At 34.1% G+C, this 72089-nt stretch overlaps 3 protein-coding genes and 2 long non-coding RNA genes across 7 annotated transcripts; 4 read left to right on the top strand and 1 right to left on the bottom strand.

Annotated features, from left to right (window-relative positions):
• Positions 1-992: 992 nt before the first annotated feature.
• On the bottom strand, positions 993-8881 carry LOC103491930 (uncharacterized). The gene is made up of 9 exons (XM_051081644.1): positions 8474-8881; positions 4642-4732; positions 4463-4523; positions 4212-4289; positions 2926-2999; positions 2108-2221; positions 1898-2005; positions 1369-1407; positions 993-1285 (listed from the first exon to the last, which is right to left on the bottom strand). Exons 1-9 carry the CDS (start codon positions 8575-8577, stop codon positions 1199-1201), a joined length of 756 nt encoding a protein of 251 aa, XP_050937601.1. The 5' UTR covers positions 8578-8881; the 3' UTR covers positions 993-1198.
• Positions 8882-24601: 15720 nt separating this feature from the next.
• LOC103491931 (uncharacterized) lies at positions 24602-41806 on the top strand. 3 transcript variants are annotated; one of them, XM_051081161.1, is made up of 5 exons: positions 24695-24770; positions 33512-33539; positions 33756-33968; positions 40314-40703; positions 40858-41806. In XM_051081161.1, exons 3-5 carry the CDS (start codon positions 33767-33769, stop codon positions 41532-41534), a joined length of 1269 nt encoding a protein of 422 aa, XP_050937118.1. In that variant the 5' UTR covers positions 24695-24770; positions 33512-33539; positions 33756-33766; the 3' UTR covers positions 41535-41806. The 3 variants fall into 3 exon arrangements, with proteins under 3 accessions (XP_008450276.2, XP_050937118.1, XP_016900902.2); XM_008452054.2 differs by lacking the exon at positions 33512-33539 and having other exon boundaries at positions 24602-24770; XM_017045413.2 differs by lacking the exon at positions 33512-33539 and having other exon boundaries at positions 24706-25031.
• A 17075-nt stretch (positions 41807-58881) lies between these two features.
• On the top strand, positions 58882-60685 carry LOC103491932 (expansin-like A1). The gene is made up of 5 exons (XM_008452059.3): positions 58882-59004; positions 59384-59496; positions 59621-59793; positions 60063-60195; positions 60331-60685. Exons 1-5 carry the CDS (start codon positions 58890-58892, stop codon positions 60586-60588), a joined length of 792 nt encoding a protein of 263 aa, XP_008450281.2. The 5' UTR covers positions 58882-58889; the 3' UTR covers positions 60589-60685.
• A 1457-nt stretch (positions 60686-62142) lies between these two features.
• LOC103491933 (uncharacterized) lies at positions 62143-65542 on the top strand. Its single transcript, XR_007818274.1, has 5 exons — positions 62143-62639; positions 64147-64667; positions 64805-64953; positions 65225-65311; positions 65390-65542. It is a non-coding gene; the product is annotated as an uncharacterized LOC103491933 (long non-coding RNA).
• Positions 65543-65548: 6 nt separating this feature from the next.
• Positions 65549-66452, top strand: LOC127147033 (uncharacterized). Its single transcript, XR_007818277.1, has 2 exons — positions 65549-66178; positions 66260-66452. It is a non-coding gene; the product is annotated as an uncharacterized LOC127147033 (long non-coding RNA).
• Positions 66453-72089: the final 5637 nt, after the last annotated feature.

The following is a 72089-nucleotide window of genomic DNA, read 5'->3' as shown; positions in this document are numbered from 1 at the left end:
AATATCCGACCATTACATCAAATTAAAACGTGATCCCTACAAATGAAACAGGTACCCGTATAATATATGAAACAATAATTTAATTTAATATTCATCCCTCCTATATACAATCTACTAGTGAATACTTTATTCGATAAACGTCTTCCCTTTGAATTTTTTCCATGGCTTTACAACGAGTAAAGACCGTATTCGATGGTAGATGGATTGAGTCCTGTCGATATATTGACTATTGCCTCCTTGATGTATATGTTCCAGTTTCAGCCTCGTTTCAAGAATTTGCAAATGGGCGATGCAAACCGATTAAAAAACGAAGGGCGTGCAGACAGTGGAAGACAAATCGACTGTGGAAAAACTAAAGAGGAAGCTACGGTCGAAAAACAAAGGATGTGCAGACGACGGAAAAGCGACTGTGGAAGACAAATGAAGGAGGAAGCTACGGTGGAAAAACGGAAGAGGACGTAAGGGTGGAAATGCGCCGGGAAGATGTGACGTAAGCAAAAGGTTAAGACATTAACTCGATAGTCGAAAGTTGTTATTTTTTATGGGTCTATCTATATAAAAACCTCACACTATAAGGGATAGGATAAGTAGATGAGTTAAGCTCTCTTTCAACAAGTTTATAGCTACCAAGCATATTTGAATGTTAGTAAACATGGACAAACGTAATCAATTTAGATTATTGATATTGATATCCAATCCTAAAAATATCAATGTCAAATCTTCACGTACATATAAAATTCACCAGCTGCAATCCTGCAGGCTCTTCCAACGCCACTCAAGTTTATGCTTGATGAACTTGATGAAAAATTTCATCGTTACGATTCCCTGAAGGTGTATGCTAACCTACAACTTCATGGAAGGAGTCATTCATAAAACAGGTTCGGCAAAGAACTCAACTATCAAACATGTTACCCCTAAACCAACCCCTTGTCATAGTGTGTTTTCTAACATCTAAGAATTTCTAATTAGTTCTCCGACCTGACAATAGTCGATCCTTCAAATGCTCTATTTATATAACAACAAAACCAACCTTAAAAGGATTTTTGCAGCTTTGATATTGTATAAATAAAATTTGCATTCTAACTATATAGTTTACAGGCTAATCATAAGATTTCATACTAGTGTCAGCCTACATCCAGTCTCCCTCGAATTCACCGGAGCTTGGCTGCAGAGCAAATTTTAAATGAAATAGATCCAATTAACCTCGCTTTACTGGCCGCTGCACGTATGATTTGTTGGGGTCCTCAGTCTTCAGCTTTGGAGGTCGAGTTTCTCCTTTCTTAGCCTGTGGCACAGAGAATTTTAAATTATGGTTAACTTTAATCATACCTCAGTACACTGCCAACCATGTATAATAAACTATCTTACCTTCTTTCCACCCTTCATAAAATCTCTCCAGCTTGAAACCTGATAATGACATCGAAAAAAGGAAGAGCATTAGTGCAAATTAAACTAGTTCCACTCAGAATTCTCCATAGTTCTAGCTCGAAGTTGAAAATTTAGCATGAAGCTAACAATTCTTCCTCGTCTTTTTCACACTAAACATTCAAGTTAATTACTCGATGATCAGCAGAAAATTTGAAGATCTTGAATCAGGTAATAGAACCAAAAAACTGCAAGCAAAACTTCAAAAGCCTTCCGTTCTAACCTAGCAATCCACCATTACCAATTTATCATAGAAACAAATTCAATATATCTCAACCAGTTTCTGCCTCATTTCATTAAAATGGCATTCCTCTAAGTGAAAAAATCTGAATGGTCGTCTTTCCTTTCCTCTAGTAGTATGCCAACAGGCTCTACAGTCTTACAGAACCAAAAGAACAGCATGCCCAAGAGACCTTGCATTATGACGACTAGATCCCTTGTGTTTATCATTAGAGAAAAGTTAAATACTAACCCTTTGTTCTCTTGTTCCTTCCCACTGCTCCTCATGCTCGCGCTTTTTCTTCCACATTTCTTTTGTTTCTTCTTCATCTTTCTTCAATCTGCCTTCTTCCTCAGAAATCTATATGCAAGAAAAGCAATAAAGATTATGAACAATCCTTCCCAAATATTAGAATTTGAAAGAATCCAGAGGAAAATAAAATTATCTGAGCATCCTGCATACCCTCATCTGCATCTTTCTCCTCCTCCATTCTTGTTCTGTTAATATTTCTCGAACCTTCAATTTTAGCTCTTGCTTGAATTCTTCTGTACTCTCATACTGTTGCTCATATTTTCCCTGTGCCAAATCAACATGGCATTAAATCCAAAATTATAGCATATACTGCATATAAATCGTGTGAATACATCAACTACGGTCCAACCAAATTGTGGTGGGATGGGACAATCAATTTAGCCTTTATATTGATTCAATTTGACCAGTTCGTCAGCAAACATAAGGCATTGTAAATAAAGAAGAAGAGCAATTGGAATATTTCTCACAAAGACATCATATAGAGGACGATGATAAGAGACTACCCTGGTAACAAATGAGGCCAGTTGGAGGGACGATTTTTATATGTTAGATGTATATTATTGTACATAAACATAAGAATCTTAGTCATAGAAGCCTATAAACTACATTTGCCTTATGTAGCTTGAATATAATTATAATTGTTCTTTTTTTAACGAACCATGTTTTCATTGAGACATATCACATACGTGACTTTAGTGAACACAGTACGTGACTTTAGTGAACACAGTAACATTCATTAACTTTCTACAATTTTTATTTTCATTCACAACATGATAAGTTGATAACCGATGTTGATAACTGATAAGGGAGTGACCTTAGTTATTCAACGCAGTTAAAATAAGATGAAAGTCTCGAGATCTAACTCCAAGTCTAGATTTGAACCATAAATGGACTCCACTGATAAAGCAAATAGAACACAAAGGCAATAACAACATATAAAATGGGGCGAATAAAGAAATTCAGCTCACCTCTTCAACCAATGACTTTATTTTAGAAGCTGTATCTCTTTTCAAATGTTTCTTCCTCTTTGCTAGAAGTTCTTCTGAAGTTCAAAATACATACAAGTGAGAAATTCTATGAGCTCCATAAAGCTCCAGAAAAGAAGACAGGAAAAACAAGTAACACCACTGAAAAAAGAATATCCACGAGGCATGAATCCCATAACATCCAGAATTTAAGGACCCAGGTCACGTAAAAGAACCCTTGTGATTGGGAGAATCTAGGCTCTACATGCATTTCAGCACAACTAATTTCAGCTGAATTACAAAAGATACAATTTACAGAAAAACCCATAAAGACACCCACACTTATTGACGTGTTAATATGTACACATACACAAATGGATGTGGATCTTACTGCACCAAATACAAGTATGGTTGACAAGCCAGGCACTGAATGAGTCAAAACCAAGGTTATTGAAATCAGTGGACTTACACTAGGACATAGAATAAGGTTAGTGTTTAACAAAAATCTTGATCGTAGATCCAATTTAAACTCTGCAGCCATAATCTTGTTAGACTCTAAAATTGTAAGATATAAATGGTTAGTTTCCAATCCACAATAATATGGATAAGAAACTAATAATAGCTGCATTTTACAATGTTCATGCAACCACTTAACTTTGTGGCTTTAGTCATTTCTGTATTTTGTTTATTAACCAAACCCATTCCTCAACAGTGACTGCATTTTCTGAAGGTTAAAACTTTCTTAGCATTGTAGTTCTAGGCTTTATTTGTTCTCCAGAACGAGAGTATAGGATTATGATACTTCAATCAAGATAGGGTCTGTCCAGGGACAATGCATGGTGTAATCTAAGGGTATGTTTGGTTTAACTTTTCAAGTGTTTAATTTTGAAACAAGTCATAGAAAAAACTGAAGTGTTGGGCAATCACTAAAAATAGTTTTTGAACCACTTTCCAAGTTCATTTTCAACCATTTTTTAATAATAATAAAAAAAAAGTAAATAAAAACGAATTTTTCAAAAAACATTTTCTTCTCTAGTCAATTTAAATAGGCCCTAAATACGTGAACATCAATTCTCCTAACTCATATGGTGGCATGAGTTAGTGCCTACGTACTTTTTGGTCTTGATCAGTTGTACGTGTATCTACTACATGCAATGCAATTAAGAAACTTTGCCCCCTGAAATACAATGCAACAATAAGGTATAAATACAGGTAGGCATAAATTTTATTTTCCCCAGCCTCCAAGCCCCATTCTTTTTTTATATCTCTGAAAGCATTACTTCACTTGCCTTTTGCTGCATTGACTTGGCTAAGAATATAATCCCTTTCCTGCTCATCAAGTAATAGCTGCTGGGCTTTTGCCAATGCTGCTCAGTATCAACAAACTGATTTTAGTTGGATACTTCAAGTAAGTTCAGTTTAATAAAATTTAAATTGCCTCAGACACAAAATATTACATGCACAAACAGTTAAAATAAAATCTCAATGTCCTTAATGCAAAACATTGAACAGGACAAAATTAATATCATAAATAAAATACCTGCAAAAGCCTCTTTCGATTGTGGATGCTTACATTTATCGGGGTGAACCAGCAATGATAACTACAAGTAATTAGTCATTCTAAAGTCAATCAGATGATTGGCAAAAAACTCGAAGACACAATTGTACAACCTATAAAACAAAACCTGCCCAAGACCAGATTTCATGCAAAGCAATTACCTTACGATATTGTCTTTTCACCTCTTCTGGAGATGCGTCAAATGGTAACTTCAGATACTCAAATGGGTTCAATTTGAAGCAGGACAAGATCCTATAGAGATATGTCCCAACAGTGATAATATAATACGAACACCATAATTGTGGTTGGTACATGAAATAAGATCAATTATTAATATTATTATAGAAACAACCATTTTCATCGAGAATAAATGAAGTAATATAAGGACAAACAAACTGGAGATTCTAATTCAGATGATCAACGTTCAACATAGTAATATAAAACAAAATTAAGTAATGATCAACGTTCAACATAGTAATATAAAACAAAATTAAGTACAAAAGAAGGAATGGGGTACCCTTGTTATAAAATACATAGGGGCAGAAGAAGATTACCAGGAAAAAAAAAATCAATTGGATTTGATTTTAAAAGAACATAAATTAAATTGACAGAGTGGTTAACACGTTTCCCTTTAGGCCTCGATCATTTTTTTTTTTTTTTTTTTTTTGGATAGAAGCAACAACTTTCATTTAGAAAAAACGAAAGAATACAAGGGCATACAAAAAAACCAGTCCACCAAAACACCCCTACTAAAAGAAGGGGGTCCAACTTTCATTTAGGCCTCAATCATGTAATTATTCTACAGATACTATTTTGCATAATTGGAGCCCCTTTCTCCATTAGGGCTCCTTTTTGTGGGCTTAGTTTTTTTCTTTGTCCTTGTATTCTTTTTTTTTTTTTTCTCAATGAAAGTTGCTATTAAAAAAAATGGTTCCTAAAATCCCAACAATACATACACTGTTAGGATACCTCCTAACTAGAATTAAGATCTGGAATATATTAAAACATAGAGAAATAACTACTAGATAAACCAAGTATAAAGGCACTTGGAATCTCCCCATAGAATGCTAACCCTAGATCACTCAACAGTTGCCTACCTTCCCTTACTCACCCTCTTATTTCTAACCAGATATACTAACTCCCTATCTAATTTCCCTTATGCCCCTTACTAATACATACTAATATCCCTAACTTACATACTCCTACCTTCACATATACATTTTCCTCCTCTTCTCTCAACCTACATGCTTTTTATAATTAATTGGTACAATCTTGGGTCCCATTCTCCCCTCCCATTTACATGTCGCCTGTTGGATACTCATTGATTTCTGTACTGCACTTATCCGACTCCAATACATGACAACATTTTATTTTTTAAAATTTTCTTTTAGACCAAGCATTTATTAAGGAAGATGAAAGAAAATAAAGAGCATAACAAACCAACCCAACAAAAGGAAAACATCAAAAAGATACTCAAATCTAAAAGAATAAAATCAATGGTAATTGCAAAAGTTATAAATTAATCTCAAATTTTCCCAGTACAAGTGGGGGATGGTGATTTGAACCTTCATACTTGAGTACATGCCAATTACATATAACCTAACGTGCTTTCGCAACCAATCTCAAAACTTTAAATTTAATCTCATTCTCCATGTTTCATTGTCCAACTTTTGAAAGCAGTGACGAGATGTTATGGAGGCATGTTTCACATAAATTATATCTTCTGTTTCATGAAACCAAGTGGACATTCACAAATAAGCAAATCATTGCCCAAATGATTTGTTTTCCTCATTGAGAAACCAGAAACCAGCTTTCAGAAAGAGAATGAGGCCGTCATATTCAATATTTTAAGCTGATGGCATGTCATGTCCGTCCTTTGAGTAGACTGAGATGTTGTCAAGGACATTGAAGAAAAGTAATCTTTCTAGTATTACCATATAAAAATGGCCAAAAACTCAACCTAGCATAAAATTATTATTGTTTACTCCATACTTGCAAAAATATAAGCAAACACGTTCATCTAAAGAAAAAAATCAACTTCTTCCCGTTGTTCCTAGTTACATTCTCAATTACCACCTCTCTTTTGTTCAAAACTTCAAGCAAAACAGCTAAAGAGCCGAAAAAACACTTCCAGTTGGAAGATTTGAAAAACGCATGAGATGAATGTATACTTCAGTAATGTTTCAGTTGTGAGAAGTCAAGAACAAAAAAAGAATCAAATCCAGAATCCTCATTTCTTTGTTTTGTTTGTCTGCTTGTGATAGAATTCCTTCTTCTCATATTCCCAGTCCCCAAGTCTCCATTCTTGATTGGTGATGACAGCGGTTCCTAATGATGACTGATTATGATATTCTGTTTACCCATCTCCAAAAGTGGAAAAAAAAATACAACAAATGGATCTGAATCCAAATACATTTATACACATTACAGATGTCACAACAAAATTACATTTTCCAGAAGACAACCAACACACAAACTATATAATCTCAAACTCAAAGTTATTGACATTCTTCTAGGCAAATTTTCAAATTGCATAGCTTTTTGGTTAAAGCAATCACAGCAACAGATGAATCATGATGAAAAGAAAACCTATAACTTAATAGAAACTGCAATATAATTATAGGAGAAGTTCCCACACTAAATATCTTCTAAACTAAGCTAAAGAGTAACCAACAGGAGGTATACCAAGCAGAAAATGAAAAACATTTTGATATGAAGTTCCAAGGATCTTGGTAGGAAAATGAAAATCTATATGCCACCCATAAATACTGTCTGCCTTGTATAGGAGCTGACAACTATACTTGTTAACATCATAGATTCTTGTTCTCAGATTCAATAAGGGATGTTAATCTATATGATAGAATCCAAATTTATTCAAAGCTCACAAGTTTATGCATTTGTGTGCTTAAAAATTAGTTCAATGAATTTTTCTTTCAATGTTAAACAAGTATTCTGGTTCCATGCATGTCTAGCAAATGTTGGGCCTACTTTGTATAGGTAGTGGCTAATTACATCTATTGCACATTTGTAATACATTGGACACACTAGTTAAACAAAAGTGTCTGTGCTTTATAGCTTACAAATGACACCCAATTTGTCCCACGAAGTGTCTCTTCTCAATCTCCACAGCCATTTTGCACAAATGGAATCTGTATTGATATTGGATAATATAATCTTGCAAAGGTTCTGCCCTTTTTTACTAATTTCCATCATAATCCATCTAGGCCAAGTGCTTTATACGATCTTATATCTTCAATTGCTTTTCAAACTTTCTCTTCAGTGAAGAGTTATGCCAGGTTTCTTCTTACTCTCTCTTTTTCGCTTTTTTTTTTTTCTTCTGACAATATAAGATTGGATCCCAGGAATGGCCCCATGAGCTTCTAAAGAACTCGACAAATTTCTCCTATTAACTTCAACTTCATCATCAGTAAATTAAAAAGCTCATTCCATCCACAAACGAAACTTTTGCAATAGAGTTTCTTCTTCTACATGGTACTACTCTATGGAACAGAGTTGAGTTCTTATCACCCTATTAACTATCTAAATTCTAAATTGGCATTTCTCTCCAAAAGGATTCCATGCAATCAAAATCTACTAGTGGAAGATGCCTAAACGGGCAATCCCGTTAGCTAAGGCCTAAAGTTCCTTGACGTCTCCAAAGTCTTGGCCTTGGGCGACGGGCGCAGACTTTTCAGGGGAAAAAATTCCAACCTAATCTATCTAAGTGTTTACAGGGCGTTCCACAGGCATACCAACACAAATTCTCATTTCCCAGGAGGCAAATACGATCAAGAAACTATAACAGAAAAATTACACAACAAATTCGTATGCTCCTAAGAACTAAAAACACGAGCATATAGATGATCGAACACATGAAAACCCCAACAAACCCTAATGGCTCTTTTGACTAGAATTAATGTCATAAACCACCAAAAGATGAAAGAAAAACGATGCTTGGGGATAACCAATTGAGAGAAAGAGAGAGAGAGAAACCTGATAACTTCGTTATCTCTTTCAACTTCGCTAACCTCGGCGAAGAAAGTCTTGAGCAACAAGTCCTCCTCGGCGGTGGAGGTGGATTTATTGGCCTCACCCATAAATAGCAACGTCCTGTTTCAGACTCCGGTTGAATTGGAGAGTCGAAATTGATCGTCTTTTAAAGAATTGTGAAGTGATCGGATCAAACTCAGTTGGAGTTCCTGAGAAGAAGTTTTATGGTGGAAGAAGAGGGAAGGGATGGACTGTGAGAAACTCGGAAAATAGGATACCCGAAATTCCAACACAATCAATCCAATTGGAGCGATTTAGGTTGCATTTAATTGGAAAATTTGCAAAACAAGCTTTGTTTTTTTTGGTCAATTTTGACTTACCTCCACATGAGATTCTTCTCAAATTTTTAAAAATATTGTTTCAACATCATTTTTCCGTCCATCTCAGCTGAACTATGTACCGAAATATCCTTGAAAGCTCGAATGTTTGGTATTCGTAAATCCTAAATCATGTGTTCATCTCGGTCAAGATGAAACGTGTATGCTTCCAAAATTGAAGAGATTGATTAAATTTTGCACATCTAAATTTCAAGAAGTCATCCTCAAGCTTAAATTTGTGAAGGTAATTTACTTTGAAAAATTTCATAGTTTAGGGTTGGATTTTAAGTTATGTTATAGTGTTTGATTTTAAGTTTTGTTATAGTGTTTTGATTTTAAGTTATGTTATAGTGTTTGATTTTAAGTTTTGTTATAGTGTTTTGATTTTAAGTTCTGTTATAGTGTTTTTTGTGAAATTTGAGACGGATGGAAAAATATGTAGTTGATTTTTTGTTGTAGTTTGATATATAACTAGATTTTAAGTTAATGCAAGTGGTTTCGTTTGATGAACTTGGCCAATTTCATCAATATGGGCATGTGTAGATGAAGAATCTCGTCAAGATTGATGAAATTGCCCCGAGATTTGTTGAACCAGTCTCGAGATTTGTTGTGTTTCATATGCAATTTGTGGGGTAATATCGGAGATGATTTCCCCCGAGATTGGACAGAGATACATCACAAAATGCATATAAAATCTTTATCTCGTGGCATCCCAGGAGCAATGGTGCTCGAGTTCCATTGTTAATTTTCAATGACTCTTGTGCCATTACATCTTGCTTAGAGAGATTGAGGATGAACATGAGGATGTTATTAGCCTTAAATTACTAGATGAGAGATCTCCTTCGAGTGAGAAGATTTTGACATTATCACGTCGTTGAGGTATAGGCCGAGAGGTGCAGTTGAATTTGAACAGGATAAAGCCCTTAAACTGCGATAATTATATTTGGGCGATAGGACGAATAACCCGATCCTGAATTTTAAGAGTGACAAGGGTACAATGAAGATATCCTTATTTTATTTCATCGAGCATGCGATGATAGGGAGAGAGAGGAGGCAACACATGGATTGGACTATGTTGGGCCTCATAGATGATTTGAAGGACTTCATTAGCTACGACTAAGTGAGTTGATATGAGCTTAGACCCTAGGTAACTTGAAAGGGACACTTAATGGAAAAGTAATAACTAATATTTATTGGTTGAAGTTTCAAATTCAGGCTCATGTACAAGTGATTGAGTCGATGGACGAGAAGTGTGTATATCTGGATCAGACTCTTGATATTCCTTATATAAAAGGTTACGAGGATACCCCTGTTGCTCCTCCTCGAGTCGAGGATGCTCCCTCTGCCCATCCTTACGTCCAACATCAATTTCGACCTCCTGCTCCTCTTTGTGAAGATAACCCTGTTACCTCTCATCGTGTCATGCCCTGCCCTACCCCATGAATGGGTAAAAGCCCTACGCAGCTGAAGAATTAGAAGAGACCATAACTCAATTTAATTGGAGACCTAAGAAATACCAATACATTGGCAAAACCTTATTTATGGCTAAGCATGCTTTGAAATAATGAATAACAGAAAAATACTGAGAATTGGAAATTTACAATCGTTGACATCTGTATATCTACAAAACTCCAAACTGGGAGACACCACCACTTGGAAACCTTCTTATTCTTTGGTTGATATTTGGTTTGTGGGAACCAATGGGAAGGTTTTTTTAGGAATTTTTTTTCCAGAGAGAATTTGAGAGTCTACAGAATCAGTTCTTCTACTTTGTTACGCAAAAAAATTTCCCTCTTCTTTCACGAAAAAAGAGAGAAGTTGAGAGAATAAATGGAAACGTGGGAAAACCACTCACATTCCCTATTAATTTAATAAATCAATATTAATTAAAATAATTTATTAAGTTAATAATTAATTAAATCATATTTAATTAATATTTCATTTAAATCATATTAAATAAATATCTCTTAACAGTTTTAATTTTATTAATTTAATTAAATCAAAGTTAATTAATTTAATTAAATCAAAGTTAATTAATTTAATTACATCAAATTTAATTAAATCAAATTAAACCAAACTATTAATTAATTATCCAATTAATTAATTGCTAAATTAAATATCATATATTTAATCTAATCCAAATTTGAATCATATTCAAATATAAATTTCTCTCATAACCTATAGTTTTTAATATGTATAATATACACATTAAATTTTAACCTATAGTTTCAAAATGAATCTAATTCACATTAAATTAATATTTGAACTTATTCAAATATTTTATTCTCTCATCAATTAATTTTGAATCATATCCAAAATTAGATTTATATAATAAATTTTAATTAAAATATAAATTTTATATTATAATGTATCAGCATACATTATATTAATTTCCAAAGTAAATTTGAACATTTCAAATTACAACCAATACAATTAAATCTCATTACCCTTTACGAGCTAGAAAAGGGACCTAATAGACCTACAGATCAGAAGCTACAACGATATGAGATTAATTGGCTAAACTCATTAACCACATTAATCAATATTCGTTAACTGTGTGTATACTCCACTAAAAACTCACAGCTAAACTCTTCTCACTGTAGATATATTTCTATGTCCACAAATATAGACCAATACCAGTAAGTTAGTCCTTCACAAGTCTTCGTAATACCAGTTGGGTCAAACTACCGTTTTACCTCTAGGTTACTTCTAGTTCTTAAATACCAATGCTCCTATAATGAACAACATGTTTATGGTCCAACTACTAAACAGAAACTCTTCTCGTGTCATAGAGAGTGTAGGGTCCTTTATTCAAGTCCTACAGACACCATTTAAGGGAACACTTATCTACTTACCTTAAAGTCGGACAGGAGTGAAGTCCATCTTGTGTGATTCTGTTCTCAGCTCCTCACTCGGTCTTGTCTCCAAAATGATAAGCATATTGAGTCGGTAATCCGACCACTCTCATCCGTACAAATTAAAGGACAATCCCTCACGAACAGGAGTTCATAATACACTCAGGATTAAGACTAAGTTACCTAGGTCATCCTAATGAAATAGAAACTCAACTAGTTAACGAAGTTACATCTAGTAATTACTATTTCGTGGTCCGATCTTATGCAAACTCATTGCATAGGATATCCTCACTTGCATGTTGCATACATGAACGCGTTAGATCAATGTGTTTGTATCAAATATAAAGTGAGCCATATTCATAGTGTTACTAGAATAAGGTACCCAGTCTTAACCCTATACTATAAACCCTTTAAGTTGATCTTGAACATTGATCCTCGTATATCTCTACATACTGTTCAAGACTCATCAAACAGCAACTTAGAATGTTAGTTTATTGGATTTAGGTTATTAAGACAAAACTAATAATATAATTAATAACGCTTATTAAAATTATAATAATAAAACACTTTATTAATAACGATCAATAGAATATATTTACTATATACGAGTTTTAGGACATAAAACCCAACACCCCAAATGTCACTCTATGCGACTAGATGGAGGTATGCTGCCTAGACATCCATCGTATACCTCTCCATGAGATACGCATGAATGCCTAGTAAGCGGAGCAACTCTTTCTCTTGTCTCTTTACAAAGCTCCTTCCTTGAGCCTTAGGGGGTGTTTGAGGGAAGGAAAGGAATGAGGAGAAGGATTATGAAAAATAGAGGATTATGAAAATGAAATGATTATGATAATCCTTGTTTGGGGGAAAGAATAAGGTGAGAAGGATTATGAGGGGGTTATGATAATCCTTATTTGAGAGAAGAATTATGGCAAAAAAAAAATTATTATTATTATTATTTTAAATTTGCACAAATGTATTTTTTAAATTCCTATTGTAAATCCAATACATAAATATTCATATTTTATTTACCGAAGTTTGGAATTTTTATCAAAAAACATGTTTCATTAGCTTTCGTAAATACGATGCTAATTTTGAACATCTTGTACGCAAGTTTCTGTGCTAAAAAATTAATTGATGCGTTATGTGCAAAAAAAAATTACATCTATTTTCTTTAAATTGATGTTGTAAGTACAATGTCGAAAAATTTTGTATCATTTACAATCGATTTAAAAAAACGACGACGAACATAATAGCATTGAAACAAAATAAAATACAGGAAATAAATGTTTTTTTCGAATGCAGTTAAACGGTGAATGTCAATTACATCGTACATTAAGATAATACAAAATAGAAAAATTAATGAGTACCAAAACAAAAACGGGTCATGTGATTCAATCAGACAGAGAATCACAAATTATCGTGTAGAATAACCCTGTAACAGGCAAGCTTCATTTCATCGGACAACTCTATTTTGAAATATAGTATTAAAATAGTAGTAATAATAATAAATTTATTAATTTAAAATAATAATAATAATAATAATAATAATAATAATAATAATAAAAATAATAGCACATGGATTGAGGAAGAAAGAGATGGATTAAGAGGAAGAAAGAGAAGGATTAAGATTAAGCCTATTCCTCCCCCCCCCCCCCCCCCAACAGCCCTTAGAGAATTTCAAAATTCTTGCAGCGAAAAAGAACTATTCGACTTAGTTTTGTCACCTAGACCTTATCACTTAAATTCAACAACTTGTAGGCGATAAGCACAAAGATAAACACAGTGGAATACTAAATTAAACTCATCTCTTAACTTAACACCTTACAAAGTTCATAAAATACAAATACAACCCTTAAACTTTGCTTTGCATAAAATAAAGTCTAGTTTGATCTTCACGCCATCCTTCTTCTTTTAACCAAGATGCTCCTCTTTGCGCCTAGGTATTTAAGAGTATAAGACTCCTTGTGGCAGGGTGCCTAGAGGTGTAAAGACATCATTTCGTCTTTCACCTCGACCCCCACCCACCTAACTTTGTGGATAACGTTTAAGGCTTCCTTTCCCAGCTAACTCAATTCTTTGGCTCTTTGGCTTCCCAGGCTTGGCCTTACCAACATGGTTGTTGCACTCGCCTTCCTTTTGAGTTGGGCCATCTGCAATAAGGAGCGATTCACTTAACAATTGGCTTCTTAAACGTGAGATAAAATGACACGACTATCATGTTGCATAAGGCTACAGGGTAACTCTGCCTTCCCTCTTTAATTAGGTTACAACGCTTGAGATCCATCCTTTGCTCGGCTTCAACACCTGACAACCTAAGGAGGAAAAAACTTAAAATATAAGTCAACAGATTTAGTGAGTGACGAGTTTGAGAAAACCTTAACTTTTTTTAGAAAAACACAACAGAATCAACAATAATAAGGTCAAACCGCTGTAACATATAAATATCATTGCATTAAGCCACAAACAATCCAATCATAAGTACAACAAGTGCCACAAGTGCCACAAGCACCACGCTTAGATCATCTCGCAAATCATACTCTTCACTGAGATCTGGGATTCTCCCCTCGCCTGGACTTGAGATTCACACTCAACTAGCGTCTCACGAATTACCTGAGATTTTTACCAGTGCCTTGTCACATTCAATCTTTCTCAAACCTGGGATTCACATTCAACTAGCATCTCATCACAACCTCGCCTAGACCTGGGATTATTTCCTCGTCAAAATCTGGGATTCACAATCAACCAGAACTACGCTAGTTACCTAGGATTTCTACCAGCGTCTTGTAATAAATCATACCACACCACAACGTATAATCCACAAGATTAACAACAAGGGAGTATTAGCTCATAACTTACTCCTATCACAGATTATCACAATAGTAACAAAGTCATGCAACAGACATAAACACAGAGTTACGAAAGGATAGATGTAAAACCACATTTATAAAGCATTTCTTTTCAATACCAAGATCATAAATATCAACGTTTTCGTTACAATAACCATTCATTTATATAGAAATACTTTTTTACTTTATGAAGAATCATTCATGAACATTTATTCATAAACTCATATTCAATCATAGAAAACAATTAACCACAAATAATAGTTTAGGAATCGCGTTCAAAAACTGTTTTATCACTCACCAAATTACTTAGCCTTAACTCCTTCCTTTTTCTACTTTTGGATTTCTCTTCTCGCTTAGCAGTTCTCTTAACCGATCGTTCTAGAACTTCCCCTTCTTATCTTTTTCAGAGAATCTAACACTTTCGAACAAAAATTCTCTTTTTCCTTTGGTCTTTGACCCTATTTATAGTAACATTTCATATCCAAGGGTCAGTTCCACACTTTACACGTGTCATCTTACTGATTCATGCCCTGTAGTCAACCCAAGCTCGACACGTAGGCTAAACGTCAGCGGTGATTAGACATTTTCTTGAGATACACACCTTATCTCTTTGGAAAGCTAAGTTCTTTAATCGTCTGACTCTCTTTATATTCTCGAGAAGCAACAGACATTTACTTTCCTCAGTGAGTTGTCAAGTCATCTCAACAGGACGCCTACTTCTTCGCCCCATTCCCTTGGACGTAGGTACTTCTCCCAACTTTACTATGCTTAAATGCCTAACTCGTGACATCCAGCGCAAGCTTATTCCTTGTCGGTTATTCTTATCTCATCGCTTACCTTCATACAATAGAACTTAAACTTAATTCATTTCTCCCCGTGTCACCTTTTCTCTTTTCACATCCTTTCTCGCGAGATGTCCCTAAAGGAATGGAATTTCCATAGTAAAAGTGTATGAACACCATGCAAATGGAATTCAATTTGAAACACAAAAATGAATTCAAAGAAAACAACAGTAAAGGTGGCCTAAACATGCTTCTAAAGAGAAAAAGAAAAAAAAAACTATTTGTAGAACCTCCAAGAACACCATGAAGTCTTTCTTATTATTCTCAAGGTGAAAATCAACAAACAGTTGTGGGCTTCTGTGATTTGGTTTTGTGAAAGGAAATTTTTTTTAAAGAGATTTCTTTTTCTTTGTGGAACAGAGAGATTGTCACAACTGTAAAGAGCAGAGAAGTTAAATCATTTTGTATGATCTTAACCATTTTTAAGAGAGATGGAGGGGAAAGTTATTAAATAACTTCCTCCCTCTCTCTTACGTAGATTAACTCACAATTCTATGGGAGTTGATCTGTTATTTAAAATTTCATTAATTAAAATAATATAAAACTAATATAAATTTAAATCATATTATATCTCATATAATATAAACTTTATATCATATCATATATAATATAACCAATGGTTTAAATATCTCATAGGACTTATAGTTCTAATATGAATTGAATTCATATTAATTTTGACCTATAGTTTATTTATGAATCTTATGCATATTATTAGTATTATTATTTGAATCATATTCAAATATTAACTTCTCTAATAAAAACTTTATATTATAATTTATTAAATACATTATATTAATTGTATCATATACAATTTATTTCCTTTAATCAATTTGAACAATTCAAATTAAACAAAAATAAATTTGATTCTCATTTATCCTTATTGAGCTAACAAGGGGACCTTATGGACCTATAGATTGAAACTCCAATGATATGAGTTTAATTAATCTCCATTCATTAACTATCAGTCATTCCACTAAAGACTAACAGTTGCACTCTTCTTACTGTAGATATATTTTTGTGTCCATTAGATATAACTAATCAACATTGCAATGACCTTTCACAAATTGCTCGTAAGTACAGCTAGACCAAAAATTATCATTTTGCCCATATAGTTACATCTAACTCCTTAAGTACCACTGATTTCTCTAATGAACAATAAGTTATAGTCCCACTATAACTGAACTTCTCTTGGGCCAAGAAAGGGTATGACACCATATTGTTCAAGCCTCAAACCAGCTCTTAAGAGAGCAATTTCTCTACTTGCCCTATTTATAGAGAATGAGTGAATTCCTTCTTGTGTAGTTGTGTTCCAGCTCTCCAATCAGACGAATCCCCAAAATGGTAGGTATATTGAGTTAGCGACATAGGCCACTCTCACCCATGCAAATAAAAGGACTGCCTTCATAGGCAAGAGTTCACAACTCTCTTAGGATTCAAGTTAAGTCACCTATGGTCATCCTGGTGAAATGTGATCTCAACTAGTAATAGTGTTAATGAGAGAGACTATTATTTCATGGTCCGGTCCTATACAAACTCTTTGTAGAATATCCTTGCTCTAATATCTCGACATGAATAATTATGATCAAATCATTTGTCGCACTTTAGAACAATTGTAACAACTACAAAGCAGGTCGTATTCGTAGTATCACCAGGATAAGGTATCTAGCCTTATCCATCTACTGCAGATCATTTCAGTTATCTTTTAAACATGATCCACTTGTATGTCTCCACATACATGTTTAGGTTACAGAATATAATCTTGGATGTTAGTTTATTGGTTTTGTGAGTTAATGCAACTAAATGTCAAATAAAATAAAATATTTTATTTTATTAGATAAATAAAATATTTGTATAATACAACTACAAATTACAAGACCATGAGATTTAGAGCATTAACCCCAACAATCTCACTTGTCTTAAAGCTAGTGGGGTATACAACATAAAAGTTAAAACACTATAATAGTACATAAAAACAAGAAACTAGGGCATATAATATGCATCAAGTAAATCTCCCACTTGCCATAGATTAAATGTGGCATGTCACGTAGATCCAGACTCTCTTAGGTGACTCTCAAACACCTTAGCTGTGAGGGGCTTTGTAAATGGATCAACAACGTTGTGCATCGATGCTATCTGTGTGTTGCTAATACTTTACTTTTTTGTAGACCCTAGATTTGTTGATAATACACATGCAAAAGAAGATGATTTCAAGGATGAATCTATGCATCTACCAATTTACAATATTGGATACATCATTTATAATTAGTTCTTTCTAGTTAAAAAACTTTATCAAAATCTGATTGATGAATGCTATTGTACTTATAATTTTTCTTTTTCCTGTTCTCTAAGGATGCAATTCAGAAGGATGAAATGATCATTGTACGTTTGGATGACGATGGGGTGTTCGTGCAAGATGGTAATAAGGTTGTATGGACGAACCAAACTACTCATGTTCAGCTATGGAATTATCCAAAGTTGAGATACTTCTTCAACTATGCCATAGGTATCATACCCTCTCCTGAACTACCTACTATCTTAGCTCAAAAGACGGCCTGAAGTCAACAAACATCGCTATCCTCTAACACTACCTGTTGACCCTACTGAACTATGAAACCTAGTAGACTTTCTATTTTCAAACATGAAATACTATTATGCATAAATGTCACACCCCGATCTACGTTTTCCCTTCTAACTTAGATTGAGGTATGAATTACTCCTTTTTAGCATAACATTCCTTCTTTTTAATAAAATTTACAAAAAAAACATTTTTGAAGAGATTCTATAAAAAAATCGGCAGAACCTTCCCTAAAATACTTTAGTCTAGGCTAAACATTCCACACTTGAACCTTAAACTTCACATTGGACTCTTAACCAGATGAGGATCCAAACTTAGTGTATACTTAATGGGTCTTGTATATTAAGATGCTTTTAGTTGCAATATCAATAATGTGAGGGATTTAGATCATTTAATAACGAACTCAACGTCAAAGTAGCAAGTAAATATCTTAAAAGATTTCCCACACTTGTCCTACACAATCTTAAGTGCGGTGAACAATGCTTCCTAGTTCTCTAAAGTCCTCACTTTTCCATTCAATAATTATGGTTAAAATCAAGTACACGATAACACGAAGTGGGTATTTAAGAACTATGAGAGAACATACTAATTTATCTACAACCTTATCAAACACTTGTCAAAATCATCTTGATAACACGTTAACGCCTTTCTAAATTCGAATTTAGGATCTAAAACTATTGTGTATCAGAAACTTATATACGTAACACCCAAACAAATCTTTAAAGTTAGAAGAAAGTCCCTTCTTGACCTCAAATGTTTAACTTTGGGACCCGAGTCTTAAGAGTAATCTAATTTAAATGCTTAGATTCAATGGGTATGCAAGAACTCAAGGAAAATTCACTTAAATTACTCCAAGACTTGTCAAGAACCAATTAAAGTACTCTTAACTTCCATGGGCAAAATCCTAACCTCCTTCTAAGTTCAAATCAAGCATTCAAAAACCATAGGTTGTTCAAAATTAACATTTAACTTAAATGGGCACTCAAGACTTATTCCATAAAGATTAGAATCTTACCCAAATTTGTGCCAAACGCCTAATTTAGACCTTTCGAATGGCTGAATAGCGGCTCAAACTCTTCTAAAACTTGAATCTAGCATCCAAAAGTAATGGGTAAAGTTAAAACCAAGTCTAAACTTAATGGGTATTGCAAAATCAAGGTCGAAACTTAGTGGGTATTCGAAAATCCTTAAGAAATGCAACTAAAACAACGAAAGAAGAAGAAGAAGAAGAAGAAGAAGACCCACAAACACACACTTGTACCGATACCTTGACTTACCCACGTGAAACATTTACCTAGATAAACTATTTAAATGCAAAACATACAGTTTTACAAAGTGAACTGAGGAGTATGTCAAACTTAAAGTTTAACAACTTCAGACATATATGAATCTATACAAACACAATATACAATTCCACCCATGTACTGGAAGTAATTAGAAAACTAGTCGCAGACTATAGCAGAAAAGTGAGAAAACATTTTAAAGGTGAGCTATTATGCCCCGTGAGTGACTAATTATAAAACTATTATTTGGCAAAACTAAGCATGTGACAAATCCACATTAAATAAATAAATACGTAAGCAAAGCGTTAACCATAAACATTTTAAGAGAACAACTTCTTTAAATACTTAAAATGGATATTTGTAAAAACTAGCAACACATTTACAACTAACATGATATCATTACATTGTATAGGACACATCTAGTACAACCAATGTTTAGTAACTCTACGATGAAGTGGGACCCGTCCAACACTCCCATCATCTTTGTCGTAGTGAGACTTGTTCAGCACTCACAACAACATCGTTGTTACGGAGTACACTTAACGTTAACAATGGAAAACAACCTGTGTGCACAAGGTATCCTCTAACCTCAGACTCAAGTTCTCAGTCATGTAGTTAATGAAATTTTCATAAATCATCTAGAAATATTAAAACTTGCACAAAGCTCAAAATTTACTCAACTCGTTTGTGAAAAACCGTACTTCTTAAAACAAAACTTGCTAATTCATGCTTTGCTTAAAACATTGTGGTTCAAATACTTTCTAGACATTCAATATTCACGTGTTCGCATAAATTTTTGTTAAGAAATCTATTCTCAAAACTTATACTTGAAAATAGTCATGGAATTCAAATAATTTTCATGGCTTCGTAAATAAATGTTTAACACATTCAATTATAAATAACAGTTATAGAAAATATTTCAAAACTGGTTTTGTAACTCACCGTCTTGAGCTAGATCTTTAGTCCGTAAGCTTAGTTTAATTCTTCTCAGCCTGTCAACAACCAAATCAAGTATTAGAACCTTAAATATTCTGGTTTTCTAAAGATAAACTTAACATGTCGCACTAAAGATGACGCTCACGAAAACAAAGCTTAAGAAATAAAATCCTATTTGAACAACTCTCTGCATTTTTTCAGATTTCTAACACAAACTTCAAATGATCATAACTCCCCCATTACTTAACCAAAATGAGTATTCTTTGTGTTAAAATCTTTATTTTGATGTCCTCTATAATATGCCTGAAAATATGTAACCCAAATTTCCAGTCAAAAAGCTCAGAAACACCACAAAACACAACCACTCTAAAATCACGCACTCTACAGACCTTCGACTTGTCCCTATAATTTAACACATTTTCAGTCATAATTGGCTCTCAATATCTTCATAAAAGTTATAATAAATTGAATAATATTTCTAACCATATCAATTAGAGGTTTTAACTCAGCGTATATACACCGAAAAACTAAAAAAACCAGAGGATATCTAATTTCGAATGGAAAACACCTGCTCTGCTTTCTCTGTCAAATATCACCCAATTAACAACAAAATTGACTCAAACATCCTTCATAAAAATTATTCAAAAATGGATTAGCTTTCAGAAAATTCAAACCTTAAGTTTTAGGTCTTCTTTAGAAGATCAAATCGAATAAAAAAACCAAAAGTGTGTAGAGTGGGTCAAAATCTGCCATGATTGAAACTTCCATTGAGTTTTTTCCCTTCTTCTTCAACCTTAGAACTAAGAAATCTTCTTCTTCTTCCTTAGGTTCTCTCCAATTCTTCTCTCAAAATAAAGCTCTAAAATTTGGATGAAAATGGTGAGGAGTTGCTTGGCGGTGGAGGGAAAGAGAAGAAGAAAAGCAAAAAAATGGAGTTCCCTTTTCTCTTTTCCTCTTTCTTCCCTTTTTATCCTTTCTTTTCTCTCTCCTTTTTTTTTAATAAAACCTTTAAATATATAAAAATATTATACAATTAATTTCTATTTTCATTGAGGATCGTAGATCATGGTCGGAAGTTAACTAGGTGTTCGAGCTAGCCAATATAAGACAACATTGGTTAATAGTTGCGGCTGACATAAAGCATTGCAAGATACGTGTCTTCGACTCTATTCCTAACTACAACTAGTAAACGATTATTGATGGAATTCTTTAAACTGTTACGCAATTTATTACTTCATTTATTTAACAGTTAGACTTGGCACTTCAACTACACGATTCAACTACGACCTGTGAAAAATAAAGAGGAACGAAGAAGTGTTACAATATGAGAAGTCGTTGGATTGCGATATTTTTTATATTAAATTCATTCAGTGTCTTGTATGTTATTCTCCAAAGGATTGTTTAGACCAAAATAATATGAAACTTTTTAGAAAACAATATGTAAAGAGGGGCTTCCTATGTAAGACTGAACAATGGAATAGTCACTTTTAATTTATAATGTCGTTTACTACTTAAAATTGACTATTTCAATTAATGATGACCTAGGTAACTTAACCTTAATCGTGAATTAACTACAAACTCCTGTTCACACGAGATTATCCTTAGGTTTGCATAGGTGAGGGCACTTCATCAACCTGGCCATATAAGCCTCCCATTTCAAGGGTAAGATCAAGTGAATAGCTGGGGACGTAGGGTGCAAGACAGAATTCACTCCTACTCGCTTTAAGGTTAGTAGATAGGTTGTTCTCTTAAGGACTTAATCTAAGTATTGAACAAGGGGCCCCACCCTCTTATTGGTCCGATAGAGATTCAATTTATAAGTTAGACCTTAAACCGATTGTTCAATAGTGGATCAGTGGGACTTAAAGAGCAAGATATAGTCTCGAGGATAAAACGATATTTTGATCCAACCGAGCTTACAAAAACATGTGAAAGATTAACTTACTAATCATGGTTATATTGAATGGACACAAATATATCCATAGTGAGGGGAGTGTAACTATGAGACTTTAGTGAAATGACCTCCGTTAACTAACGAATGTTTATTAGCTCGGTCTAAAAGAGTTTAGCCAGTTAATCTCGGATCGTTGGAGCCCATAATCTATAGGTTCATTAAGTTCCCCTGCTATCTCATATGGAATAAACTTATAATAGTATGATGGAATGAGTTGAATTATTCGATTTAGGCGAGGAGAGAGAAATCAACAAGTATATGTGATATAGCTATCGAATTTCAGATTAGACATAGAGTTTTATGTTTAAATAGAATTTAAATATTAAAAGTATGAATGCAGATTCATACTCAGAAGCTTGAAAATGATGGAAATAGTCAAAGTTGTTAAAAGTCAAAATGTTGACTTTTTGACTTTGAAAAATCAAACTTTGACCAACAATATATTCAAATATGATTTGAATTTCGAGAAAATAAATGTGGATTCATGCTTGAAAGGTCAAAATTAGTCAAGACAAACAAAATAGTAAAAAGTCTAAATATTGACTTTTGGTTTGAAAAGTCAATGTTTTACTTTTGACCAAATGACCATTTTGCTCTTTGACCAAAGTTAGTGGAAAAATCCAACATTTTGTTGGATAATCCTACTAGCTCTAGTGGGCTAGGTGTTGTCATTTGATGAAGACAAAAAGTCCACTAAAGAAAGTGGACTTTGAGTTGCTAGGCTTTAGTGTTGCATGGACATGCAATTTTGCATGAAAATTTCTCATAAATAGGGCTTTTCAACTCATTTGATGGGTTGGTTTTTTAGTTGGGCTCTCATAAAAAAATTAAGTTTCTTTTTCTTCTACCTTACTTAAAAAAAAATTCTACCAAGCCCATTTCTTTTTCCATCTCTTTCTCTCTCCCGGTTCTTTCATCTAATGGGTTCCACAACCTGATTTAGAGTCCAGAGGATAGCAGGTCAACCTTAGTGATAGTTCAAACGACAATTGGAGATTCAAATGTAAGTATTTTTAAAAAAACCCTAATTACAAAAAAAAAAAAAAATCGGTTTAGGGTTTATGTTAATTAAATGCAATTAGAATAGAATTTTGATTCGGTTTTTGTTGTTCATGCTTTATTTCTATCAAACCCAACTTTGAAAATATTATTATTATAGTAGTTAATGGCTTGCTGAAGAAGTTTGGAAATTGACGGATGAAAATGCATAGCAAAAATTAATGCTCAGTAAGATTTTTTTAGGACAAGAAATTGCAAGTAAATGAAAATTATACTAACAAGAGTGAATTATTGTTGCAAACAAAGAAGATTGAAAAATAGGGAATTCTTACCAGTTTCGCCTAAAAAGTTATTTATAATTTTTCCTACTCAATCGTTTTACCATAGTATACAGAGTAAGGGTCGAACCCAAAAGGAATGCTTAATGGATAGCAAATTTTCTTGAAATCAAGACTAATGGAAAAATTGTTAGTAGATAAAAGGAATTATCAAAAAGTGATGCAAGAATTTAAAGAACCGTTGTTGCACAAGAATCAATAGAATTTAAAGAAATTTTATTCAACTCAACAAAGCTAGACTTAAACTTCTCAAAGAAATAAAAGAGGCAATGATATTGGATTTGGGTGCAGTCTTTATCATAAGGTAGAAAAACAAGCAAAGAAAAATTTAAAATGATTATTGGTCAAATTGTTTGGAGTTCAACTTGCTTAAATTCTCAAACAATTTGTACAAGATTCAAGACCTTTAATCCATAAGAAATGAACAATCATGCATTTGTAGAATGCTTCATTATTCACAAAATTAATAGCAAATGAATCTTTCCCCAAGAATATGAATAGGAAAAGTTTGACAATCACCAAATTCAAATTAAATGTTAGAATCACACGTGAAATTAAGTGCAAGGTTCTTGGAAATTATTTCTCCAATTAATTTTTGACTTCATTTTCACAAAAAATTGTGCATTTCATAAAATGGTAAATTGAATTATGCAATCAATTAAAGTTTGGCCAACAAAGTGATGGGATCTAATTCAATTATGCATGAAAATGAACCAATTCTAACAAGATCTAGGGAGGAAAATAATATATGGGAGGAAAAGAAGGAAAAATTTAAAGGGCAAATTAGAGTATTCATACATAATTTTGTCCTAGAAGTGTACTTTTTTCAAAGTGTACTTTTGAAAAAAATGTACTTTTCTCAAAACCAATCCAAAAAACCTATAAACCTCCAGGCAATTCTTTCATATTCATTTACTAATTTAAATTTAGATCATGATATTTTGTAAAATTAGATCTTGATATTTTGGTCAATATTTGACATTTTGAACTTCGGTTAGATAAATGAGAAATTGCATTTCAAAAGAAAAAGAATGAAACAAATATTCTACTAGAAATTTTGATTATTATTTAAAATCAAGAAAAAAAAAAAAAGAGATAAAGAAAACACGTGGCCTCATAAGAGCCAAACCAGAGAAATTAAAAAAGAAAAGAAAAAGAAAAAGAAAAAAAAAATTGTTAAAATATGGGGAAGGGGAGAGAAGAAACATAACCCAAGTGTAAGAGAAAACAAACACACAATAAAGAAAAGATGGATGGCCGGAAAAGCCTTTAAGAAGGGTTTCAAACCGGTAGGCTCATTTTCTTGTAAACAAAAACAACATTTATTTCGTTGCTTTCATTTTCTTTCATTAATTCATTTTTATGAAATTTCTAGCCTGCTTTTGAATTGAGGTTGCTTTGAAACGAGGAATGACGAAACTTTTTTATGTGTGGCTTTTTTAACTCCTTCCCATCAACTCAGTGAGATTTTTATTTGAGGTGTTTATGATCGTTGTTGGTGTGAAAATCTAGGAAGAAAATAATTCATTTTTGAAGATGAATAAACAAAGGTATGGAAGAAGAAAATAATGAGATAGCAATATGTTACTAAATGGAAAAAGGAAGAAGAAGAAGCGTAGCGAATGATTTGATTTATTTTTTGGGTTTGGTTTGAATCATTGGATTTAATAGGCGCAATGTTCTGATTGGTAAATAGCTATTTTTCTATTTGGTTTGATTACTCCAAGTTGAGTGGAAATCAAGATGACTGATTCTGAATTCACATCCCAAATCATGTGGTGAGAGGTTTTTTTGCAAACACTTTTACTATGTTTTAGCCATTTATGGTATTTTTTAGTTTTTAAAACAAATTATGGTGATGTTCTTACCATTGATTTGGGCATTTGAAATTTAAAAGAGCGTACACACACTTCGTAGTTGTTTGCAATCGTAAGAGACTTGTGCTTTATAATTTAATTGAGTTAGCAACTTAGCATGATTGAATTTCGAGGACTTATGTTTATTTGAACTTTTAGCTATAGTTGCTTATTAGTATTATGTTAGGATTACTTCCCTAAAACTCAGTAAAATCCCAAAAAAATATAGAAACAGAGACAATACTCTGCTGTAATTCTATTGATGATAAATTCCAGATGAGTTCACAAAATATCAACAAAATAACACTAAAGACAGTACAATGAAATAAGAAAGATAAGATAGAGATCAATAACAAAGGTTATATTTCGGCTCCTTCGAGAAGGCTGGAATCTTCTCCTTAAAAGCCTTAGCAGCCTTTACCCAAAGTATGACCTACTTTGCTAATCTCCAAAACATTCCTTATATACCTGATCAGGGGTGGGTCCCCCCAAGAACCTCCCCACCCTTGGTCTTCATACCCTTCCCTGACTTCTTCCTCTTGTAACTGTAAATGATTGGAGGTTAACATATTATTGGAGCTTTTTAATTTTTTTAAAAAATTTAATTGGGAGTGTCCAACTAATCTCATGTGACGACCTGTATGACCCTAGAGCATTTGAGTGTTAAAGAAATTTGTAGGAAATTAATTCCTAGATATGTGGTACGTTCCATTCATCTCGAGTCAACATCCAAATAGAGTAGATGAGCATGAATCACTCTTGCTCTTATCAAGGCAGGGAAAACAACTAGGCTACTAGAGCATCAATGAAGCTAACTAAATTTATTTGTTTAAAGTTTGAGGTTTTCACGCACACGAGTAGGTTTTGACCAAGGCTCAGATACCTATTTGTTTGGTCGATAGAACCTCCATTTGTCTCTAAAATGGTATGATATTTTCCATTTTGGGCATAAACTCTCTTGACTTTACTTTTGGTACCACCCAAAAAGTCCTTATATCAAAGAAGATAAATGTCCATACTTATTTACCTATGACCATTCCCTTTACTAACCAATGTGGGACTTTGTTTGCATTCCTGACATATGCTTCCATCGTGTTCTGGCGTGCCTAGGCTGTAGGGGATGCAGAGGAATGTTGGGGCCATTAGGTGCCAAATCCGAATTCCTAATTTTGGTCCAAATTCTAGTCTTGAGGAATTACATTTCTAAAGCACCCATGTCATAGGGGATGTAGGAGAATGTTGGAGTCATTAGGTGCTATATTCGGTTTGCAAATCCTTGTCCAAATTCTGGACTTGAGGCATTGCATATATTAGAGATTGCTCTGCGTGCTCATATGACAAGATTTGTTCTACTGTGCCTATTGAGATTATTCTGCCCCACCCCAATATGATTGGTTTCAAGTACACGCTTAGTGATGAATTTTCATAGCAATGCCATGTGTTTTAAAGAGTATGTCTTTGAAAGCTATGGTTTTAAAGAGTTTGTCCTGGAAAGCTATGCTTTTTAAAGATATGTCATTGGTAGCTATATTGGATTAGTGATTACATTGTTGAAAAGGTACGTTCAAAGGTTATGTTCTTGAAAAGCTAGGTGTGTGAAGATTTCATAGTTTTGAACCTATTTGAGGTGTTGAAATGCATTAAAAATACTAGTATAGGGAAGGTTTTACGTGCAAGGGTTTTGAGTTTATGAATAAGCCTTTATGATAGTTTATACTAGTAATATTTAAAAAATCTCATTTTCCTATAAACTATCACCACTCTCTGGGCTTATGAGCTCACTCTTTCTTTTAATATATTCAACAAGTAGCACTGAAGTTTCCAACGGGTCTATCAAGGGTGAGATCTGCAACCCACTGTATCTAAATTACATAGCAATTGCCTGTAAATGTTGCATTGTCATTTAATTTTTAGAACGTATAAAGCGGCTTGCATAATTTTGATGACAACATATCGTTTTAGTTTTATGTTGGCTTGTAAATTGAAAGTTTATAATTTTTTCATTAGTTTAGGTGTGTGGTGGTTGAATATTTCTTAGTTGATTTCTGAATAGGGCACTGAAGTGTTGGATTTTTTTTAGACAAATTATTTGGGAGTGCCACATTCTAGGGTAGGAGGATAAGTTACTCTTGTTGGCATGCCACATTCTAGGTTTGGTAGGATAACCTGGAGTGGGGTGTGAAATTGAAACTTTAAGTAGAATTGAGGGTAAATTATAAGTATGAAACAACTCTGTTCTGTACATTTAATTTTTCTTCCTCAATAGCAACTTTCTGTGATGTTAATCTTCAACAAATCTTTTCACATATACTTAATGCAAGTTGCTCTTCTGTGAGGAAGTTTGTTTACTATACGTGTGACAATAAGTTAGGTCTTTATTGACTTATTGATTTATATATTTAGTAAAGGAATAAATAAAATCACCACTTTTATTTTGACAAATCCCGTTTATTATGTTTATTATTGTATTAGAGAAAATTTGTTCTTTTGTTTTCATCAAGAAATTCAGCTTCTTCTTGATCCGCCATGGATATTCAAACGCAACCTGAAAATTACTCTCTCAACGATTCTTCCACTATACACCAGAAGTATCAAAACGTCCTTATCTCCTTCATCATAGTGATATCGTTAGGATCCCACCTAACAAGGAGAATCTCAAAAACAAAGGATGAACTAAAGATCACTTAAAGAACAATCAAATATGAAAATATATGAAATATGTACCGAAGATCATAAGAACAAGTAACAAAGTAGCCCTAGCCTTTTTGAGAGGGCTAGACTCTCCCAAGGTTCCCTTACAAGGAAATCTTTCTACAATTCCTCACACCTCTCCCCAACCCCTCTCCTACTATTTATAACAAAAAGACCTAACTAACTTACTAATTATTTACTAATATTCCCCCACTAATAACCGTCTTCATTTTCTACTAGTACTAAAAATACACTATTTTCCTATCTAGGGTCCTTATATTACTCCGTCCTTCAAAGACACTTTGTCCTCGAGGTGTGCTTACAAAATACAAACTTTGAACTCTTCACTTGACCCTGCCTTTTCGGAAGAAATTGCCTTCAGTTTAGCCTTGAAAATCCATTTGGTTGTAATGATTTCACTTGCATCCAACCCCTTAGACAGCCTTGGACTCCAAGAACTCCAATCTTCATTCTTCCCACACGGCAAGTGACTCCAATTAACCACTTGCAATTCCCTGAGCCTATTCCACGCTACTTGTATTGGTATTTTAATTTGAAGCTCTTTTCTCTAATGGGCTAAACCCACAATCAACTTCATACTCCCATCCCCAATTCAATTTCATGGCCCGTTCACCATCTTCTCTAGAATTACCAATGAGCTTCAGGCAATTCCAGTCCATTTTCAAGTTCCTTTTCTGCCACTCTAACAAATGTGTCTTAATGAATTTAGCAAAGTCAAGCCCATTAATTCCCTTTCTTCTTTCTTTACAAGGCTGTATTTCCTAGTTTTCAGCATCTCATGTTTGGCCCACCACCCATATTCCAAAGGGATAGTTGCAAATGTAGCAATTATATTCAAAATAATTAAGTATATAGCAACATTTTAAAAAAATTGCAAATATAGCAAAATCTGTCATAATTTATCAACGATAGAAGTCTTTATCACTGATAGACCACGTAGCAAATGTTGGTCTATCACTGATAAACCATAAGAGTATATCAACGATAGAAGTCTATCACTAATAGACTTTGCTATATTTGCAGTTTTTTTTTAAAATATTGCTACATACTTAATAATTATTCTAAAAATTGCTACCTATTATAATTACCCTATTCCAATAGGGATTCAACTTCCTTAGATAAAGCCGTCAACCTTTTTTCCTTCGAGATATAATATGCCTCATCTATCAATTTTGCAGTCGGCCCATTAATCAACTTTTTAGCCCACTTTTGATTAGATTCTTTCCCCATTTGTCGTTCCATGTGATATGATTTAACTACGGGGAATTCGTGGAAATAGCCAATATGAGGATAGAAAAAAGAAAAATAGCAAACTGTTATTTTTTTTGATTTATGGCAAAATAACTGTCGTAAATATTTTCCCACTTTTTTTGGCCCAAAATTTTCCCTCTACGGATGACAATTGTCCATATACAAATACAGTGTATTTGTTGAGATAAAAAAATCAAACAAAATATCACATATCACGAATGTAGTGTATTTGTAAACAATAATTCTTAACTAAATCAAAAAAATATTATATTGTTCCAATAATTTCTAAAGATATGCCATTAGTTTCAACATCCCTAATTATTATGATACAAAATACAGTGTAGGTTCTTAAATTGAATTCCTAAAATTATGCCAAAGATAATGTACAATCCATTAATTTTAGATGAATTTATTTTGTTGGGTGTTAAAGTTATTTAAGTTTGGAAAGGAATAGAAAAAAAAAGAGGATATAAATTTTATAATATTATATAAAAAAAAAAAAATATAATATGAATTATATTATTATTATTATTATATCTTTCTTTAAAACCCTAAATTCTTCATCATCTTCTTCATCTCAGCCACAGCCCCACCACTCTCATCTTCTTTTTCTTTGAAATCACACGGCCGTCGCCGCCCCTGCCTCTCTTCGCTCCACCGAGATCTCCGGTGACAATCTCCCTCCGTCCGTTGAAGCCGCCACCGTCACCTTAGTTCTCCGTCAAGCTTCTGTTTGTCGTTAGCCCAAGCCGCCACACCTGGAGCCACTCCCCTTTTCGCCAGCCATCTCCTCTGCGTCGCTTCGTTCGGATCTGAAGCGAGCGGACTGTGTCTGCTCCAACCGGTGTTTGTCCACGAAGCTTCGACCGTCGTTGTCGCATCTCCACGAACCCAGCCGCCGCCATCACGATCTCTCATTCGCATAAAGCTTGTTGCACCATCCATCCTTCTCCGTAGCACGCTGCCGCACCGGGGTGTGCTCTCCTCGTCGTTGAAGAAGCCTTCGTCCTCGAGCAGTCATGTCCCAAGTGTGGGTGCATAGTTTGTATTTATTATATGGTATTTGTGGATTCTGTTACGAATGTACTGAGAAATCACATTTGTCAATAAGATAGGGGCATTTAAGGCATTGCTTTTCTATTTTGTTATTTTGTCAATTTAAAAATAAAATTGTCATTTATCCAAAATAAACCTCTAATTTTGCTATTCCTCTTGTCAGTCATTTAACTATTCTCATTCTTGAGGTTTGCACGTGCCAATCCTTCTCTCAGCTTCCAATTTGTTTTTTGAGCCATTTATTACAAATCCAACCATCACGAGAAATTTGAGCTCAGCTTCTCCACGTAAGCCAAGTCCATTTAAGGAAATCTGGGCCTTTTCATTTAGTTTCAGCCCATTAAATAAACCAGAATTGGTGCTGCAACTGTCTCTAATTTCTGGCCCCACCTTCTGACACTTCTCGTGGATTGGAAAATTTTTTCCTTCTTCACGAAAACTTCCCCTCCTTTTCGAGCTTTCTTCTTTCTGCAGTTCAACTCCCTTTGCAAATTTCAAAACACACTTCGAGAAGATTTCTGGTCTCACTTGCGGCTTTGTTGCTATGCATTCCGACAAACTCCATTCGTGCCTCAGATCGACTAGCACTGACGCACCCTGTCTCCATCTCCTATTCCTGCAACTTAACTTTTTGGAAACCAATCTTCTTCTTTCTCAGGCCACTGGTGACCGCCTCAGTTTCTTTCCTCCGCCACGGCTTCTGTACATCACCACCTTGATTTTCTGTCATGACCCAAAACAATTCCATTCACTAGTCTACTAATTCTAGTGCCACTTTTTTCCTTGTCGTCACCCCTTCTATCTTCCTCCGATGATCTTGATTGTCGAGATTCATTTGTTCATCTTTTCTGTTGAATAATCTCCTCGTCCCTTTCCTAATTTGATATAGCTCGAACGCCACAAAAGAATAGCAAATAAAGTACCCTACCTCAAGAAACTCATGGCCCATGTACACGATCAACCACCCTAACACCACCACTACAACTTGTTCCACATAGGTATTGATGTTTGACTTTCTTTTTGTTTCCTTCATTACCACTGACTGTCAATGATTGCTTCCTCTGCCGTTTCTTTGTCTTTTGGCCTCCTCCCCTTCTTGTCAATAATGTTCGTCTCCTCTCCCATGCTTCTGTCTCCTTTGTTCGGCGTTTTCATTCCCACCAAGTATTTATCTCCGACCATCTCACCCTTTGTCATCGGTCATGGGAATACACAATTAGATTTGGCTTCCTTTTCTCTCCATTTCTTTCATTGCCGATCTCCGATTCCTTCATCTTCAAGTCATTGATCCGTTTCTCTTTTTCTCCACCGTCCTGGAGCCCTACATCATCTTTTTTTTTTCTTTTTTGTTTTCATCAATTTTATCTCTCTACCAATCTCATGATTTTTGTAGGATTTGCCATCCCCAGTCAATTTTCTCTCAATGGAGCTTGCTGGAATAAACCCCATCCCTTCTCCCACAATGCTTTTGGACGTTTGGAAGGCTCCTTTCACCAATGAACTCCCCAAGGCAGTTTCATATTCAACTTCCATTGCCATGGTTTCCTGTTTTTCTGATATCGCTGATTCTTTTTCTCTAGCTTTGATTTCTACTAGTTTCTTATCCTCTCTTTATCTCTTTGCAGCCATTTAGAAAGCTTTTGATGCATTGATCTAACATTCCTCTGTATTCTTTCCGCCTTGCAATCCGCAATCCATTTTTGCGTCTGCTCCCATGTCCATGGAGTCTCCTGTCTCAGCCGCCTTGCATTTGCAATTGGCAGCCCATTTAAGCGCTTGCTCCCAAGTCCCTTTCTCAATTGTGCCCCGGTCTTCTTCCATTTTTCCGTTCATTTTCAATACTGATCCCTCCGACTTACCAGATTCTTCCCGTCGGCGACTAACAATGTTTTCTCTCAATTCCTCTGCGAGGCTTTCGACGCTTTTGGACAACCCCAAAACTAAATCTTTCAGTTTCCTAATGTCCTCCTCATTCATTTCTGACCTCTCCTTTATTTGTTTCTGCGCCATAGCACATGTCACCCCCAAGATGTTGATACCAAGTTGTTAGGATCCTTACAAATACATTCAATCTTGTTTTAGTTGTAGAATTACTCACAAATGACAATTATGTGAGTTGGAGTTGATCAGTGCTTTTGGCTCTTTCCATCCGCAATAAGATATGGTTTTTTTCGTGGTTATCTCCCATGATCAGCTGATGTTTTTCTCCCTCATGGACTCTTAACTGTTATATCATAATTGCTTGGATTTTGAATTTAGTTTCAAAAGGAATTTCATCTTGCATCTTGTTTCCTCTGCTTCTAGCATCTTGTTGATTCAGCTCGTGCTATCTAGCTTGATCTTAAGGATTGTTTTCAATGAAAATGGACGCCCTCACATTTTTCATCTCAAGCTTAGTCTTTCTACTTCGAATCAGGATCAGTATTCTGTTACAATATGTTACTCATTGATTAGCTGTACCTGTGGCAAATGTGTCAATAGAGGTGTGCAAAATCTTGACAACTTTCTTCAATATAAGCATCTTATGAACTTTCTCAGGGATTCAATGAGTCTTATGGTCATGCTTGGCTCAAATTTGGTTGATGGACCGGGAGTCTTATGGACGAAATTATTAAAAAGTTCAAAGTATAGGACTAAATTGTTACTTGTTATAGTTCAAGGATTAGAGTGTTATATATTTGTGTTAGAATTAGTGGGCTTGGCCGTTACGGTACTTATGGAAAGATTATGGAAATATTTACCCTAATTCCTAAATCTTTTCCTTTTTCATTCCCTCGTGTATTCTATTTATTCTCCCTCATTGTACCTATTGTATAACATCAGAAAATAATAAGAACAAAAATATCATGGTTATTCTTCCAGTACAAGGGTTTTCAAGCAAATCGGTGTTTCGTGATTATTGCTTTCAATAATTTGAAATTTTATCGATATTAAACTTTGAATGATCAATGTTTAAGGAGTGATTTGATACTTCTATGAAAGTCTCCACTCTTTTTAAAGCAGAGTGGAGTCGACCAACATCGATGTATAATATGAACAAAGGTTTATGATATCTCCTAGAATTTTTTCTCGGGAGAATAAACCAGATTTTTGCAAATAGTTTTCAAGTATTCTTCTCTCTCATTCGGTTTCCTTGTCGTGTCTTCTTTCTGCAGTAATCTTTTCGAGCGATCTCAGTTTTAGGTGAATTTCAGTTTCATCTCTTCTTGCTTTGACAAATTTTCGATTAAGACTAAGTTCACACTGCAAGCTCCATAAACAATCATTAAGAACAAAATTTTAATGCCATTCGATCGCATACTTGTGTATTCAAATAGATTGGAAATAGTTTCTTTTCTGCATCATGACGTTATTGTTAATTGAAATGGTGGCTGATGAAACTTGTTTTTCAACTTGTAGAGTTTGTTGAGATGGATTGTGCCACTCCCATGCTTCTTTTGTGTGCTGGAGTAGTGGGCATGGATGCGCTTTCTCCTAAGCATCTAATATTTGCAACTAAGAAAAGCCTCACTTCCGAGAGGAAATCATTGAACTCTGTTTCTCCTGGGTCAATTTGTTCTCGGTACCCGATTTTTCGATCTCAAATTCAGGCCAAGCGTGCTAATTTTCAAGGTATTTTTCTCCCCTCAAAGAATAAGAGTATTTATTCGATCGTTTTCATGGTTTCTGTGTTAATAAAATATAGAAATGACACGATAATTCCTATGTTTTCGTGGTTCCACATCCCTTAATTTCTACACTTTTCTGTCATTGTTATGTGCTTTTGCGTACATAGTTATTGCCATGTATCAATGGTTGACCATGAACGCTGGGGCAAGAGAAGGAGCCAATTGGCTGAGGCTTATTTTAGATAATCGTTTTTAGTTTTCAATTATGGTTTTAAAACTTTGGTTGGGTTTTAGTGATATTATTAGAAAGTGGATTATGAACTATAGAAACTTATTGGTAAAAGTAAATGGGTAGCTTATTGCCGTAATTTTAAGAACTCATATAGTTATGAAATGGGGCATAAAAATTTAAAGTATTCCCTCAAATTTTAGAATTGAAAAACTGTATAGAAGTTTGAAGGTAAAGTTTCATCTTCTTTATGAAACTTTTTTCGCTCCTTTCAATGGTATAAACCACATAATTGTTGGATCTCTATTCCAACATAGTAATTCTCAAGAAGAGAATTGAGAAATCTTTATTGAAGTCAAGAACAATTACAATATAGGATTGAAATCGAATTGTAAAATACAATTCGATAGAATTTCTCCCTCAACCGTAACCTTATCTCTCAAGAGTATACAGTGAAAACTTCAACAGAATTTCTAACTAACTCCCTTTTCTCTCTCCTCCTTTTTATAATATCCAACAATGGTCCCCCACTGGTGCCCCCACTTCTAACCGATTTACTCCTAAGACAGCTCATCAATTCTGTACATTCTTTTCTTTATTCTTCTTTTTCCTACTATACTGACGTACAATCAGAGGTCCAACAATACATTCCCGCTCGGGTTTCACCTTGTCCTCAAGGTGAAAATCTTGAAAGGATTGATGGAAATCATCATACTTCTCCCACATCGCCTTATGGCTAGGCAATTCTTTCCAACTCATTAGTACTTCCCAGTAGCCTTGTTGATTCTTGTGATAACCATAAGCTTCATCGGATACTTCCATCCATTCATGGTTTTCAGTCATGTATGAGTTAACTCTGGAGGATTTTGACACTCTCCAAAAGCTCGTTTAAGTTGTGATATATGAAAAACAGGATGAATTATAGCAGTTGGCAGTAACTCCAACTTATAAGCTACCGGCCCAATTCTCTTAATCACTTTATAAGGACCAAAATATTTTGGAGAAAGCTTCTCATTTTTTCTTCTCCTTGTAGACACCTGTCTATAAGGTCTCAACTTCAGATAAACCATATCTCCCTCATGAAATTCCACATGTCTCTGTTTTAAGTCAGCATAAGACTTCATCTTTTCTTGAGCAACTCTTAAATGCTCCTTCAAGGCACCCAACGCTACATCTCTCTGTTTAAGCTGCTCGTCCAACATTGAATTAGACGTTTCATGATCTCCATAACAGATTAAGGGAGGAGGATTTCTTCCATAAACCGCCTGAAAAGGAGAAACTCCTAATGAACGCTGGTATGTGGTATTATACCAATACTCAGCCCAATGAATCCACTTAACCCATTCTCTTGGCCGTTCACCGCAGAAGCAGCGCAAATAAGCCTCCATTGAACGGTTAACAACTTCAGTCTGTCCATCCGTTTGAGGATGGAATGTTGTGCTTCTGTTCAATTTTGTTCCAGCCAATCTAAATAACTCTTTCCAAAAGTTACTCAAAAATATTTTGTCCCTATCCGAGACAATCGATCTTGGAAAACCATGTAATCTAACCACTTCTTTAACAAACAGCTCAGCTACGATCTTAGCATCAAAAGGATATTTGAGAGTTAAGAAATGGGCATACTTACTTAAGCGGTCCAGAACTACAAAAATTACTTCGAACCCTGCCGCTTTAGGAAGTCCTTCAATGAAGTCCATTGAAATGTCATCCCAAATTCTGGTCGGAATCTCTAGAGGAGTTAATAACCTAGCTGGTGACAGTGATAAGGACTTATTTCTTTGACAAACAGTACATTCTTTGCAATGTTTCTGCACATCTCCTTTCACCCCATGCCAAAATAACTCTCTAGTAAGTCTTTTATATGTTCGATGAAACCCAAAGTGTCCACCAAAAACAGAGTTGTGATAGCTATGCAGGATAGCTGGTATAAGTGATGATTTGTTAGCTATCACCAATCTTCCCTTATACTGCAACATTTCCTGATGCAAAGCACAATTTTGGACTTCCTTACCATTTTGCAGCTTCAACAAAATTTCTTTAAACCGTGCATCCCTTTCTACTTCTTCTTTAATGATTTTAAGATCAATCAATGCTGGTGCTGTCAACTGATTCAAATATACAGAAGAAGGCACTCTGGACAATGCATCAGCTGCCTTATTTTCTTAGCTTGGCTTATACACAACTTCAAACGAATATCCCAAGAGCTTCGCAATCCACTTTTGATACTGTGGTTGAATCACTCTCTGTTCTAGCAGAAACTTCAAGGATTTCTGATCTATTTTCACTACAAACTTTCTCCCCAACAAATATGGCCTCCAATGTTGTACTGCTAACACTACTGCCATAAGCTCTCTTTCAAGAACTGGTTTGACACGATCTCTTAAGGCTAGTGTGTGACTGAAAAAAGCAATTGGCCTCTTATTTTGCATTAACAGAGCCCCAATGCCATATCCTAAAGCATCTGTCTCTATTTCAAAGGGCACATTAAAAACAGGCAGAGCTAATACTGGAAGTGTCATCATAGCTTCTTGCAGATGCTCAAAAACCATTTGTGCTTCCTCAATCCATTTAAAAGCTTCCAATTTCAGCAGCTGAGTCACTTGAGTTGTGATAGACCCATAGTTCAGTACAAACCTCCTGTAATATCCGGTGAGTTATAAGAATCCACAAACTTCCCTCACATTCTTAGGTATAGGCCATTGTTTGACAGATCTTATCTTCTCAGGATCAACCTCCACACCATTTCCTGAAACAATATGCCACCAAATATTTTATCTTCTGATACACAAAATTACACTTTTTCTTGTTTGCATATAATCTATGTTCACGAAATACTTTCAGCACTAGCTCCAAATGATACACATGTTCCTCCATGCCCCTGTTGTATATCAATATGTCATCGAAAAATACAAGAACAAACTTCCTCAAATAAGAACGAAATACATAATTCATGAGGGACTGAAATGTAGCAGGTGCATTTGTTAACCCAAAGGGCATCACAAGGAATTCGTAATGTCCTTCCTGGGTCCTAAAGGTGGTTTTCTCAATATCCTTCTTATGCATCCTAATCTGATGATAACCAACCCTTAGATCTATCTTAGAAAATAGATTAGCACCATTTAATTCATCAAAAAGTTCTTTAATAACAGGGATAGGAAACTTATCTGGCACTGTTGCATTATTGAGAGCACGATAGTCCACGCAAAATCTCCAGCTTTTATCTTTTTTCTTCACCAATAACACTGGACTAGAGTATGGGCTGTTGCTAGGACGTATAATCCCTGAAACAATCATTTCATCTACAAGTTTCTCCATCTTTGCTTTTTGTTGAAATGCATACTGATAAGCTAGGACGTATAGTCCCTGAAACAATCATTTCATCTACAAGTTTCTCCATCTTTGCTTTTTGTTGAAATGCATACTGATAAGGTCTCACATTCACCGAGTCTGTCCCTGTCTTAAAGTGTATTTGATGCTCTATAGTTCTTTTTGGTGGTAATGTCTCTAGCCATTCAAAAACATCACTGTACTTGGTCAGCATCTTCTGTACTTCTTCAGGTACACTTTATTCTCTTCATCGACTGCTTCTGCTTCTTCTGGTAATATCACTTCTGCTTCTAACGCTCTACATTCCACCAAATATCTCTGATCAGAATCGATCCTAGACTTCATCAAAGTTTTCAGCCCTATTCTCGTTTTGGTTAAGCTGGGATCGCCCTTTATTACCACCTTATTTGCTCCATGGAAAAAAGTCATCGTCAAGTTCTTCCCGTCCATTTCAGTCACTCCCAGGGAATAAAGCCACTGCATTCCCAAAATTGCATCCACTCCCTCTAATTCCAGTGGTAAAAAATCAGACGTAACCTTCCAATCATCAACATCAACTCCACATTCTCACATACACCTTTCCTTTAATAGCAGTGCCTAACCCCAGAATAACCCCATAACGAGAGGTTTCCTTGGTTGATAGCTTCAACTCAGTCACTAATTTTTCAGAAATGAAGTTGTGTGTGGCTCCACAGTTTACCAACACAACTACTTCTTCCCCAAATATTTTCCCTCTCGCCTTCATTATTCCAGGGTTAGTAAGTCCAACCACTGAATTTAGTGACAGTTCTACAACAATATTCATTCCTCCTTCTATCTCAAACATACTCAACTCCTTCTATTTGTAATGTTCTTCCTCAATGATCTCCTCCTCCACATTTTCAGCATTTAACAACAAACATCCTTAACTCTCTCAATTCAAGTTCCTAACATTTATGCTGTGAATAATACTTTTCATCACATTTAAAACATAAGCCCTTCTCTCTTTTCGCCTTGAACTCCGCATCAGATAGGTGTTTACTCGGGTCCTTTCTTTCACCTCTATACGAGCCGTACTTCTCAGAGTAATCGTTTGCATAGGTGTACTCACATTTGCCTTTCCTTCCTGCGCATCTACTCCACCAATTGGTTTTTTCTAATTGGCCGGGTTGTATAAGTTCTTCCCTCCCGAATAATCATAAAGGTTTGCTTCCCTCTTGATTAATTCTCTAACTTCCGCTTTTTGAGCCAAACACATCATTTGAGGCAATCTTACTGGCTCGGAGTATTCAACTTTGGCTCGAATCCAGGGAAACAATCCATTCATAAATGTTTCCTCTAGAACTTTATTCGACAAATCAGTTAGAGGCACTACTAATCGATCGAATAAGTTTCTATATTCATTGACCGTGGAAGTCTGTTTAATTGCAAAAAATCTCCCATGTATCGATCTTTCTCGTATAGATCTAAACTGCTTCAACAAAGTCTTTTTTTTAAATCTGTCCAGTCGGTAAATTTTTCCCGCTCTTCTTGGGATTGGTACCAATCAAGTGCCGGTCCATCAAAACTAATAACAGATACAATCATTTTTTCTGATTCTGTCAATTTATGTATCTGAAAATACCGATCAGCTCTAAACAACCAGGAATTAGGATCGATTTTATTAAACACAGGCATCTCTACTTTTTAAAATTTATTTCGCTACTTTTTAAAATTTATTTCGGTCAACAGTTTTATCTTCCTCTTCCTTTGCATTCACCTTTATTTCTTCTAACACATTATCGCTGATCGGAACTCCTACTTTTTTTCCTTCATTTTCCTTTGATCTACTGGACGATCCTTCCATATCGGAAGTCGCTATCGATTTATCATTAACTATGCTCTCAATGTATTTCATAAGTACCTGATGCTGTTGCCGCTGATTATCGGCTTTCGAAGTCAACCGATCCAGGTTCTTCATCAACAAGTTGCTGCTTTTCATTCAGCATGTTCAAACGTTCGACGTTCTTCATGATCGATGCCAATTTTTCTTCCATCACCGGCAACTTCTGTAAGTCAGATTTCATCTCGATAGTTCTTGCTTCGGTGCGTCGAATCTTTCTTCGTGCTTTTTGGCCATTTTCTTTGGTTTCTTCAGGATTCTTGCTCGGATACCAATATGTTGGATCTATTCCAACACAGTAATTCTCAAGAAGAGAATCGAGAAATCTTTATTAAAGTCTAGAACAATTACAATATAGGATTGAAATCGAATTGTAAAATACAGTTCGATAGCATTTCCCTCTATCGTAACCCTATCTCTCAAGAGTATACAGTGAAGATTTCAACAGAATTTCTAACTAACTCCCTTTCCTCTTTCCTTCTCCTGTTTATAATATCCAATAACGGTCCCCTACTAGTTCCCCCACTTCTAACCAACTTACTCCTAAGACAGCTCATCAATTCTGTACATTCTTTTCTTTATTCTTCTTTTTCCAACTATACTGATATACAATCGGAGGTCTAACAATAATCTCAAAGTATTCTCAAAAAGGGATTTTCTTATGAGGATTCTGTAAACATATGTTCTTCTCTAGTAAATCTTGCCTGCTATAGCGTTCTGAATTTCGATCAAATCAGTGGGGAGCTTGATTAATTTGAACGTGCATGAATTGTATTTTGTTTGCATCTTTTTTATCTGATAGTGACTAATTAACCACTTTTCTTTTAGAACTATCCATTTCTCTATGTTTGTTATTGGCTTTAGATTAAGTTGTGTATTTTCCTTGCACTTCTGATTTTAGATTCTTGCAAGTTCATGTTACTTGGTCGCAGATTTTCAGGATTATGCAAAACCTTCACATCTTATACAAGCCTCTGAATTGGAGATTTGCACAAAAGCTTCAATTGAGAAAATCCTATCATCATTGAAGGGAAATGAATCTCAGGCCTTGTTCAAGGTTGATATAAGCACAAGCAAGCTCTATGGATCAAGTCTAAGTGACATGAATGCTGGTGTTCTCCTGTGTTTGATAGATGAAAAGGGCAATTCCATATTACAGAGAATATCTCCAAGTTTGGTGACAGATCATGGCCATTCAAAAGAAAATGATATTTTGATTGGTCCTGAAATTCTCTTGTTTCAGAGAGGTTCTTTTGATGAGTTCGTCTTCAAGGGCCCTAAATTGGGTCGATTAGAAGCTGTTTGGCTCAGCGTCGACTCAGGTTAGTTTGTGTCATATATACTAACTTTATTTTCCAAAAAACTGTTGGGTCTCTGTTAGAACTTAAATTGATTTCTTTTGTTTATGTTGCTTTTTGTGCAATCAATTTTGGAAAGAAATTTAACAAAGCGTTTTTCTTTCCTCATCTTAGCCAGGCCAGTGGAGAGCAGGAAGTCTAAGCTTGTATGTCATATCACAGTTAAAATATGAAGGGGAAGAGCTTCAATACATGGGTCTCAAGTTTGAATTCCCAGCTGAGGATATATTGCTTGGGGAGGGCAGTGACAAATCAATGGTAGAACTTCGGCCTTGTCTTGTATCGGAAGTATCTGAAATTGAACCCTTATCCTTCCTGACCCAAAGCTCAAATGTAGCCACCATTGACAGTATAACCAATGAGGAAAGCATGAAAGAATATGCAGTGTTGAAGCTCTCTTTACTTGCTTACGATGCGCTGTTGATCGTTGCTGGCACATCTGTTTCATCCTTCTTAGACGGTGAAAATGCTGGTCTTGCATTCTTTGGTGGTGGTGTTCTTGGGTTCTTGTATCTGCTGCTCTTGCAAAGATCTGTGGACGAGTTACCTTCTCCAACGCCAATTTCTGAAACAAGTGGAAATGAAGATCGACGATACCAAGGCCCTCTATCAGCTTTGGCACTGGCAGTTGGATTTTCCATTCTTATAGTCAAGTTGAACTTGGGAGATTCAACCACGATGTTGTTGTCGCCTAAGGAAGTGGTGATAGGAATGCTGGGATTTCTTGCATGTAAAGTTGCAGTCGTTTTGGGTGCAGTAAAGCCAATGGCACTGGGTCAAAAGGTGAATGAATGAACATGAATGTTCTTGATTGGGGAACGTTATAGTGTATTCTTCAAAATAGCAAGATAGAATGTGTAACAGTTCAATTAGGCGAGAAGATAGAAAAAAGAAAAGTAAAAGAAAGACGAAAGAAACTGACCTACATATTGTAGGGGAAGAATAGTTTAGAAAGTTGTGTATATAATATAGTTATGCATGTGGTTGGAAATAAAGCTTCTACATTTGATTTGGTGTATCTTTTGCCTGGATTGGAATACTTAAAGGATGAAAGTTGGTTTGATTAACTTGTGGTGATAAGTATTATGGGGGTATGTTGTATCTTAATAGACAGATTGTGTGTGTGAGAACGGATAGGATGGGTGTTTGATTATCTAGAGTTCATTCTAGATGACCTTGTGAGTACTTGAAAAGGATTATAAATGGTGGGTTAGAAGGCCATTATCCTTACCGTTGGACAATAAACGCTGAATTTATTGCCAATTGTTCTTACTTTAAAATATAATTACTCATACGTGTTTAATTGGTTAACCTTAAAAGAAGAATGATGATTCCACAATTTTTCCTAAACTATAAATTTTAATCATATCAAATACTTTTTCTTTAAAGGTCAATCCAATATATTATCTCCTGTATCAATTTGAATACGTACACAAATAAATAATATACTTTAAATGATTTTTTTTCAAAAGTATTACAAATCAGTAAAATATTTACACTTTACAGAACAATTTCGATAAAGGTAAAAACCTGTAGGCCCATAAAGGAAAAATATTCAAAATACCTAAGCCAACATGCGATTAATTGACCACAAGCGCGCATAAGTAATCTTCTAAACGATTGTGTCCTACAATCTAAACTAATGGTCTAAGATTGTTTAGTTCATCTTCTAAACGGTCGTGTACTACAGTATAAATGAATGTTCTACGATTATTCAGGTTATGATACATGATCGTGTAGTTCTTTTTAACGATGAGAAAAAGTTCAAATTTAAACAATCGTGTTGACCATGCTAAACGATCGTGCTGACAATGGTAAACGATCATTTAGATCATATCCACATGATTGTCTAGTTCATTTAAACGATGGAGAAAAGAGTTTCAAATTTAAATGACCGTGTTGAACTATGGTAAGCAATCGTTTAAATCATATTCACACGATCGTGTAGTTTTTTTTAAACGATAAAAAAAGGCTTCAAATCTAAATGATTGTGTGTTACCATGCTAAAAGATCGTGTTGGTTATGGTAAGCGATCATTTAGATCATATTAACATGATCGTGAAGCTTTTTTTAAACGATGGGAAAAGAGCTTCAAATTTAAACGATTGCTTGACTATGGTAAACGATCATTTAGATCATGTCAAATGATATTAAAAACGATTTTGATATTTTCGAATATGAGAAAGATGAAGTAGCTTCAAAAAAGAAGAAGAAAGAAGAAGAAAAAGAAGAAAGAGAATAAATTAAAAATAAAAGAAAAAAAATATAGAAGAGAAGATAAAGAAATCTAGAAGAGAAGAAATTACAAAGAAGGAAGAAGAAAGAGAAGTGACACAAGGAAAAACTTGGAATTATGAAATATATCTTGCTTTTGTTTTTTGTTACACGGGTTGTAAATATTTTTTGAGTTATGTTACATTTACGTAAATTAATTTATTTTAAAAGCGTATTTATTTAGGCTCGTTTTATAACATTTTGGTTTTTGAGACTTTGTCTTTGAAAATGAAACTTATGGACACTATTTTTACCCCAAACTTTCTTTCTTTGTTATATATGTTCTGCCAATGGTTTTAAAAACTATGCCAAAATTTTAAAATTATAAAAAGTAATTTTTTAAAATGGAAATTTTTATAAATATTAATGTTACGCCCCAAAATTTGAGAAATTTTAATTTTATTATCTTCAGTGTAATTTTGAAATTTTGGGTGTTATTTAAATGTTGAAGTATTTTATTTTATGGAGATTTGATTCTTTTGGATATTTGAAAAATATTTATTGTTGTTAAGTTGGAATTTATGTTTGTTTTGGTTGGTTAATTAGTGAAGCTTAATTACTTTGATTGTATAATTAATTGCTAAGAGAAAGATGAGATAATTATATTATGGGTAATATAATTATTTAAGATTTGTTTATTCCATTTTGAAAAAAAAAAGATAAAAAGAAGATAAAAAGAAGATTTGGTGGGTTTTAAATGAAGAGAGAGAAGATTTGATTGTTTTGAAATAAAATAAGAAATAGGAAAAATGGAAAATAATAATAGTTTTTTTTTTATTATTTAATAGGCCTTGGGAACATTAACCATCTTCTTCATTGAGCAAAAAAAAAAAAAAAAAAAAAAAAAAAAAAAAAGAATCAAACCCTAATTTCCTCTTCTCAACCGCCGCCGCAACCCGACCGACTCAAAGCGCCGCACTGTCTCCGTCAGCCATCGCGGATCGCCTTAGCATTCGTGCATCGTCGTCGAAGCCAATCGGCCACCGTTCGCAATCCGTCAGCTACCGCAAGTCGTCTGCCGTTCGTGCGTCGTGGTCGAAGCCCAATCGCGCCAGCCGCCTCCGTTGCATTGTCTGCCAGGTATTCGCTGCTCGCACTTCGCCGTCTCAAAGCACCACCGCCTCGTCTGTCGTTGATCGTCAGAGATCACCGCAGCCCGAGCCACACGCGTACCCGACCCGATCTGTCGACCCGTGCCGTCCATTCGGCCCCAAGCCACCCGCGTGCGCAAGCCCTCGCGCGAGCTGTACCCGACCCGCAAGCTCCGAGCTGAGTTGCGCCCATCTCCATCAGTCGAGACGCTCCCTCCCGCTTGCTTGAGCCATTTTATCTGCTCCCAGCCGAGCTGCCAACCATTCTTGAGCCGCCAAGCCTATTTTTGGTCTTTTTCGCTTGTTGGTAAGTTTTGGTTGGGTCTTGGCATACCCAACTAAGATTAAAATTTTTGGATCTTAAATAATTTAATTTGGATTAAATTAAATTATTTTTCTTAAAGGACCAGTTGGACCAATTGGAGTTTGGAGTGTGGAATTTCTCTAGTTAAGGCAAATTTGTTGGGACCTCGACCTTGGGTAGCTATTTCAACTGAATTCTTGGGACCTTGGTCGTTTGATGGTTAAGTTATTCAAATTTGGTGTTTTTCTAATTATTAGGACTTTGTTGCTTGGAAAACGTGATATTTTGCTGTTAGATTTCGACTAAGCTAATCTCCAGGTAATAGATTCTACTACTAGACCCTCAGGTTTAATTTAAAGAGACCGCATGTATGAATGGTTATGTACTGATGATGGCTAGCTACATAACTTAAGGTTATAGATAGAAACTGATATTGTAATTTTGACTGTGGGATGACTATGTGTTAGAGCTGATAATGCATTGATATTATCACCTTCGTTTTAATGATACAGTATTGTGATTGAGGATGATATGACATGATATGATAAGATATGTATGGTATGACATGTTATGGCCTGATATAGTATGATGTGATTTGATGATGTGTTATGTGCATGCTATGGTAGGGTATATATTAGCTTTACCTATTAGATTCGTACCCACATGAGTGTCCTTTGGTATCATCACTCTTTTTGATGACTGTGTAGTCCGACGAGATCACCAGTCTGACATTGACACACAGACATGATTTGAGAGATCCGACGGGATTGCTCACACTTATGACTGCGTAGTCTGACGGGACCACCAGTTTGACATTGATATTGACATAGACATGATTTGAGTGATTCGATGGGATCACTCACAGCCCGATTGTCTTAGGTGTGCCCTTGGGTTCACCAGAGACCGGCTTGTTCCTATGGGATCACAGATTGCACGTGTTCGGGAATGTGCCAGTTTAGGGGTACCACTCTTCAGGACTCTAATAGGAAGTTAACAGGCACCTAGCGGAACTAGTAGTGGGTCCCTTACTGAGTATTTTTATACTCACTCTTTCCATTTCTATTTTTCAGGCAGAGGTAGAGGTAAGAGCAAAGGAAAGCTAGTGTGAATGACTAGAAGTGGCCGTGGCAAGCCATATGGATACGTTTGCTTCCGCTTACGTCATGTGTCAGATTTCAGAGTTGATATTTCCTTTCATTTCATTCTATTTTATTTATTTCTTTGTTTTTCTTTCCCTTTAAAACTAGTAGGGTCCGAGATAGGATTTTTTTTTAATTTATTTTCGTACATTCTATTTATGATTTTAACGACAATTCGCAGTTTTGTTTTATTTTCTATTTATTTTAAATAAATTTTAATTCTTTTCTTTTAAAGTAAAGTCCTCAACTTAGTATGAGAGGTTGAGTCTTTTACATTACAAATAGGCAAAGTACTTATGACCCATGTAACAAAATGAAAAAGCCCATGAAGGTGGTCATTTTTAAACATTAAAGGTTTGCCCTTCCTTTTCATCGTATTTTTTCTCTTTCTCTTCTGTGATTTTTTTCTTTCCATCGTCATTCTTTTCTTCCTATTTTCTTTTTTTTTTCAAACTATTATTTTGTTCAAAATCATGTACCATATCTAAAAAATCTATTTTTAAATTCTTTTTCAAATTGTTATTTGGTTGTACAAGATCTGTACTAAATATAAAAGATCTTGAAAAAACATCGTTTAGATAATTTGGGTAGCCAAATCTAAACGGTCATGTATCAAGAATTGTCAAATCTAAACGATCGTATAATAAAGAATTTTAAAAAAATCGTTTAGATTTGGGTAATCAAATCTAAACGATCGTGTACCAAAGAATCTTGAAAGAAAATAGCCAAATCTACATGATCGTTTACGAAATCGTTGATTGTGTAACCAAATTAAACGATTGTGTACAAAGAATCTTGCAAATCTAAATGATCGTGTACCAAATATATTACGCGCATTGTTGATAGCGTTGTTGATATTTTCCATTGTGGGCCTACGAATTTTTTTCCGTTTTCGAAACTGTTCTATACAGTTTAAATATTTTCCGTTTTGTTATATTTTTGAAAAGATCATTTTTTAAAAGGGATATTTCACTGGCTAAAAGTGGTTGTCTTGTCGAGGTGTTACTTTCACGACGACTGGGATAAAATTGCAGAAAAGCTCAGAGAACAAACAGATCAAATGGATTTAACTTTTCTCTACAGGCCCTTTCATGCTGAAAAAGCCCTCTTCTTTATTAAAGACCACAACTTAGCAAAAATGCTCTGCAAAAACAAAGGGTGGAATATAGTCGGCCCTTATTATGATAAATTTGAAATGTGGTCGAAAGTTTTACACGCTGATCCAAAACTTATTCCTAGCTACGGTGGATGGATAAGAGTAAGAGGTATTCCGTTACATCTTTGGAATATGATAGTTTTTTCTCAGATTGGGGAAGCCTGCGGTGGTTTTATTGAGGTGGCTTCGGAAACTGCCGACAAAAAGGAATTGACAGAAGCTCTCATTAAGGTGAGAGACAACTACACGAGATTCATTCCTGCCTTTATTAAAATCCATGATGAAGAAGGAAATGAGTATATTGTTCACACGGTCACCCAGAAGGAAGATGGCTGAGAGAAAGAAATCTCAGAATTCATGGAACTTTTACAAGAAAAGCTGCCGAAAACTTCAATGAGTTCAACCTCAATGCAGAACAGTACTCATTTGAAAAGAACTATGCTATTACCAACTGAGCAGCCTCACCGGAAACATCAAAGAACAAGAAAGCCATATCGCATACTCGTTGGAATATCAGGCCCACAAAGAGGAATAAAAAATTCAATACCACTGGAAATTTTTTGAATTTGAATTACGATGGTGACAGCGACAACAGTAACAAGATAGAAAGTACAAAGACAGGCTCGACAGCTGAATTGATTGAAAAGAAAAAAGGAAAACAGATATGCCATGATGAGTCCCCCTAAAGCTCTTCCCTATTAATACCAAAAGAAAAGTTTCATTTAATTCCCCAAAAAATGAAACTTTCCATTATTTTACACAAAATGCCCCAACAAAAGCACTAAAGATCGGTAGCCCAAACGGATACGCCAATAAATGCATTGAAGCAAGAGCAAAGCGGATTGATACTTGCAAAGAAAAGAAAGTTTTCTGGGTAAAGAGCCAAAAAACAGATAAAGAAACTGATGAAAAAGAAAAACAGAAACTGAAGGGAAAAGAAAAGCTAAAAGAAATGGAATTGGTCGTTGACTTTGACTATATATCCCCTCTTTCTGAAACAAACTTCTCCAGTTCTGATGATTCAATGTACACTCCATCACCTACGTCTCCTACCGAATCTGAAATTGTGAAGGACAGTCTGGGGAACATGGTCATGAGTGACCAAGATTGGAGTAAACAAAGCAAAGAGGAACAAGATGAGAAGAGTATAGAGGAAGAGACCTTCAGGAAGAAACTGACCAAGTGGCTCAATGAAAATAATCTTAGGCTGCTTCTGAATTTAATTCTGAATTTTCTCCCTCTTGTGTGAATGTTGTAGAACCTATAAAATTTGTTCCTCCAAATATAACCTTTGAAAGGGAGAACGAAGATGCAATAGCTGATGAGGAACAATCCACCATGGGACAAATTGTTTCCCCTTGAAGATGATCTCCTGGAATGTTAGAGGGCTTAGCTCAGCCCATAAAAGAGCTCAAATAAAATTAGTTATTTATGCCCACTGTCCCGACTTTGTAATATTGACTGAAACCAAACTATCCAATGTTACAAAAAAAATTATTAAGTCTCTTTGGAGCTCCATAAGCATAAAATGGATTTTTCTAAAATCAAATGGTAGATGTGGTGGCATTATTATTATGTGGGATGACCTTAGACATTCCATACATAACACCATCAGTGGCAAATTCTCTGTTTCAATCAAAATTTGTTACCAAGATGGAACCAGGTGGTGGTTGTTGGCCATATATGGGCTTGCTAAAAGGAAAAATCGTTCGATATTCTGGGAGGAACTTGAAAATCTCAAAGCCATTTGCCTTTCCAGCTGGATTCTTGGGGGAGATTTTAATGTTGTAAGATGGAACGGAGAAACTTCTGCCAAAAACCCGGCTTCTTTCAGCATGAGAAAATTTAACATGTTCATAAACAGTTGCAATTTAATAGACCCTCCCCTTACCAATGCAAAATTCACTTGGTCCAATTTAAGAGCCCAGGCCGCCCTGTCCAGACTAAACAGATTTCTATACTCTCCCGAATGGGAAAGATCCTTCTCTTGCCATTACACTAAAACTCTCTCCAGAATCACCTCAGATCATTTTTCAATCATTCTTGAATGCTCTTCCCTTAAATGGGGCCCTTCCCCTTCAGGTTCACTAATGCTCTTCTTAATGAGAGGGAGTTTTAGAAAAATTTGGAATTATGGTGGACCAATACATATCAACCTGGATTTGCTGGATACTCCTTTATGCGAAGACTCAAGCAACTAGCCACCAAAATTAAATAATGAAGCAAGAATAAAAAGGGACAGACCGAGATGAACAAAAGTGAAAGGATAAAGGAGATTGATATGATTGACAAATTAGAGGCCGAAGGAAAAATAACAGAAATACTTAGCAATAAAAGAACGGCCCTAAAAACAGAAGTTTGTCAAGATACCTTCAAAGAAACTCAAATGTGGGCTCAAAAGTGTAAAAGAATGTGGAATCTTGAGGGGAACGAAAACTCCTCTTTTTTCCATAAAATTTGTTCAGCCAGACAAATGAGAAGCATTATATCAAATGTCATCAACTCTCAGGGGCAAAATAGTACTAAAGATGGTGATATAGAAGAGGCTTTCGTACTTTATTTCAAAAATATATATTCTGCCGATAGAAAAAATCAATTCTTCATAGACAACCTTGATTGGACTCCAATTAATGACCACAACAGCCATCAGCTTGGAATTCCTTTCGATGAATTGGAAATTTGGAAGTCCCTGAAGTCCTTTGAAAATAATAAAGCATCGGGCCCGGATGGCTTCACTATGGAATTCCTGAAAAAGTCCTGGAAATTCATGAAAAAAACATCATGGACATATTCAAGGTTCCATTCAAGCAAAGTTATCAATAAAGCGGTCAACAACACACATATAGTCCTCATCACGAAGAAAGAAAAGTGCGAATCACCCACAGACTACCGTCCTATCAGCCTCACTACAACTGTTTATAAATTGATTGGCAAGGTCATGGCTGAAAGATTGAAGCCCATTCTGCCGAACACTATTTCTGAATTCCAAATGGCTTTTGTTAAAGGCAGAAAAAATCACCGAGGCCATACTGATTGCAAATGAAGCAAAAGATTTCTAGAGAGCCAAAAAAACCAAAGGTTTTGTTATCAAGCTGGACATTGAAAAAGCTTTTGATAAAATCAGCTGGCGCTTCATTGATTATATTCTGATGAAAAAGAATTACTCCTCAGATTGGAGGAAAATGATTGCAAATTGTATTTCAAGTGTACAATACTCTGTTCTTATCAATGGCAAACCTCGAGGTAGAATCCAGCCATCCAGGAGAATTTGACAGGGAGATCCTTTATCTCCCTTTATTTTTGTTTTGACAATGGATTACCTCAGCAGACTAATCACTGATTTGGAGAAAAAAGGGAAAATAAGAGGTGTCAATATGGGCCCTAAACTCAACCTTACACACATTCTATTTGCTAATGACATACTCATTTTTGTTGAAGATAATGAAGAATACATCACAAATCTACAAATTGCTCTATATCTCTTTGAATCGGCTTCGGGACTGAACATTAATATGAACAAATCCACAATTTCTCCAATAAATGTGAACTCCAGTAAAGCGAATTCGGTTGTTGAGAGTTGGGGGCTTAAGAAGGAATACTTGCCGATTAATTACCTCGGCATGCCATTGGGAGGAAAACCATATTCTCTTAAATTTTGGGATAACATTCTACAGAAGATACATAAAAAGTTAAGCAGTTGGAAATATTCTCATCTTTCTAAGGGGGGTAGAATCACATTGATAAATTCCACCTTAGAAAGTCTCCCTACGTATCAACTGTCAGTGTTCAAATCTCCCAAAGGCATAGAAAAAAATAGAGTCGGCTTGGAGAGATTTTTTATGGAATGGAGCATCAAATAGCCACATTATCAGCCTAATCAGATGGTCTAAAATCACGAAGCCGAAGGATATGGGGGGTCTGGGTATAAATACAGTCACCAACACAAATTCCGCACTCTTATGTAAATGGCTTTGGAAATTCTTGTATGAGAAAGACCCCCTCTGGAAAAGGTTGATCATTGCCCAATATAATCAAGAATTTGTGGGCAAAATCCCAATTAAGGGAAAGTTTGGCAGTAACAAGGCTCCTTGGAAAGCTATAGCAAATTGTGCTAACTGGTTCAATAATCACATCGGATGGTAGGTGAACGATGGGTATCAATCTCTTTTTGGCACGATAAGTGGAATACCAAAGCCCTGCTGGCCTTTTATGCTCCCCGACTATATGCTTTATCCAAGATTAAAAATGGCAATGTGAAAGATGTTTGGAACTCAGTAACTAATGACTAGGATATTCAAACAATCGTCCCCTTCGTGAACATGAAAATCAGTTATGGGATGATATTAAATCTGGGCTTACAGTGCCTCTGCCAGAAAGAGGAGCCTCTCGACCTGTTTGAAAGTTAAATACAAAAGGGACATTTGACACGACATCGGTAAAAAAAGAAACTGCTGAAATCGATCCTTATTCTGCAAATTTCCAGCCAAATTTATACAGAACTCTTTGAAAGGTTGAGATTCTAAAAAAATGCAAATTTTTCTTGTGGACGCTTATACAGGGTTGTATTAATACGACTGATCAACTGCAAAAACGCCTCCTAAACTGGTATCTGAATCCAAATTAGTGCTATCTATGCAACAAACAACAGAAAGATCTTAACCATCTTTTCATCAACTGCTCCTATTCGAAGCAACTTTGGATTAAGGCCAAATCTATTATGAATTGGAATAATCCTCTTACTGATGTGACATCTCTTTGCAAGGATATATGTGGTATAAATATCAAAAGCCAAAAAGGATCCATTACGTTTAATACTCTTGCTGTAATATTGTGGAAAATATGGCTAGAAAGAAACAGCAGGATATTCAGTCAGGCTAAGAAGGACGCAGCAGAACTTTGGGAAGATATCCTTGCGTTAACTGGTTTTTGGAGCAGTAGATCAAAACTTTTCTAAAATTATAATCCAGGATTAATTGCGATAAATGTATCTGCTTTTGTTTAATTGGACGTATCTCTAGCCCCTGTACTTTGTTGCTTGTTTCCTAATCCTGCTTCTTGTACTGAATTCTTATATTTATTAATGCAGCGGGAGTGATGAGGGTGCTAAGGGGGTGTCCACCTAGTGGAGATGCCCGGGTGCACCCAACTGACCCATAGTATCCTTTTTTTTTTTTTAAGAAAGGAGTATTTCAAATATAGCAAAAGAGACAAAATATTTACAAAAAATAGCAAAATATCACAGTTTATCTACAATGAATTGCAATAGACCAAGCAAAATATCACAGATAGATTGCAAAATTTTGCTATATTTATAAACATTTTCAAAGGTTTTGTCATTTAAAATAATTTTCTTTTTTAGAAAGTAGTTTTTGTTTTTAGAATTTGGCTAAAATTTTCAATTTGCTACAATTTTTACTATTTGACATTCATAAATTTTACATTTTTTATTACAATGTTTACTATTTTCTTATCAAACTAAAATAGTCTATACACCAAATACATACGATCATAATTCAAACTAAAATATTCTATACTCCATACACAAACTATTCTAATTAAACTATAATAACCTAAGACCATAAAAACTCAATCCTTACCCCAAACACCCTTAGGGTTTATTTAAGATTTACGATCCTCGTTTCTGTCCTTGTTTAGTTACAAGATCTTTTCCTTGCCCAGTTCTTTGATTCCTGCCTAAATGAGAAATTCCTAGCCCATAATTTGGAGAGGATGACATCACCTTGTCCCTGCAAACAAGATGAACAACTCTACTCAAAACCAAATCTGAGGAGATCACTCCAAAAATTGTTATCAGCTACCCTATTCTTTGTGGAACACACAATTGTCTTGTTTGCATAAAATATTCATATATATATATATATATATATATATATATATTATCAGCTAACCTACCATAAAATTAGTTGGTGTATATATTCATTTTATTTTAAAAAAGTGCCTTTGAAATTGTCAAAATTATAAAATAATTTGGAAGCTTTATCAAGCTAGCTAGGTATTCTTCCAAAGCAAGGTCCATGTTCTGAATTTTAAAAATCTCACCGATCAATGTTTGATAATATTCTAGTTCATGGTTTTTTTTTCCTTCTATACCTTGGGCATGAAAAAGAGAAAACGAGAGTCTATTCATATAGTATTACACAAACTACATAAATTTCTTAATTAAAATTCATTATTATCACCATATATATATATATATATATATATATATATATATATATATATATATATATATATATATATGTTACAGACAAATATCATATCTATATCTTTCAAACATTGACATAATATTTAATTATTTATTTATTTATAGACATAATATTTGAACATTAGTCAAGATGTTGACATACGTACCATAGTTTCACATCAACTAGGTGTATTTGAAATTAAGTATTTAGATTATGTATGTAAGAGGCGTAAGATTTTTAGGTGAAACTAAATACAAATTCATACAAGTTTTACCTGAACGTATAAATTTTTTTACCATAGCATGTTGAAAATTGGAAGGCTGTAATGATTTTTTAAGGGACACTACAATATATTAACTACTTAAACCATGACTATATTGACTAATATTACTTCAAATCATGGGAGAGAAGTAGGTATATTTTTCCAATCAATATTTCTATATTTAAGCATTCAACTATTATCATATGATATATAGATTTAAAAAAAAAAAAAAAACAAACCAGTAAAATATTTACACTGTATAAAACAATTATGAAAACGGAAAAAGTTCATAGGCCCATAATAAGAAATATAAAAAATGTTTCAGTTAACACGCGATTAATCGTATACTACAGTATAAATGAATGATCTACTATCATTTAGGTTATGATACATGATCGTGTAGTTCTTTTTAATTATGGAAAAAAAGATTTCAAGTTTAAACGATTGTGTTGACCATGACAAACAATCGTGTTGATTATGGTAAGCGATTATATAACCCAATGTAAATGGATGTTAAAAACTTCAAATCAAGCAATCGTGTTGAGAATACTAAACATTCTGTTGACCATGCTAAACAATTTTGTTAATTATGATAAGCGATCGTTTAAATCATGCCAACACGATCGTGTAGTTCGTTTTAATGATGGTGGGAAAAAAAACTTCAAATTTAAATGATCATGTTAACCATGATAAATGATCGTGCTGACAATGGTAAACGATTATTTAGATAATGTCAAAATGATGTTTAAACGATCTTAATATTCTCGATATGAAGAAGATGAAGTAGCTTCATAAAATCTTGTTGAAAATGGTGAAGATGACATAGAAAATTTAAACAGAAGAATTGTTATGAATTCCTACACTAAATCAGAGAACACAACGCCAAACTAACCAAAATGCAATAGCCATATAACCACAAAGTAAGGATTAAAAGAATAAATGACACAATGATATATAGTGGTTCGAGCAATTTGGTTTACATCTACTTTGAGAACCAGCTTGGAAAGATTTTATTAAGAGTAACTTCAAGATACAAATTACAGATATCAACAAAGTAATATGCAATTTGTAATATTACCGCCATACCCGACTTTACAGTTGACCAAACACCAAGAAACTAAGAGAACCACGTACCAGATGTTGCCTCTGATATCGAGACTCAAAACCCACCGAAATCTTTCTCTTTTCACAGGAGACCATGTATCAAACAACCAATGATGAAACTAAATAACCCACGCAGAACCCCTTCGCCACCAAACTTGTCGGAAAAACGACAAGTGTCGCCGTCAAACTTCACCGCGAGAATGCTAGAAGAACGCCGCTGAAACCAACCCGTCGAAACACGTTGGAAGAACACGATGTTATTGCCTGAAAACTGGAGACCAAGGACACCGAAAATGCTACAACCTTTTTTCGCTCGAAAATGCCATGAACGCCGGACAGGAACTTCACTACCAAACATTGCGGACGACGTCAATCTTCCTTTGTTCAATCTCTCTTCTCCTTTTGTGTATGCAAATAAAAAATTCTCTCTCTACACTGGTTGCGTGCGGCTACCCTTCTTTTCCAAATCTTCTTTTATTTTATTTTTATTGACCTAAATGAAGAAGATAAGAATATTTGTAAAAATGCCATTGAGAAATAATTACCATTATACCCTCAACTTAAAAACCCATTTCAAACTACTTAAATATTTGTCCCTTATGACAAATTATTTAAGTCACCAAACTGATTCTCCCAATCACCCTATCATCTAGAATTAACCTTCAACTCATATGATTGGTATTTAAACCTATGAGCTGGAAGAACCTTGGTTACCAATTAAATTAGCCTTATACCTAGGCTTACTGCCACCTCCTGACTTGAACCACTTTGTTTGAATAAGTTTCTGAATAGAAGACTTTGTAACCAATGACCATGTCTGATTCTTTCGAAAAATAAACAAGTCTACTTCCATAGCATCCTTCCGTTGTTTCTTCAAATCAGATGCAATACTGTCATTCCAAACTCCCTCATCAATCAAAGTTCACCCTTGTTGAGACTGTACACCATCAAATTCAGACTGCTTTGTAGCCTCTGTTTGTGAAGCTAGTGGTGACTGATCACTAGATACATCTAGACCTTTGCATGCATCAATTCTGACCTCTGTCACAACATGATTAATTGTCTGTTGTTTCTGTTGCTCTAATGCCTTAGTAGCATGACCTAAAACTGCAGTACCTTCTAACACATACAGACTATTCCTCAATGTTCCCCTCAGTTTAACCAAAGAACCCTTGGTAACTTTCATAATTCCATTCTCAAATTTTATGGTATAACCTGATCTATCTAATTTACCAATAGATATTAGATTACATTTTGGAACATAACTCACATTAGTAAGCATTCTGATCATCTTGTAATGTGATTCAATTTGAACTAAACCAGTTCCCTTTACATCACAGGTACCATTATCACCCAATAAAACTTTTCCCTCATCACTTTTCTGAAAGTTAATAAAAAATCTCGATTAGGAGTCATGTGAAATGTGCGCCCTGAATCCATGATCCAAGCAACGTTTATATCTCTGTGAGACACCATCAGAACCTCTGCAGAATCATACCTTGAATCATGTTCATCGGTAAATTCGCTTTACTGCCTGCATGCTTGCTACTTGATGCTTCCTTGGTCTTATTCAAAGGGCAATGTTTCTTAAAGTGTCCTTCTTTGTGACAAAGGAAATACTTTCTAGCTTCCTCCTTTGAATTCATCCTGGAACTCTTCTTTTTATCTTTCCAGCTCTTTTTGTCACTTCTTTCTCTAGCCATGAATAACTCTCCATGCTTGCGTTCTTTCTTAATTTCGAGATTTCTAGTCTTCAAGGCATCCAACACTATACTCATGGTCAATGAATCCCGACCATATTTTATAGCTGGCTTAACCTCTCAATATGTTTCTGGTAATGAATTTAAAAGAATCACTGCTTGATTCTCATCCGACATCTTCTCACTGATGTTATTGAGATCAACTACAATCTTCTAAAATTCATCCAGGTTCTCTTCTAAGCTTTTACTTTGGTCCATCTTATATCCAAAAAATTTCTCCTTTAGATATAATTTATTTGGCAAGGACTTTGTCAAATAAAGGCTTTATTTTCCATAACTCCCCTATAGTAGTAGCCTCATCCACTAGCCTAAGCACTTCATCTGACAGATATAAAGGGATGGTTGGATAGGCCATTTCATCCATAACCCTTTTTTCACTTTCTGTAATATTTTTTGGAAGTCTCTCTTCATCTAAGTTTTTTGCTATTTTATGTTGAACCAAACTAGCTCTAATCTTTTTCCTCCAAAGAGCGAAATCACCATTCCCATTAAACTTAGACACTTCAAACCGCGTCGAAGCCATCTTTACAAAAATGATTTAATTAAGATATGCCAACTGCGAACTACTATACAAAACCCAAATTTTCTTTGGATCTAATGGATCTCCGATACCACTTGTTACGAATTCCTGTACTAAATCAGAGAACCCAACGCCAAATCAAACAGAACGCAATAGCCAGATAACCACAAAGTAAGCAATAAAAGAATAAACAACACAAAGATATATAGTGGTTTGACCAATTCAGTTTACATCCACTTTGAAAATCAGCTTGGAGGGATTTTGTTAAGAGAAAATTCAAGATACAAATTACAGATATCAACAAAGTAATATGCAATCTGTAATATTACCGCCGTACCCGACTTTACCATCAACCAAACACCAAGAAACTGAGAGAACCACGTGTAGGATGTTGTCTCTGACACCGAGACTCAAAACCCATCGAAAATTATCTCTTGTGACCGGAGACCAAGTATCAAACAACCAATGATGAAACTAGATAACCTCATCGCAAGAATGTCAGAAGAACGCCGTTGAACCCAACCTGTTGAAACACACCGGAAGAACACGATGTTACTGCCTGAAAACTGGAGACCCAAGATGCCGAAAACGCTACAACCTTTCTTTGCCTGAAAATGCCGTGAACACCGAACGAGGACTTCACCGCCGAATGATGCAAACACTGTCAATCTCCCTTTGTTCAATCTCTCTTCTCCTTGTGTGTATGCAAAGAACAAATTCTCTCTCTACACTGGTTGCACGAGGCTGCCCCTTCTTTCCAAGTCGTCTTTTCTTTTCTTTTTAATAACCTAAATGAAGAGGATAAAAAATGCCATTGAGACCTAATTACCATTCTGCCCTCAACTTAAAAACCCATTTTAAACTACTTAAATATTTGTCCCTTTTCTATAAGAATAAATCGTTTAAAAATAAAAGAAAGAAAATCGGGAGGAGGAGATGAAGAAATCTGAAGAGAAGATGAATAAATCTCAAAGAAAAAGAAAGAGAAATGACGAATCATCCCTAATATTAAATTACAGATCATAAAATTATGAAAATTATTTTACTGGCTTCATAAAATTTTGTTTTTTTATGAGCCATAAATATTTTTTAGTTTTGTTATATTTATACAAAGTATCATATAATCTATCTCAAATTAAACCCGAATATCAATTACGGTCAAATAGCTAGCTAGATACCAATAGATCTACATGTTTAAATTATTGGGCTCTATCAAATTTTATATTGTTATTTTAGTTGATATATAACACATCATGAAACACACATGTAATGAAAAGTTAATCTGGGAAAGTTTTGTAACATAAACGTTGTGAGTATCCTAAAGTTAAAAGAAACTAAAATCAACTTGGTTCCATTGACTTGATTATACGATTAACTACAAAATTGTAAATTTGTTTCTTCGACCAGAAAAACAAAACTTAAAAACTTTAATTAAAAAAATTTAAAATGACTTTTTAAATGGCAATAAAAAAATGTTTTTGGAAAATTAATCCAAACAGACAAATATAATATATTTTGAAATTGAAATATTTAAACCATTTTTAATCTTAGCATTTTTATTTTCAAATAATAATAATAATAATAATAAGAATAATAATAATAATAAGAATAACAATAAGAATAACAATAATAATAACAATAATAATAACAATAATAATAACAATAATAATAATAATAATAATAATAATAATAATAATAATAATAATAATAATAATAATAATAATAATAATAATAATAATAATAATAATAATAATAATAATAATAATAATAATAATAATAATAATAACAATAATAACAATAACAATAATAATAATAATAATAATAATAATAATAATAATAATAATAATAATAATAATAATAATAATAATAATAATAATAATAATAATAATAATAATAATAATAATAATAATAATAATAATAATAATAATAATAATAATAATAATAATAATAATAATAATAATAATAATAATAATAATAATAATAATAATAATAATAATAATAATAATAAATAAATAAATAAATAAATAAATAAATAAAAATAAATCATATGCATATTTTTAATCAAAAGCAACCAATTCTAGGGGCAGTTGGTATAATATATTTCCCATATTTTCTATTATCTTTGAAGATGTGAGGCATTCAAATTCAAAGGCGCACAAAAATGTTGTTTATTCAAATCCAATTTGCTTTATTGGAAGTCTTGCTTTATTAAATGTTTTTTCAAAATATTGAGCTTTATCCAATCGGAAAACTTTGTCTATATATAAACATGCATCATTTTCTTCCCTTCTCTTTCATATATAAATCACATTCAAATAATTTTCTCTTCCTAGAATGGGTTGGTTTCTCACTTTGTTTTTCTTTCTTCTTGTCTCTTATTCCACGGCTTGTGATCGTTGTGTTCATCAATCCAAAGCTACTCACTATCGTTACGATGTGCCTGCTTCATGTGAGAATTCAATCTTCATTTAGTTTCCTTTTTTTTCTTTCTTTTTGAAATATATGCTTTTATTCTTCACAATTTTCATTTTTTTAAAAAATTCAAAATTTGAAATTAAATACTCCAATTCTTAATATTTTTTTTTTAAATGCAGGTTTTTGAAAACTAGTATTTTTCCTCTAATTTCCATTTCTTAATTTCTGTTTTATTTTCGAAAACATTATTTTCAGAGGATGGTTAACAAAATTGAGAAATTTAATTATACATTGAAGCAATGTTATATATAAGCTCAACTTCCTAAAATCAAATGATTATTTGATAAGCTTAATTTTTGGATTATTCCATTAAAAATGGTAGATTCTAAGACAATTTTCATGATGATATACAGATGGATCAACATGTGGATATGGAAAATTAGAGTTTGAAATTTCCAAAGGATACTTTGCAGCTGTTCTCCCTTCCCTTTATAAACAAGGAGCTTCCTGTGGTGCTTGCTATAAAGTAATTAATTAATATACTCTTTAATCTTTTATTTTTCTTTCTTTCTTTTTTTTTTTTTAAAGAGTAGTTTCTGTTTTCACTCTCTTTAATAGTTAATGATAATCAAATGCATTTGGTTTTGTAGGTAAGATGTAAAAACAAGACATTATGCAATCGAATAGGGAGCAAAGTAGTTGTGACAGACATACATTACAATAATGGAACTGATTTTGTTCTAAGTAAAAAAGCTTTCTCTTCCATGGCTTCGAAGGGCAAGACTCTTTTGAATATTGATACCATCCAAGTCGAATACAAGAGGTAAATCATATATATACTTGTCCTATTTTGATTTATCAAACCAGTTAAAATCCACTCATCTAGGCCTCTCATTTGATAATCATCTTCCAAACTTTCAATTATATATGATTTTCGATATTGATAAAGATATAGACCATGATATATAAACATATATCACACTTCCACCATTTTCCCCACTCCCTCAGTTAGAGAATAGAAAAAAATGAATATAACTAACGCTATGACTCCTAAGGCCGCTTCGGCGTTCATAACTTGAAATTATATTACAGGATACCATGTGAATACAAAAACAAAAATTTATTGGTGGAAATTGTAGAATGGAGCCACAAACCAGAAGTTTTGGCAATAAAATTCCTATACCAAGGTGGCCAAACTGACATACTAGCAGTTAATATAACTCAGGTAATTAGTTAACACTCTATATATAGTTGATGTAATGAATTCACATGAATTGACAACATATATACAATAATAATAACCCAATATTAATTTAACTATATTGTTTTCGTTGAATTGATCAATTATTATATTTGACAGGTTGGGTTAGAGAAATCATGGAGAGGGATGATAAGGAACTTTGGTGCAATTTGGTATATACCAAATGTAGTTGAAGGAGCACTAAAGTTAAAAATGATGGTAGGTTCTGGATATAATAACAACAAATGGATTTCAACAAAGTATGCAATTCCTGCTGATTGGAAAAATGGAAAAATCTATGATACTGGAATTCAAATCAAGGATCATATTCTCGAAAATTGCCCACCTCACAAATGTGGTGACAAGCCATGGAAGTGAAGGAAAAATTGATAAATTTATGATACTTTTTTTAATTAGAAAGATAATATTTGACCTCTTGATCGAGGACAAATTATGAACTGAAGCTGTGGTTATTGTGGTTATTCTTTTATCTATGTATATCAATGTTCAAAGAATTCAATAGAATTCTATTACTAAATAAATACTAATATTAAAATCATGAAAACAATAGTTTTTGAAATTTAAGTTGATAACTCTTGAAAATTATATGGAGGCATCTAACGCTCGTTAGCAATGTTGTAGACAATGTTACAATATTCCACGGAACAATTACTAGAAGAATAAAATTACATAAACAAACACAAGAGATTGGTAACGAACCCAATTCAATGAAGAATATCATGCCTTTGGACAATGTGTCTAAGATAGATAACTTCACTGATAATAATCATAAGCAACTGTAATGTAGTACTAATTTGTAATAAAATAAGACAAGGTTACAATAATTTCGAAAAACCTTAATTACTCAACCGTTCATTCAAACTCATCTTAGATTTGAGACTCCTTCTCTAGGTGACTTAGTAATGTAGTCGAATGAGTAATTCTCTAAGTACGAAGAAAGTGAATCTTTTATTAGAATGAATAATAATTTGCTTCATACAAAAGAGGAAGAAGATCCCTATTTATAAAGTTCTATTACAAGTTGTGGGTAAAAATAGAAATAACCTAGAATATTAATTTAATTATCCAATTAGCCCATATTCTTCTTACATCAATTAGGCTTCCACTAAGTAGTGGTGTTAGTGAAGAACGTTTAAGGTTCCCCTTAAGATAGAGATTTCCTTTCTGCAAGACTTAAGCTCCCTTAAAAATGTGAGACTCCCCTTTCACTTGCAAATACAAATCTTTCCCCTTTAGGAAAAAAGGTCACTTCACTTGTCTATCTTAGAGTTCCCTAAGCTTGAGAATCTCTTCTCAAGATGAAACATGAATAAACTATGTAAAACACTTAGATTTGAGAGAAAATGAAAATATCACATTCATTCACTAAAAAATTATACATACAAGATACAATTGTTGCCGAAGTGGGTAGAAAACTGAAACAAGGAAAATATTACAAACAAATTTATAAAAACAGAACTATAACACTCCTCCTTAGGTTGGAGCACATATGTTAATCATGTCTAGCTTGTTACATAGATAATCTATATGTGTTCCATTCAAAGCTTTTGTGAAGATATCTCCTAGTTGTTCTCCAGTCTTCGTATATCCTATAGATATCAAATTTTGTTGAATTTTCTCAAGTACAAAATGACCACTAGAAGAAATCTGGTCTTTAATGTCGGTTGGAAAAAATGAAAACGGAGTTTTAATGTCGGTTTCCAAAAGATGGATGTTTAATGTCGGTTTTAAACTGACATTAAAGATGAAGTTTTAATGTCGGTTTAAAACCGACATTAAACATCTCCCTTTTGAAAAACAACATCAAAGCTATGATTGTTTTTTATATTTTTATTTTGTAAAAAATTAAGTATTTTTTTATTTTTTTATTTCTCTATCTTACTTTACCCTTTCTCATCCCACGCGATTCTTCCTTTCTTTTGTCAATTTCTTTCCTTCTTTTCTCTTCTCAATCTCTCGTCACTTCCTCCTTCTCTTCTTTGAATAGTTGCCGTGCCACAATCACCGTCGTCCCTCGTGCCAAGCTCATGCCCATTCGTCGTCGAATTGTCCTTCGGGCTAGTTTTTTTTCTTCGATCGCCGTTGTGCTCGCCACCACTGTTGGGTAAGTTTTTTTTTTTCTTTGGGCCGCTCTTCTTTCTTCAATTTGCCTCAACCTCTCTGATTTGCGTCAACCTCTCTTAGTGCCTTAACCTTTGTTTGATTAGTTTCTTAAGACAAACACTCCCACGCTCGCAATCACTACTAAATCCTACGCTTCTTTTTAACTCTTGAATTTATTAAACCCACCAACTACAAGTGGAGTTTGCATTTGCTACAATTTTCGTCAGTTACTTTACTAATTGCCTTTCAACGGATGCTGGGAGCACATGGACAATTCCCTTACAGAAACTTCTTTTTTCTCCTTGGTAGGTATTTCGGTCTCCCTACCCAACCCCACTCTTTTTTTTTTTTTTTTCATTTTAATTTCATTTCTCATCGTTATTCTCGATTTCAACCAGTCAACATTTGATATCGAGACCAAACTTTTCATTTAACCATTGTTTGTTTTGTTTACTCTATTTTTTAATGCCCACAACATGTTTGATGAAATGACTGAATGATGACATTGGTTTTTCTTTGGGTCATTGGTCATTGATAACAATCCACTAATCAGATTGTTTGAAATTTTAGCTTGTTTGATTTTGGTTATTTAATATTTTCTATCAAATGGAGTGATACTCAAAAAGATGTAGAGGTTGAGTTTGATTGAACACATGCCCTCCATGTTTTATTCGAGCCAATGTGTAGGAAATGGCAAGGCCTCTTTTGGGGTTGTTGAAGCCGTTAACCTTATAACTTCTTTGAAATTATTTGGTTTACTCTTGGTTGTTGGCTATCCGGTATCACCAGGTGTTAGTCTTTATTAATCCTATTAAAGTGTATATGTTTGATTCAGTCTTAGTTAACTTATAGATTGTGAGATGAGCATTAGAACCCACATGTATGAGTATGTGTATAGCTTGTGCAATTACAAAGACTCTATTGTTGGAAATGAAACTAAAACACTGCTTACTATTCATATTCATCTCAAACTCATTTATAAACTTCGATAAAGACAAACAAAAAGTCCAACAATGTATCTCATCACTTTGTCAAAACAAATTCAGATAATATTAAACATTAATTGATGAAGCCCAACAATTAAACCAGCTAACTATTTCCAAGGAGGACCAAAATGAAGCAAATTGGAAAAGGAAAAAAAGAAAAGGATCAAAGCAATGGTGACTGTTTCATAGTGGATCACCTGGGCACTCACAAACTTGTTTGTGAAGTGCATCTTCAAGACATGGCTTTTAGATACTTGGTTGTGGACTTATGGAATGCAATTTTAGATGGATGTGCTATAGATTGTAATGTCAAGATATGTTAAACTTGAATATTATGTGATGACTTTTGACAAGATATGTTCAATTTTTTAACCGGGTTTTTAGCATATTGAAATATGCAACTGTGCAAACAGAGTTTTTTACTCATGTTGATTATATAACACTGCTGTTGTATATTTCCATGATGTTTTATTACCAAAAAACTTGTATGCATAAAAATTGTTTGTAATACATATCCGATCCCTTAGACTCAACTACATACGTAGTGGATAAAGGTCTTCAAGCATAAAATAGGCATCTTAAGTTTTATGCTATTGGTTGAATTGAACTTGACCGTCGTTTGAATTGCTCGGTAGAACCTGTAGGATTACATTAAGATGGGGTTCCACACTTTTTCTTCGGCCATTTCAAATTTCATTAGAACTAAGATATCATCCTGGGACATGCGTTTTAAGTTCAGGGTTTTTGTTATTGATTGAACTTGACAGCCTTTTACTAGCTTTTGAATTGCTCAGTTGTACTTGTATGGTTTCAGAATTTGCAACAGGATATTACACTTCAAAAATTATTGTAGCTGATATAGTGAATGCTGGCGTAATTGTGAGTAATCAAATGGCCATTTGAGCTCGAAGGTAATAGCCTTTTCGTGTGAATGCACTTAAATGGGTTTTGCAGGATGAATTTCGCAAGCTTGCTGTAAAATTCAACCTACCAAAGAAAGACATAAAGGAATCACAAGGAATATGTTTCCTAAAAAAGGTACTTTGGGATGTGGTGATTCATACATATTTTTTGTTTGTTTGTCTTTTTCTTTTCAGGAGGATAACGGCTCTCTCAAAATTCAATGTTCAATGCTTATCTATTTCTAATATGTTGGCGTTGCTGTTTGTATTTTAGAATATTCTTTACTACTTTTTAGAACTATTTATAGTAATACAGGATTTAGTACAAGACTTGCTAATTAGTGTTGAAATTTTCTGATGGCTATACGTTCCCTAAGCAAGTGTTTTATTTCCTTATTCTTCCTGACAGCCAACGCCAAGGTCTAAGACTTCCTGGAGGACCTTGGTATGCGTTCTCAGTTTCGTTTCTTTAAGAATAAATTTGATGATCTATAACTAAGCTATATTACGTTATTTACTTACATCTCTTGTTGAGCTATAGTACAACGATGATTTCAGCTTTTTTGCCTTCGTCTAATGCAGGTATGTCGTGGAAAAAGATATAAAGAAAAATGTAGTATTTGTGTCGAGAAACTATTTCTCATTTGACAAAAAGAGGCGGGTGTTTCGTATTGGATCTCTAAAATGGCTTGTGGTTTGCTCCAGACCAATTTCCTAGGCTTTAATCTAAGGTATAGTTTTAGCTTCCATCTCCCATATTTCTTGTTAGTTTCACTACTTCAAGTTGGCTTGGTCGTCACGATTTAACATAAAAGGAAATTTTCTTAACTTTTTTACAAACCTTTAACATAATGTAACTTTTTTTTATTGCTTTCTCAATTTTTTTTTGTGCAAAGGATGATAATGTAACTTTTGTTAAACTTTTCACTTTCTTTGTGTTTGGAGCCAAGTTTTATATATAAACATACAAAATATTAAGATTTGATTTTGTATTAATACAAGTAAAAGAGAAGCACCTCAAATGCGGAAGTTAGAAGCACCTCCGATGCTATCTTACACGTTCTTTCTTCTTCATCTGGCTACCCAACGGTGAGATAATGCAAACACATGTTTTACTATGGTTCTCAAGTTGTTTTTTGATCAGTTGCAAATATAATCTTTTCGCAGGTTCGGAACTTGGTTTTGGAAAATGCAGATTATGTGATTGATTCAATTTGTAGGCAGTTGCGTCATTTGGATCTCAATCCGCACGTGCCAAATTTTCTTGCCGCTATCCTTTCCTATATTGGAATAGCTCATGAGATTTTACCTCTACTGGAGGAACCTTGACATCCTTTAATAACCTAATTCATATACAGGATTTTATGTGCTTACCAATTAAGGGAGCACTTGTGTATGTACAGAAAGAATGCAGATGGCTCTGTGGTCTTAGTTTGCCATTTTTACATTCTTGATGGTCGCTTAGAATGAAGATTTTATACGTTTACTTATATGTGTGGACGTATAGTTTTCTGCATGTCTTTGACTCTGTCTGAATGGGTTGGAAGTCTAATGCACTGAACTATTGCAGATGCATAAAGTATCATCGAAACTTGAGATTCTTGGATGACATCAGCACCCTAATCTAACTGGTCCATTCTTAAAGGTCACTTCTGAATTATGCATATCCACTTTGTGCTAAGGTTTACAATAATTAATGACTTTCTGTTGAGAGGTTTATAGTACTTTGCATTGCTGTAAGATTTTTGTTATTATGACCATTCTGTTGAGTATCTTTGCTCATTGAGCTCTTTGGTGAGTTTTTGGACTCCTTTGGGTGGGAGGAGAGTTTCCTAATTTGTTCTCTGTTTCTAGGATATTTTGCAAGGTAAAATATTGATGTGATGATGATGATGACAGGAGGGGTATCGAGATCAGGTCATGATGATGACATAAATATATCTTCACTGGAATCAGGTGATTGATCTTGGTTAACTAGTTTTGAAGATGAACTTTGTAAGCTATTGTCTGATTATTTGACCCATTCTTGTATTGCAGGCTTCTTGAAGTGAAACAGCTTGATGAGTACTTTTGTATGTTTATTCATTTTTGTGAATGATGTTCTGTATTCAATTGTTAGTCCTTGAATTTGAGGTTGTTACATTCACAAATATGAATATGTATTTAGTGGAGGAACCTTCTGTTGTACATATACATTGGTTATTAATCACGATCTTATATATTATCTCTATACTTTTGAGTTTTCACTTACAATTGTTGGCTGTTTATTTAATTGTATTTTATTATATATAATTCAAGCCAAATAATGTCGGTTTTGCCATCATAAAAACTAGTGTAAATACGACATTAAATGTGTCTTTAATTTCAGTTTAAAAACGACATTAAAGACATCTTTAATGTCGGTTAAAAAAAATTAAAGACATCTTTAATGTTGGTGGAAAAACGTCATTAAAGATATCTCATAAACGACATTAAAGATATCTTTAATGTTAGTTATCCACCGACATTAAAGATCAACTGACATTAAAGGCCTTCAATAACACCTTCAAAGATGTCGGTTTATAACCGACATTGACGGCCTTTAATGTCGGTTTGTAACCGACATTAAAGATGCCTTTAATGTTGGTTATAAACCGACATTAAAGCCCAATCGACATTAAAGACCTTTGATAACGCTCGCAAAGATGTCGGTCGTCAAGTGACATTAAAGGCCAGATTTCTTGTAGTGGACAATCAACTTCGATATATTTAGTCTTCTCCTGGAACATTGAAATAGATGTGATATGAAGTGCTGATTGGTTATCACACCACCATTTTATTGGTGTGGTGATTTTGAATCTCAACTCAACAGGAAGTTGATATATCGTTATCAATTTCCACACAGATTATGCCATTGCTATATATGATGATTTTGTACTTGAACATGACACAAGATTTTGCTTCTTATTCTTCCAAGAAATCAAATTACCACCAACAAAAATACAATATTCTTAAGTTGATCTTTTATCTTCTTTAAATCCTATCCAATCGGTGTATGAGAAACATTCAATATTCGTATGATCATAATCCTTATATAATAAACCACCCCCGAGAGTAGCCTTCTGATAACACAAAATCTATTCCGAAGCAACTTAATGATCAACAGAGGGCATGACATATACTGACTCATAATACTCATTGAATAGGCTACATTGAGTGGAGTCAGTGTAAGGAAATTAAGTTTTTCCATTAATCTCCTATATCTTTTAGGATCTTTTAACAATTCTCCATCTTTTGTGAGCGGTAAATTAGGCATCATTGAGGTATTACTGGCTTAGTTCTCAGTTTTTCTGTTTCAGTCAACAAACCAAGTACACATTTTCTCTGTGACAATAATATTCATTTCTTCGGAATGGGGTGTGACAACTCAATTCAATCAAAACTCACGCTTACTAAACTTTGCGAACAATAACTTTCTTCCCGTGGAGTTTGTAACACAATCCTTAAATGCTTTGAGTGTCTTACCACATTTGGTGAATAAATCAAAATGTCATCAATGAAAACGATGACAAATTAATCCAAGTCGCAGTGAAATACACTATTCATCAAATCCATGCAAGTACCTGGCGCATCGATCAAACCAAAAGATGTACATTACTAAAAACTCATAATGCCCTTAACACATTCTAAAGGATGTCTTTGGTGTGTCAGATTCTTTGATCCTTAGCTAATGGCAGACTAAACACAAGTCTATCTTTGAGAATAGTGAGGCTCCTTTAAGTTCATCAAAGAGATCACCTACTCGGGACAAAGGATATTTGTTTTTTATTGTCACTTTGTTCAATTGTCCGTGGTCAATACATAGCCTCATTAAACCATCTTTCTTGCTTAAAACAAGATAGGTGCTCCCGAAGGTAAGGTGCTTCACCAAATGTAACTTTTTTCTAATAATTCTTCTATATGGCTTTTTAGCTCCTTTAACTCACTTGGTGCCATGTGATAAGGAGTTTGAGAAATTGGTGTTGTTCCAGATACAACTTCAATTGTAAACTCAAATTTTCTTTTTTAGGGGTAATCCACTTATTTCTTCTAGAAACACATCCTAGTACTCACGAACTATGGGTATACTTTTGGCTCCTAATTCCTTATTTCCTAGGTATCTACTAAGCAAGCTAGGTAGGCGGTATGCCCTTTCTTTATTGGCTTATCCTCACCTTAAACATTGATATTATATTTGTGAACTTCAACTTCTTGTTGCCTACAAATTTAACATCAAATTTTCTTGGTTCTCTTAATACTACCTTCTTATTGAAGCAATCCAGCATTGAATGATACGTGGAGAGAAAACCCATTCCCAAGATCACATCTAACTCATCAAGTTCAAATATAATTAAATCTAGTTGCAAAGTGACATTCTCAATTCTTAACTTGCAATCCCTACTCATTGATTCTACTATAAACACCTCGCCAAAAGACATACTAATCAAAGAGTGTGTAGCTCTAAAATTGATAAACACAAGATTGGAATAAAGTTGCAAATGAGTAACGAACCTATAATCACATGCGGGCTGTTCCTGACTCACTATTGGTCCTGCTATAAATATACCCAGTAACTGACTCACTACTAGTCTCGCTAGGTGATCTGTTAACTTTTCGTTAGAAACATAATCATAACGTCGTGTGTCCAATGGAGCACACTTGGTGAGTGAGACTGTACGAACACCCGTAAATTGTACGAGTGGTCCCGTGCGAACACCTCTAGTCGTGCGAGTAAACATAAGTGCATAATCCATAAACATACATGTAATATGTAGGTAGACCCCTAATCGTGCGAGTGGTCCCGTCGGAACACCTATTGTCGTGCGAGTGACCCCGTATACAAAATATAACTGTACCCTAACCATGTATGTGATTCGTAGGTACACTCCTAAATCGTGCGAGTGATCTCGTAAGAACATCTCTAGTCTTGTGAGTGACCCATAGATAGGATCACAATACAAGTGGGGTGAGAAATTTAATAGACAAAGTTAACAGACACACCACAATCCAAAAGCATGTAACTTCATCATAAACATCATAAATATGACATGAATATTAATCATAACGTCCTTAAGGATGTGATAATATATCATGTATTATAAACATCATAAACATATTAGTCATCATCATCAACGTAATATCAGCCATCATCATCAACATAATATCAGTCATCATCTATAACATCACATCATGCATCTTAGCTACCATCAATGCATAATGAAAAATATATGCAAACTCTTAATTTTGTATTCTAAGGTCCAGTAGTAGAATCTCTTATCTCAAGATTAGTTAAAAGAATTAATCGCTAGCTGACAGTTAAAGATTTTTCAATGACCCAAACTTAGGAAAAATTCAACTTAATCAATAAAATTAACACTTGGCTAAAGTCCCAAAAACCCTTTTAAATCAACTTACCCAATGTTGAGATTGAATCCAAAATTCAATTAAAGAAAATTCCACCGATTTATTTTTCCAATTTAGCCAACTAAACCGAAAGATAATCCAATTTTAAGAAAATAATTCAACTTCATCCTAAAAATTTAATTTATTTAGACCAAACAATAATATTTAATGGGCTTAGCAAAAATCCAATCAAAACCAACCAATACCTTACCCCAAATGGCTCAAATGATATCAAAGATGAAGCTTGGGTTGGGGAGGGATGCAACTCAGCTAAAGGAAAAACGTGGCACAGCTTGGATGGAGGTAAGCTTCACGCGCGACTTTTTAAAGGAGAGATGGATTCGACTCAGCAACTCGGATGGCTCGGTGTCTGTGCGTGTGGATCGTGTAAAAAAAATAAACGATCGTGTACCAAAAGAATTAAAATAGATTGTTTAGCCAAATCTAAACGATCGTGTACCAAAGAATCTTGAAAAAATAAACGATCGTGTAAACAAATCTAAATGATTGTGTGCCAAAAGAATCTTGAAAATTTTTGTTTAGCCAAATCTAAACGATTGTGTAGCCAAATCTAAATGACCAAATTTAAACGATTCTATAACAAAATCTAAATGATCGTGTAACCAAATTAAATGATCGTATAACTCGTTTAGATTTTACTATCTAAATTTAAACGAACAAATCTAAACGATCGTGTACCAAACAATAGCCAAATCTAAACGATCGTGTACCAAATATGTTACGCGCGTTGTTGACAGGATATTTTTTGTATTTTCCATTATGGGTCTGTGGGCTTTTTTCGTTTTCGAAATTGTTCTATACAGTGTAAATATTTTGCCGTTTTGTTATATTTTTTAAAAGAGCCCATCTTTTTATTAATTTTTTTTTATTTCACGTTCTTTTAATGATATAATGAAAATATCAATTCAACCCTTATGGCTAATCCACTTTCAATATATCATCTTCTTATTGGTAAGGCTAAATTATGTATATAAAAAAATTCCTGAATTTCCAAAGGTTTCAAAAAATTCCTGAATTTCCAAAGGTTTCAAAAAATACCATTAAACTTTTAAAAAGAGTTATTAACACTCCTACCGTTAGTTTTGGATAGAAATGATTGGTGTTTTGATTCAAACATACCTCTTAACTTTCAAATATTTCAAAAATATCCTTAAGAGAAAAGTTTGAAAATAATCTTATTGTTATTATATGAATAGAAACTATCAATATATTTATTGCAAAAATACATCTAAACTTTCAAATTTTCAAAAGGGGTCTTTTCAAAAATATAAAAAGCGGCAAAATATTTACATTCTATAGAAAAATTCCAAAAATGGAAAAAGTTCAGAGGCCCATCGTGTAAAATACCAAAAATGTCCCATCAACCACGCCGTCAATAACGCACACATAATATATTTGCGATTTATACGCGATCGTTTAGATATGGTTCAATATATACGCGATTGTTTAGATATGGTTTAACATATACGCGATCGTTTAGATATGGTTCAATATATACGCGATCGTTTAGATATGACTATAATTTATACACAATCGTTTAGATATGACTACAAGACGATCGTTTAGATATGGTTCAATATATACGCGATCATTTAGATACGACTATGATTTATACGCGATCGTTTAGATATGGCTACGAGGTGATCGTTTAGATATGACTACAATGTGATCGTTTAGATATGACTACAACTTATATGCGATCGTTTAGATATGGCTACAATTTATACGCGATCGTTTAGATATGACTATAATTTATCTTTTCAATTCCATCGTTTAATTTTGTTACAATATTGTTTAGATTTGGGGACCCAAATCTAAATGATTTTTTTTTTTAAAAAAATTTGGTACACGATTTTTTTAAATTCTTTTGCTATATGATCGTTTAGATTTATTTACACGATTGTTTACATTTGTCTACTCCAATCCAAATGATTTTTTTTCATGATTTTTTATACACGATATTTTATTTTTTTACACGATCGTTTACTTTTTTAAACGATCGTTAACATTTGGCTAGTCCAATCTAAATGATTTTTTTCAAGATTCTTTATACACAATCTTTTATTTTTTTTACAAGATTGTTTACATTTGGCTATTCCAATCTAAATGATTTTTTTTCAAGATTCTTTATATACAATCTTTTAGATTTTGCTATTTTGTTGTACACAGTCGTTTAAATTTGGTTACCAAATGTAAACGCGTAAAAAAAAGAAAGAAAAGAAGAAAGACGATGGAAAGAAATCGCAGCAAAGTAGAAAGATGATGGAAAGAAATTGAAGCGAAAGAAAACGAAGAGGAAAAGAAGAAAAACGATGGGAAGATTAAATGGTATACATCAAGAATTGAAAAATAAAAAAGATGATGAAAAGAAATCACAGAAAAGAAAAAGAGAAAAGAAGAACGATGAAACTGCATGGAAAGACAA

Source organism: Cucumis melo, chromosome 2 (assembly GCF_025177605.1).
Source record: "Cucumis melo cultivar AY chromosome 2, USDA_Cmelo_AY_1.0, whole genome shotgun sequence".
Lineage (NCBI taxonomy): Eukaryota > Viridiplantae > Streptophyta > Magnoliopsida > Cucurbitales > Cucurbitaceae > Cucumis > Cucumis melo.
This window is presented reverse-complemented; position numbering and strand designations above follow the sequence as displayed.

Bases quoted from the DNA above. Each gene is read 5' to 3' on its own strand.
- LOC103491930 (XM_051081644.1), bottom strand. From the start codon at position 8,577: ATGGGTGAGGCCAATAAATCCACCTCCACCGCCGAGGAGGACTTGTTG. The intron at 4,733-8,473 runs GTTTCTCTCTCT...ATATCTCTATAG, and splicing joins AGAGATAACGAAGTTATCAG to GATCTTGTCCTGCTTCAAAT. The intron at 2,006-2,107 runs GTATGCAGGATG...TCTTGCATATAG, and splicing joins GGAGAAAGATGCAGATGAGG to ATTTCTGAGGAAGAAGGCAG.
- LOC103491931 (XM_008452054.2), top strand. From the start codon at position 33,767: ATGGATTGTGCCACTCCCATGCTTCTTTTGTGTGCTGGAGTAGTGGGC. The intron at 33,969-40,313 runs GTATTTTTCTCC...ACTTGGTCGCAG, and splicing joins CAAGCGTGCTAATTTTCAAG to ATTTTCAGGATTATGCAAAA. The intron at 40,704-40,857 runs GTTAGTTTGTGT...CATCTTAGCCAG, and splicing joins TTGGCTCAGCGTCGACTCAG to GCCAGTGGAGAGCAGGAAGT.
- LOC103491932 (XM_008452059.3), top strand. From the start codon at position 58,890: ATGGGTTGGTTTCTCACTTTGTTTTTCTTTCTTCTTGTCTCTTATTCC. The intron at 59,005-59,383 runs GTGAGAATTCAA...GATGATATACAG, and splicing joins TTACGATGTGCCTGCTTCAT to ATGGATCAACATGTGGATAT. The intron at 59,497-59,620 runs GTAATTAATTAA...TTGGTTTTGTAG, and splicing joins CCTGTGGTGCTTGCTATAAA to GTAAGATGTAAAAACAAGAC.